This window comes from Phyllostomus discolor, chromosome 9 (assembly GCF_004126475.2).
Source record: "Phyllostomus discolor isolate MPI-MPIP mPhyDis1 chromosome 9, mPhyDis1.pri.v3, whole genome shotgun sequence".
Lineage (NCBI taxonomy): Eukaryota > Metazoa > Chordata > Mammalia > Chiroptera > Phyllostomidae > Phyllostomus > Phyllostomus discolor.
This window is the reverse complement of record NC_040911.2, coordinates 13,942,459-14,014,547: the sequence shown is the minus strand read 5'-3', so window position 1 is coordinate 14,014,547 and position 72,089 is coordinate 13,942,459. Positions and strand designations below refer to the sequence as shown.

General features: G+C 40.3%; 2 protein-coding genes and 1 long non-coding RNA gene across 3 annotated transcripts; 2 read left to right on the top strand and 1 right to left on the bottom strand.

Moving 5' to 3' along the window:
• The first annotated feature begins 37,690 nt into the window (after positions 1-37,690).
• LOC118496911 (mucin-5AC-like) lies at positions 37,691-39,858 on the top strand. The gene has a single exon (XM_036010129.1). The coding sequence runs from the start codon at positions 38,020-38,022 to the stop codon at positions 39,856-39,858; it is 1,839 nt and encodes a 612-aa protein (XP_035866022.1). The 5' UTR covers positions 37,691-38,019.
• Positions 39,859-57,144: 17,286 nt separating this feature from the next.
• LOC118496883 lies at positions 57,145-60,469 on the bottom strand. The gene is made up of 3 exons (XR_004899445.1): positions 60,388-60,469; positions 59,075-59,079; positions 57,145-57,154 (listed from the first exon to the last, which is right to left on the bottom strand). It is a non-coding gene; the product is annotated as an uncharacterized LOC118496883 (long non-coding RNA).
• Positions 60,470-63,921: 3,452 nt separating this feature from the next.
• LOC118496938 (dynactin associated protein) lies at positions 63,922-68,388 on the top strand. The gene is made up of 3 exons (XM_036010193.1): positions 63,922-64,275; positions 66,565-66,645; positions 67,496-68,388. Exons 1-3 carry the CDS (start codon positions 64,246-64,248, stop codon positions 67,922-67,924), a joined length of 540 nt encoding a protein of 179 aa, XP_035866086.1. The 5' UTR covers positions 63,922-64,245; the 3' UTR covers positions 67,925-68,388.
• Positions 68,389-72,089: the final 3,701 nt, after the last annotated feature.

The window sequence follows — 72,089 nt, the reverse complement described above, 5'->3', positions numbered from 1 at the left end:
TAGAGAACAGGCTGACAGTGTTCAGAGGGGAGAGGAGAGGGAATTTCAGGGGAATTTCAGGGGAAAAGGGGAAGGGTTTACAGGAACAAGTATAAAGGACACCTGGACAAAAACTGAAGGCGGGTGGAAATGGGAGGGAGGTGGGGAGGGCTGGGAGGGTGGGCTGGGGTGGGACTAAAAGATAGAAAATTGTACTTGAACAATAATTAAAATGAAATAAAAATAATCACAAAAAAGAAAGTGTGTGTTCAATGTTGTATCCTCTGAGGGATTAAAGTATCTGTCGTAATCCAGAGATGCAGTCATTGCCTTTTCTATTTCTTGCTTTTGCAAATTTTCCAGACAGGGCATGATTTCTTCTTCTTTTGTAAAAAGAGGGAATCCTCTCTTAAATATTTGGATCCATTTATTGTAAGAGAAGGAACAGATTAGAAGTGGGAAAGAGAACAAGAAGAAAAGGGGCATGTAAATTATAAGTATTTAAAATATGTGCAGTATGAAATGTATTATAGAAATGTATTTATTGGAAGAATATTTCCCAGATAACTAAACTGATTAAACTATCTCACATCTATGTAGTCTTTCTGGGACTAACAGTAAAGGAATTTTACACGGACTTCCCTAATCAGGAGGAAGAACTTGCAAATATCCAGGGTCTTCCAACATCTGTAACATTTTAAAATGTAAAAGTTATGAAGATTTAAAAGAGAGAAAAAAACCAGTCACCCCTCCCCCGCCCCCGATCCTTTTGACTTAATAGACACGAATAGACATGACATGAATAGAATGCTTACAGTTTCACCCGACACTGTCCTGGGCTTTGTCTTCTCCCCTGGTGCAAAAGAATGAAGACGAAGTTGTAGAGAAATGTCCACTCTTGTACCAGGCAGTTACGTTGTCACTCCAGAGACACGGCAACCTGCAAAAAGTCTGCATCAGAGCTAGTGCTTATTTTTGAGCAATGTGTTACTACCATCTATCTCAGAATTGAGCACTATACGGAGATGTTTTAATGAAAAAAAATCTCATAACCTTTGTTGAAAATATTTTTATTATACTGTTACTCGAAATGTACAAATATAACATTACTTATATACTCCTCAAACACTTAGTTATTAATCAAATATAAACCAAAATTAATGTATATATTTAGCATGAACTATACTTTAAAACCAACAAACTGCAAGTCTGTGTGACTAGTTTAATGTGATGGATGATGCTGTAGGACTTAAACTAAATCGCCTTTGTAATGAGAACTCTCGCACCCCAGGCACACATGTCTCAGTGGAGGTGCACTGTGCAAGGTCGCTGTGACCCTCTTCATGCCACGCTGAGGAGGACTGTGGTGTTGTAGCACCAAGCGGGCTTTAGGGGCAGTCAAATCTCAGTTTGAATACTTTGTCTGATTTTTTGGTTGTTGTTAAGTAGTGTGAACTTGGACAAGGTAATCTAACTTCTTATGCCTCATTTTTCTCATCTCTGGATAGAGGCGTGTGAGTAGGTAAAACCCATGTTTCAGGTGTCCTTGGAAGATTTCATGAGATCATTTAGGATGCCACTCACAGAAAGTATCCAGTAATTATTAGTTCCTTCTCTTTCCCTAATTAAGCTAGGTTGTTTTTTAAAGTTCCTCATAAGTTTGGATTTCCAAAAAGAGTTACAGCCTCTTGGGCTGTATTAAAAACCGAAGAGCTAAGAATGAATCTTTGAAATCTCAAAATAATCAAAACTCTCCCTGTCCTATCCGTTTCCCTGTGGTTGCTTTTGCTTTCTTCCTCCATCCGTAACGTCCTTCCAGACATTATCACCACGTGTCCGAGTCCAACTCAGACTTTAAGTTCCAGATCGAACACACTGAGTCCAGACAGCTCTTCTAAACTCGTGGCTGGAGTGATTCTAGCACCCAGAGCACTTTATCTGTACCTCTCTGTGCTGGCTATGGCTTACACAATGGCAGAGCCCTGAGGATGGGCTTGGAGAGCAGCCTTCCCCTAACCCAGCCCAGCCAAGGACTGCTGAGAAACAGCTTCAGACAGACCCCTCCACGGGAGCAGCTCCCTGGAGGCTCCTCAGCACATGGGGTGAGTAGGCAGCCTCAGAGCTGTGAAAGGGGCTTCGGTTCTGAGGATGACTGGCCTCCCATCCGCCTTTGCAGCCAGTCATGCATGCCCCTACAGAGAGAAGTCCAGTCAGCCCCTACCCCCAAGGAGACTGGTTTAGCTAATTATACCTTAGGGTATTAAGGTATAAATCTTATGCATTTGGAAACATTTTCCTAGTGTTTTAATTCCTCTTGCTCTCTGTTTGGACAGGGTAAATCTTTGATGTTTACTTAAACTTCATAATGTGCCTTATGGCTTGAAATGAGATTAGAAACTTTCTTCTCACTTGGATCAAACATAAGTAGGAGGCTATGGCTATTGCTGGTACCTACAAATATGTTTACATCATTTCAGATACTCAAGTTCAATCTGGGTCAATTGGCTAGACCATTCATTCATTTCATCAAACATCGATTGAGCATCCTAAAGGTTGTAGGTATTAGATATGTACCCTTAAGTCAAACATGACTCAGCTCTGAGGAAGCAGATAATTTAGTAGAGAAGACAGGTAGATAAAACCCTAATTCTAGTGTAATATACAAGGTGATAAATGTTATGATATCAGAGTGCACAGAATGCTCTGAGGACACAGAGTAAGGAAATCTCTAATGAGATGGGATACTCAAGAAATGTACTTGAACTATTTTGAAAGTTTAGTAGGTATTTAGTAGGCATGGAAGGGCATTCAACACAGAAGGAACAGTATGAGTAAATGTGCAGAGACACAATATGCATTGAAACATTTTGGACATATGCAGTAGTTTTGTTTGTCCGAATCAAAGAGTGTTGAAGAGGGACAGCAGGGAAGCTAGAGGTGATGTTGGTGCCCGAATAAAGTGGGTCCTTCGTGGGCTAAGTTAAGGATGTTGAATTCTACCTTTAAATCTTTGGGGGGTAAGAAGGAGAAGAGTGGAATTGCAAAGGAAATTGGGGGGGACCTAAAGTGATTTTTTGGGGGAAATAATTTTAGATTTAGATATTGCAAATTGAGTTTCCACATGCCCTTTAACTTGCTTTTGCTTATGTTAACACCTTACCTAGTCATAGAACATTTATCTAAACTAAGAAATGAACTGATTAAAGAATAGAACTTTATATAGTTTTATTGATTTTTCTACTAACATGCCTTGTATGCTCCAGAATCCAATTTGGGATCCCTCCATTATCTTCCGTTGTTATATTACCTTAATCTATTATAGTTCCTTGTCTCATATGACCTTGACACCTTGGAGGAATGCCGATCATTCATTTTGTAGCGTGTTTCTTAGTTTGAATTTGTCTGTTGTTTCCTCATGATTAGATTAAGGTTATGCATAAGTTGGAAGGCTAATCAGAAATAACCTGCCTTTCTCAGTATATCCTATCAGGGTGTATATTAATTTTTTAATTAATATTTGGCGATGTTAATTTTGATCACTTGTCTAAGGCAGTGCCTGCTGAGATTCTCCACCATAAACTTAACATTTTTGCTTTTGTAATTATTAACTATTTTGAAAGTGTCAACTAAAAATATGGAAGAACAGCTTCGTGGAGATTTAGACACATCTAAGAAAGGATATCATTGTTATTATTTTTAATATATACTGTGATTTCTGAGCTGGTTGTCTCTCTCTCATCGAAGGTCCAAGCATTCTTGACAAACAGACCAGCAGTGACTCAGGCGTTACCGCTCAGTGAAGACGAAACCAGCCTGGCAGATGCCATGACACAGTGCACGTGCTCAAACTCTACCTGGCCACATTCCCTGGATCTTTAATTTCCCCTCCCCTCTCTCAAATACCTCTTTCTGCTGAGCATATACATTTTTTAAGCCTCTTTCACATTAAACAAACAAACGAACAAACAAATAAATAAAAGAACCCCTCGAAAACTTTCTTTGACCCTCGGACTGTCTCCCTACCCACCACCCTTTCCCCATCCTTCCTTCACAGTCAGGCTTCCAAAACATACATGAGTATGTAATTTACACTCCGTGTCTACTTTCTGTAATTAGCCCAACCTATGGCATTCTGGCTTTGCTCCATCAAACAATTACCGTCGCTCTTATTAGAGTCATCATAACCTTTTACTGGACACCTCTCAGTAATTATCTCTCTACTTCCGGCAGCAGTTCTGGCATTGTTGACCCTCCTCTTGTTCTGGAAATCTTTTGTCTTTCTTGACCACAAGGACAGTATTCTTTTTGGGCTGTCTTTTTTTTTTTTGTTTCTGGTTGCTTTTTCTTTATTTTTTTCCTAGACTGTTGTAAATCTGCCTGCTTCTGAGTAATGAAAGAATCACACTTCCAAAGACTACAGGGAAAAGTAGTGAATTTACAGCAAAGAACCTAGCAAGTACTACTTTAGCCTTGAGGTTAACATCCTTAGTGATGTCATGTGAGAGCAGGTACCCTGTATAAAGATTGTGTTCAAACCTCCAAGGAGCTGTGATGGGAAACGTGCTTTTGCTCTGTGATATTTTTTTCAAAACACCCATAATCCAAGTACAGAGAAGTTGACCAAGACGGTAACATAGGAGGCTCCTGAGTTCCCTTCCTCCCAGAGACACGCTGGTGTACAGCTGCATACAGATAATTCCCCCTGGAAAGAGATCTAGAAACTAGCCAAGTGACTCCTACACATCAGACGAATGAGACAATGTCCTCACCAGAACAGGCAGGAAGGGCTGAGACACATCATAAGCCCCATTCCTGACACAGAGCCATATAACTGGGAGGGAACCTCCGACCCCTAGCTTTTCCTTGAGGAGCGGATCTACCATACTAACATTTACTTAAGACTCCCAGCAGAGGGACTGGCTCCCAACACACCTAGCTCTCAGAGGTAAGGGCTTGTGTTCATGAGACCCACAAGACGACCGCAAACGTAAAGGTGATACTTGAGAAGTGAGTGCGTGCTCGCCAAAGCTCTCTTCCTAGGGCTCAGGGCACAGGGAGCAGGCGAAACTGCCCTTCTCCCAGTCTTTCCCTGAATGGGTTTTAGCTGCATTCTTTAAAAGCTGCTGCCTAAGGGCCAAGCTCTTAATTCCTTCCTGGAGACCAGGGAGGCTGGAGGACACCTCTCCTTGCGGCTCTGCCCGACCTGCTCCAAGTCAGCAGCTTGTCCGTGGAAGGGGCAGACGCACACATCTGGGCCCCAGCTTTCATGGCGGCTGTGGAAAGGACAGGCCAGATCACCTGGCTCTGAGCCGAGAAGGCTTGCATTCACGGGCTGGAAATAAACACAAGGTGATAATATAATTGTGAGGAAAGCCTTTGGGATGTCCGTGGTAAGACTGTGATGGGTAGGTGACAGTGTGCTGTATGGGAGCTCTGGAAAGGCTTCACGGGTCAGAAGTAAACGGTGGTGTTTAGTTTGCCAAGTGTATTTTGCAATATATGATCAGTCCCTTAGTTAATCCTTGCAGTATAACGCTACCTGTGAGGTATTGTTATTACACAGTATTCCCACGTTTTACACACAAGCAGGCTGAGGCAAACAGTTTGTATAGGGTCCCATCAAGGGCCAGAGACTTTGCACAAAATGTTGCTGTTTTCAGCTGTGCTAATTACTGAAAAAATTTTCAGTTGTTCTACTAAAAATAAGCCCTCTCTAACTTGTATAGAGAGTATTTATCCTTTCACTCCTAAACGTTGTGATTTCCCTTTACTCTTCAGGTTTCTTTGTGTAACCTTGCAGGTTGGGCTAAACCAGGGCGTGTGACAAAAAATGCTGCTGGGTTTGGGTGTTAACTGGTGGGACTCGACCGAGCCAATGGCGCCCCCTGAGAGTCCCTGGAGAACTGCAGGGAAGTAGGGAGTGGTGGTGGGATTAGAACTTTCTGAGCTGATTAAATCCATTATAAAATCTCTCTGATAAAAGGTTTTAGTTCATTTTAATAGTTTTGTTAATTTACATAGTAGAATTTTATAGCCTGAATTCTATAGCGCAAGATTTTCCCCTTTTCTGAATGCAGGAAATGTCATTTCCGTTGGCCTTTTACCCACCCAAGTGTTTTTGGTCTCTTGCATGTAACAGGTAGATGTGCAGTAACAGCGGGCTGCTAGGCCAATGTGAGAGGCAAAAACACAGGAAAAAAAAAAAACCCCAGAACAGATTAGGTTACATGTCTGATGACAGGCACTGTTGGCAAGAATAATTGAAATTTAGAGAAGGGATAGCTCAGTGTGCAGTAAGAGTAGTCAGAAGGGTAGCAGGGGAAAAATGAGTTAAGCTGAGGCAATGATTAAGTGGGTATTGGAAGCAGCCTATGTGAGGATTCAGTGAGTCAGTTGGAGGAAAGAATAATTCAACTGCATATCGATGGAGAGTATGAGTATCTCATGAATTTATGATCCACCTCCCAGGAAGAGGAATTCGTGAGAAAGATTGTTCTTGTAAGGTGTCGGGGAACGTGCCTGTAGACTGCCCGTGGGAATCACTGTGGGACCTCTGTGGTTCTTCTGTGGTCCTCCGCTGGAAGAATAGCCATTCTCTGTGGTTCATGATCTTTTTAAAAAAATTTTTATTATTATTATTTTTTAGTTTTCACCCAAGGACATTTTTTCATTGCTTGAGAGAGAGAGAGAGAGAGAGAAACTTCGATTGTCTGCCTCTCCCACACTCCCCAGCTGGGGATCGAACCCACAACATGGGCAGGTGCCCTGACCAGGAATCCTATCCCCAACCTTTCACTGGTGGGACGATGATCCAACCAACTGAGTCACACTGACTAGCTGGGGCTGTGGTTCATGATCTCTTATACCAGATTTTCAGGAATTTGATCCTCAGGGCCAGTTGAGGAAAGCCTTTTAAATTGTGAGACCCAGACAGACAGACTCTCAGGAAAGATGTTCTTTTTATTTGCAGTGGGATCCTTGAACTTAGAACAGTGATTTTCAGACGTGTGGTATAAATTGTTCTCTGAACCAGTAAACTAAGAGAGTATTATAACAATACAATTCTTCATTGGTTTTCTGTTCATTGCTGAAGGGTTATATTGCTTTACAAAAATGGAGTGATTTTCAGAGGATATAAAATTACCTAAACTCGTAGGGACCACCAAGAAGTTTCTGCTTTGTGGCCAACCTTGGAACGAATGTTCATCTTTTCCGTGGTGCAATATAAATGGAACTGACTCTTCAGACAGCTATTGCTCAGAGTGTGGCTCCTGTTCCAGTTATCCACGAATTCAGAGTCCGTTTGGAGGGTCACAGACTCTTGGTGTTGGTGTCCTTTTATTTTGAGGAATCTAAAGGTTTTTGTTCTTTATAGTTTTGATAAATATCTGTTACTAGAATATTCATATTTTACTTGATAATAAAAATTAGAATTTTACCAAATATGCAATAAAGAATTGCAAACTATTTTAGTAGTGGTCTTGAAAGGCCAATGTGACCTTGCATCAAGTGAGGTCAACAGTATGCTTTTCCACCTCCCCTTCAAATGAGTGGAGTCAGCCCAGCTTTTATGCTGTTAGGCCAGTCAGGTACGAGAAGTCCAAGGACATAAGCAGCAGAAAGACAATGAGAGTATACATATCATTCATAAGTAAGCAATTTTTGAAGTAATTTTTCAGGTAGCCAGCTTACTGTGTTGTGAAGGTCGGTGAAGTTGGATGCATCTCATTTTAGGCTCCAGACCTCAGAACACTGCAGACATTATTTTACCAACATTTTCAGTTAATTATATATGTTGTTCTTTGTCAAAGAAACTCCATATAAATTAAAGTGCATGAAATAATCGAACCAGTGAGAAAGACAGAGTACTCAAAGAAGTGTAAAATTAAAATATGAGCAATGTAGTTTTCCATGATTTAAAAGGATTTTAGCTACATTTTAATAAGGGCCCAAATGAAGAGAAGAAAACACTTCTGGTTTCTGAACTACCTGAAATTCAGCAGGATGACAATTATTTCAGTTTTAATGCACTCAAACCTTGGCACGTTTCTTCACCTGAATAAAATGAGAAGTATCAATAAATATGAACTTAGAAAACAATTATTTAGAATATCCTTGAGTGACATATGTGGAATCTAATGAACAAACTGAACTAACAAGCAAAACAGACAGACTCGTAGACAGCAGTGTGACAGCTCTGGGGGGCGGGTAGGGGTTGGGGATGAGAGGGATCCAACAAAAAGGAAGAAGGGCTCATGGACGTGGACGAGTGTGGTGATTGTGGGGGGCGGGGGGTGGGGATGGGTGGAGGTGGAAGAGGGTCTGAGGGCGATAAATGGAAATGGAAAAAATATACTGAAAACAAACTATTAAAAAACATCCTTGAGTGAGTCATAGTTATTTCATTTAATAGGAAACTTTTTGTCTTCTTTCTTTTATCTCTTGCTCATGTAGTGCCAGAGACCATCCAGGAGTGTTCACTGAAGTAAAATGAGAAATAAGCAAAAGGGATAAGGAAACAGGGAGATAAGGACCAATGTCTGATCTCAATGGGCAAATTTATTGGAAAAAGAGTAGTTCTCATTTTCCCCAGAATTTGTTGAAGTTTAAATAAATGACGGCATATGAGTGTTTCCTTGGAAAGAAGTGGCACTCACATATCATGAAAATTAAAACGTTGAGGTCCCATTATACACTTTCATTTATAGTGCATTTTTCCTCATTTAACAATTTTTAAATTTTTAAATAAAATTTGCATGTTTAAGGTGTACAGTATAAAGTTTTGATATTCAGAAAATAGTGAGCTGATTGCTGTAGTTAAAGCTCCTTCACACATTGATCTCCTCACACAGTCACCGCGTTCCATGTGTGTGGGGTACCTGCTGCCTGCTCTCAGCGGAGCCCCAGGGCCCAGGGCAGTCTTAGCTGCAGTCGGGGTGCTGTACCTTTCCGTCTCTCGAACCTACTCACGGCGCACAGCTGCGACTTTGTACCTTTGGACTAACAAACATTTCTCCGTCTTCCCCACTGACCTGTTCCTGCTAACCACCATTATGCTTTCTGCTTCTATCAATTTGACTCTTTTAGATTTCACATATAAGTGAGATGGTGCAGTGTTTTTCTTTGTGTCTGGCTTATTTCACTTAGCATGATACCCTCAGGGTTCATACATGGTTGCAGATGGCGGGATTTTCTTCTTTCTTGTGGCTGAATGGCATTCCATTGTAGGTATATACCGCATTGTCTTTATCCATTCATTCACTGAGGGCCACTGAGGATTGTTTCCATATCTTGGCTGTTGTGCATAATGCTGCAAAGCACATGGGAGCACAGATAACTCTTTGAGGTCATGCTTTTTTGTAGTGTTTAGTGTAACTGTTATTAAACATTTATTTGTGTGTGCTTTTGCTCTTTTGCTATGTTCTAAGCTTCCTGAGAGAAAAGACGGAATCTTGGTCCTTTCCTTAGTTTCTGAGACTCAGCATAGTAGTTGGCGTGGATTGGGGCACAGCAAAGAATCATTTCAGGAGTAAATGATGCAAAGGAATCGAAACACTGAACCCAGAGTAAGTTAACAGAGGATGTTTGCTTACTTTAGTCATTAGTCAAAGATTTTGTGGAGATACACAGACCAGCCCTATGAATACAAACAGAGGCTCTTCATTCAGAACTCACTAGAGCAAGGGTACGGCCACCCTCACTTGCGTTTGTCTGAGACTGCAAAGGCAGCGGGGCGGGAAAGCTTTACATGAGTGGAAAAATGGAAGGCTTCAGGTGTGTCCTGACTGGAGGCTGTTGGCATGGGGAAACTGGAAGAGGGCTAACTAACCTTGTGTAGTTTGTGTGCGGTTGTGTGCAGTTGACAGAGGGGGCAAAAATTAGGAAAGCTGCCTGTCATTGACCAAGTCCTAGCCATTCTAGGGCAGCTGTGGTTTGGCTGAACTGACTAGCTGTTGCCAGAGGTTACGGGTCAGAGTCTATTGTTATATATGGTCTGGCCATGGTCTGTTTAAATACTAGGTCTCTCAATTTAGTGTTCCTCAGATAAGTGATCATTTGAGAGCCTTGTTTGATTTTTCTTCCTAAATTTTATTTCCAGTGACAGATACATGGTGGGTGCTTAATAAATATTTGTTGGGATGGTGAGGAATGGGGAGGGAAGAGGGCTGAAGTCCTCTCTCTCTCTTGCACTCCAAGATTGTGCCGGGCTATCCATGCAGTAGCCACTAACCACACCAAGCTGGCCAAGAGCTGAGATGCAGCTAGTCTGAACTGAGATGCAGTGTAATACACACCAAATGTCCAAGACTTCATATGCATGAAAGAATGCAAACTATCATACTAATAATTTGTAAAGTACTATATGTTCAAATGATAATTTTTGAATAAATTAAATAAATATATCATTTAAATTAATCCTACTCTTTTTCTTTTTGTTTTAAAATGTGGCTACTAGAAAAATCTAAGGTTACATATGTGGCTTGTATTATATTTCCACTGGACAGTGCTGATCCAAGGTAAACATTTTGTGCATAAATTTTCTCTCCAATAAAATACGGCAAATAATTTCTATAACATGTTCCTTTTTTATTACCTCAACATAAAGGTATTTAAAAAGACTAGAAATAACTCATGCATTTTTTTTTCATTCATCAAAAGTATGTTTTGTGTCTACTCTGTCCCAGACAGTAAGCTAGTGTTGCTCACTCTTGAACAATTTCCAGCCCTTGCCTTTGCCGGTCTGCAGAGAGAGAGAGACTTAAATGTTGATTTGTTTGGTAGACACGCAAACTACTTAGACCCAAGGAAATCTCATGGGAAAATGCTGTGACTTTTGCAGCCTAATTCTCACAGTTATGTATCAATAATGTTATATAATTCACTTGTCTGAAAAAAAAGAACAATCGACACCAAAAATATCTGAAAATTGACCTCAGGAAGATTTTTGTTTTCACATTTTCAAGAACCAAGACCTGTTTCTGTTCTGATTTTTTTCCTCCACTTCGAAGCTCTATGACCTTGATAAGCCCCTGAACCCTGCGGGAATCGTAATGTCCTCTCTCATTAACGGGGCTTACCTCACGAGATTGCTCTGAGTCTCAAACAAGATAACATGTGTGAAAAACCAATATAAATATGAAGGATAATTATGGTTATTCTTAGAGCAATTATGGCCATTAGGTTAAATGAGGGTACTGGGAAAAGAGCTGTTTGGGGACCCACAAAATCATTTTTCGCTTATAGATTCTAATAGAATCGTAGGAGCCAAATCAAGAAGTATAAAGATGCAAAGCAGAATACTTGATATGACTATCCAACCCTGCATAGGCTTCTAACTATTTTTTTAAAAACTGCCTTCCTGTAACCAGTGAATGATGGAAAGCCTTCAGGGAGAAACTGCCTTCGGGCTGCGTTTTTGATGGGAGGTAACAACAGCCTAAGGCTTTGTTTTTTTGTGGGAGTCAAAGGAAAAGGAGGAAGTTAATGCTCCTTGTTCACTCTGGTGGCCTTTTGATAAATTTTGACTGTTTCTATTTATCTAACCATGTAAAGATAATAAGTAAGATGTAAAATAATTTTAAAGGCCGTTTGAGAAGTTAGGTATTTACAGCCAATGCTAGAAATGGTTGCTGGATTAGATACAAAACTGGTTAGTGAGCGGAGGGGTACATAAACTGTGAACTTTGATCTTTTCCACCAGACGGGAAGTTATTTGCATCTTTACCAGACAAAAATCTTCAACCTCTGCTTCTATAAAATATTAAAATAGCTTATACAACAGAGAAGCAAATGCTGGGACTGCATTAAAAGAACACCCAGAAAGCTTTTGCCTATTTCCAAGACTTACATAGTTTTCTGATATAAGTAACTATAAGATAAGTAGTATATTGGATGGTGATAATTACTTTAGAGAAAAGTAAAGCAGATAAGCAGATCATCTGGGGAGGAATATTTGTGTGTGTTTGTGCTCAATTTTAGATCAAGTCAGAGAAGACCTTTCTAAGACATTGACCTTTGAATAAATATCTCAAGGAAGTGAGAAAGCAGTAAGTATATCTCTTGGAAAACGATACCATCGTACATGGAATAATGAATGCAACACCCCCGAGATGGGAATGTGATTGGCATGATCTCAGAACATCAAGGGGGGCAATGTGGGATGGAGAGGAGTGAGTCTGAGGAAGGGACAATGTAAAGATGATGTCAGAATTTATGGTAGGGAGCAGGCCAGATCCCGCAGAGCCTTGTAAACCATTGTAGAGACTTAGTTGCTCTGTGGGGGAGATGGGGACAGAGCCGGAGGCTTTGAGCAGGAGTGATATGCTATAGGACTTCCATACCAATCAAGTCACTCTGGCTGCTTTATTGAACATAGACTGAGGGGAGCTAAGAGTAAAAGCAGGACAGCCAATGAGGAACGAGGGTGTCTTGAAACATGGTGGAAGAGTGGGGGCTGTGAGAAGAGAGATTGAATTTTAGATGTATTTTGGGGGGAAAAAAGCTGAGAAAGATTTGCTGGTGGATCACATTTAGGGTATAATTGAAATTGAAGAGTCAATGATGACATCGAGGTTTCTGGGCATTCATTGATATAGAAAGTAATGTCCTTAGCTGAGAGCTGTATAATGATTCTGAGAAAATGACTAACCAGTGACTTCTTTTCATCTTTTCTATCTAAGGAATACAAATTATAGATTAACAAACTTTGCTAAACCAAAGTCTCCAAGGGGATTTTTTTGTTCTTGTTTTCCTCATTTTTTTTTTTTTTTTTTTTACCTAATCATCTTTCAACAGCCAAAATGAACAAAGGTCAAATATCAAAGAGGTGGTGTCCTCTTAGGCTAGAAGAAGAAGAGAAAGGGGACAGGAAGGAAGAGTCAAATTCTAGTTATTCATGTTACTTATATCATAAAACAGTATATACCCATTATTTGGGGTTAGCCAAAAAGTTTGTTTGATTTTTTTTCTGTAAGATGGCTCAAGTAGCACTTACTTGTCTTTAAGTTCATTGGAAACAGTTTTGTTGGATTGTATTGTAACAGCTGTCATATCAGTGTGCCTTAAAGTTATCAAAACTGTGAATTTTTGTGTAGCCATTTTAATATTGAAGATGGAAGAAAATACGTCACATTTTTGGCATATTATGCTTTATTATTTTAAGAAAGGTAAAAATGCAACTGAAATGCAAAAAAAAAAAAAAGATTTGTGCAGTGTATGGAGAAGGTGCTGTGACTGATTGAATGAGTCAAAAGTGGTTTGTGAAGTTTCGTGCTGGAAATTTCTCACTGGACGATGCTTCATGGCCAGGTAGACCAGTTAAAGTTGGTAAGAATCAAATAGAGACATTGAGAGCAATTAACATTATACCACACGGGAGATAGCTGACATATTTAAAATATCCAAATCAATAAAGTTATTGGTGAAAATGAAAGTGTGTCTTTAATGGAAAAATCTAAATGGATTTTTTGGCCAACTGAATACTTAGCAGAGCAATGTGGAGGTGGTTTGGAAAAGAAAACAAGGATAGTCTCCTTCACTTCCACCCTGTTGAGTAAACTGTTAATCATCTGCCGTGTATTCTTTTACACCTTTCTTCATGTATGTGATTATGCTTGTGTAAATTTTTCAAACATATGCACATTGGAAAATGGAATACTATTCTAGGTTTTAGGCAGAATCACATTGTGCTGGTTTCACCTAACGTGTCGTGGACACCCCTCCCAGGCCACGTGCAGGACTGGCCAGAGGCCGTGTGTGCCTGCTGCTAGTGCAGAGCTGGATCTGTGTCCCGCTGGCTCGTGAGAGCGGAGTGCCACCATGTCTTCCCAATTCTGCATTCAGTGACATCACAGTGATGTGATTATTTACACTGTAAATTGCCAAAGGTAACAAATCAGGCCCCCTCTTGCCAGAGCCGGTTGTTAAACATACCACCCACCTGACCAGGGTGGCCTCAACACTCCCCTCAGCTGACTATACTTTTGACAAAATGGTCCCTGACTTCCCTCTTATCTGAGCATTTACTTTAGACAGTTTTCAATTTTAAATACTTTCCCTGCCCCTGTGAGATGTTTTCCCAGCCTCTTGCTAGTTGCACCACCCAGGGCTACCAAGGACCTGGGAGCCGTCCCTTTAAAGTGTCATCAAGGAAGATGAGCACCCCCCACCTCCCAGTCTCTGTGAGATGGAAAGGAGCTTCCCTTCAGTTTCAGCCCTCTCTCAGACACAGATGGCCTCATCACATTGAACAACCTCCTCCCACTTCTGCAGGGACCTCAGCCCTATATGCCTCCTTGGGTTTTCACTCTGATCTCCCTGAGGCCATTGATACCCAAGATGATGCCTTCCTTGGAAGCCGTGGTTCAATGCCCGTTTTCCATCCTCGTCTAGAGTCTCCCCATTCTGCTGCCCCCCAATCTATGTATCAGTTCTTGGTGTTCTATAGTGGGAGGGATTTTCTGAGATATATAGTCAATCACGTGAGTACAAATTATATATACTTAGGTCTATTCCTGGACTTCATTCTGCTCTATTAAATCTATCTCTATTTGGGAGCAAGTAACATGCAAAATATTTTCTAAGTTATGGCTTCCTAACATTTTTATTGCCCGCTAAATAAAAATTTTTAAAACTTTAATTCTCTTCTCATTGATTTATTTCTCCAGATATATTTATTAGATTTAGATCTGAAATATATATTAAATTATAAATTAATTTTGAAATATTAATATCTTTATAATATTTACTCTTAGGACTCTAGTCAAGCATATAAAGTATTTAAGCTAAGGAATTATTTTAGAAACACATTTCATAGATAGCTTAACCCAGAGTAACCAGAATGGTAGAGGCATTTTAAAAGGATATATAATGGTGAGTTTTCTATCTGCTAGTGAGATGTTGCTTTGGTTTTGCATAGAGATTAGAGAAGAACTGAGAAGAGAAAAAGGGAGGAAGAGCAGGGAAGAAATAGTGTGATACGTCAGAATTGATTGATAGCTTTAAATTCCACTTTGACTATCAATTTCAAATTTAAGTTTCATTGAATTCTGATGAGAACAACTCATAAGTAATACATTTGACTCACATGAGAATGAGAATCGCTGTCTCTTCGTTTCTTGCTCTTTCTTCGTGGGGCAGGAGGGCTGTGCTGTGTCTGAGCAGCCATCCACCTGGCCAGCCAACCCTGGAATAGTAATGAGTTCCCTGCAGATGCGAGGATTTTAGTTTCCAGTGAGGTGAATTAGTGGAAGTTTCATAGTAGCCCACCCATGACAGGGGTCTTCATAAGGAGTACCAGCTTTTAATGTAATGATTTGATTATAAATTTGATACTGATAACCCAGGGGGGACTTCTGGTAGTAGTTAATATGGCATAAGTGATGTTTTGGAAAAAGATTGTGTAGATGGCTCTGATTTTTACTCATGAATGAGGTTTGTGGCAGTTTATAATCCCTGCCCAGCTCTATCCAAGGGCGTTCACAAGCACCAGGTGTGTGCCTGCTTGTTGCTTTACTCTCTGACCATGACCTTGAGGCTGCACTCCTTCGCCCTGTCCCAGCAGTTCAGCCGGTAGTTGCTAACCCCTCTGTTGTTACAGGGGAGGTTCTTCTGTGGCCCTCCCTATGTTTGACGTTAAGGGGAATATATACGGCTTTATTAATTGTATGGTATGAGAGACACGGATGGTGTTCTGAGTTGTATTCCCCACTGGCTCTGCGCCGATAACTCCTACTTCTTTGTGTATAGGTAACAGTTCTCTTAAAGAAAGAAAACACCATCTTCTTACTGTTCCTGTGAATAAGAGGAAACACTGAGGAATCCACTTGGGTAATCTCTTTTGTCTTTTGTGATCCTTTCAGTTCTTTGACCCTGGCATCTGAAGTCTTCCTGCTTGTCCACCCCTCAGGTGGTTTCCCTGCCACTCCACTCCCTGTATCTTCCTTCCTCTGACTCTTACAGTCTGAGTTCTGTGGCTTGATCAGGAGCAGACACTGTGACAGGTCCTCATTGTTCTTGGTTCCATATCTGGAAGTTTACCTACTCACTAAAACTTACCGGTGACCTCAAATTGGCACTTGGAGCACTTTTGCCATCATTTGTGGATGTGAGCAGAGTGGTGACAATTTGAAAAGTTTGAGTTTTTCTATGTGTATGTTTATAGTGGAGATAAACCAGGGAGACACGTTGCCTGTTGATTTGTCTATCACACTGTTGAGTATACACTTCATGGGCTTTTTACTGCCATGCTCTTCTTTGCATTTTTGTGCTTTTTGTTGGTGATTACATTGTTTGAAATGGCCCCAAGCATACTGTTGACATACTATCTAGTGTTCTTAAGCTCAAGAAAGCTGCCACGTGCCTTGTGGAGAAAATACCTGCATCGGATAAACTTTGTTTAGGCATGTTATAGTGTCACTGGCCATCAGTTCAATGTTAATGAGCCAACAATATATATTAAGATGTCTTAAAAAACATGTAAAACAAGGTTCTGTACTGATCAGTTAATGAAGATGTTATGACCAGAGGCTTGCAGAAACCTAATCCTTTATTTCTTCTGGGGGCAATGGTTCAGTACTTGCTAATTCAGTGTCTGCAGTTACGTTATAGAACATAATGACTGTGAATAACAAGAATTGACTGTGTGCTGTTTTTATATCTCTAGAGTGAAGAATGTAAACCTCAATGTTTGTTTATTTAGTGGAATGGTCTGTACATGCTAAATATAAGCCAAGTCAATGGCACTTAGGGATATGGGACAAGGTGCAGAGCAGGGAAGAGCTCTGATAAGCCACAGCTTGGGGACCTGTCTGTTGGACAGAGGGTTCACCACACATGGTGAAGGCCCTATGCAATTAGCCACTCAGTCATCCCCAGTGAGGCAAGGGGCCAGCTGTGAACACAGCAAGGACCCTGAGTAGTAAGGTGGAAATGACCCTGGAACAAAGGAGCCGGGATCCTAGTTGGGCTTTGCTAAGATTTAAATGTGTAACTTGGGGAAAATAATTTCACCTCTCTAGATATCAATTTTCCTATATGCAAAATGAGGCAATGGGGCTAGGTTACTGTTTTAAGTCCCAGTGAACCTAGAACATGAAAAGAGGGAGTTGTACTTCTTGGGCTGCAACAAAAGCTTAAACCCCACATCATCTTCTTTCCAAATGCAGAAATACAGATAACCGCAGATGTTTCAGGGTATGAATTCTGCCTTCAACTGAATGCCACCTCATCCAGACCATCTCACCGACAGTTCTGCAGAACGTGTGTTCTGATTGTATCTTTTGACACAAGAAAGGACAGCTTCAGCAGACCTCTTGGCAAGCTCTGCGGGGTGCTTTCAATCATATTCTGCTTGAAGTTTGTAGTTCAGGTCAAATGAAATATTTTCAAGGCTCAGTATGTATTCCCAAAACAGCAATAAATCACTCAGAAAGTTATGTGCTCATTTGCACATGGCTTCAAATTACTGATTTAGCCAGCTGAGGGCACACATTATGGTTTTTCAGCATATGATTTTTTTATTTCTGGTGTTCTGATCATTCAGTAATTAGTGGATACAGATGAAATTACAAGCTGCTGCCATTGCCTCAGATGGTCAGGTTTTCAGGATGCCAACTCCCAGCTCCTCTGGAGTTGACATAAATATTATGGAAGCAAAAAATTATAGTCATTTGCAGGGAAATCATGTGGTTAATTGCCAAGTGAAGCAGAGGAAAAATAGCAGAAGCACACATCATGTATCAGTTAATGTGAGCTCATTATTGCATGTTGCAAAGGGGTCTAAAAGGACTTTTCAATAGCAAAGTGAAAACAAAACTATTCTAAAAAATGCCATCTGTGAAGCCTCCAGATATGTCTGACTGGCTCATTTCCTTTCAAAAATAGTCCCTCCATTCCAAAAGCTGTTAATAATGAATGGAAATAACCCCAGAGTATAAATGGACCATGGCTGACGGAGTGGGACTTAATGTAAGGAGTCGCTATCGAGATAAACATGGAGAGGAATATTCCACCGACACAGTTCGTGCAGATATTTCTGCATTTGCTGCAGATGGCACTTTAACACAATGTAAGACTCCCCAGATCCTACATACAGGCAGATTATTTTGATAATTAATTTCACACTCAGGATTTACTTTAAAAATTTTCTTTCTAAATAAATATTATTTATTTAAAAAATGTATGGAGGTCCCCTACCCCCATTTTCATTTTTTTATTTGGTAGACTTGTCATCATGGGAAAGACAGTTGATAATCATGTCAGGCTTTATAGGAGGCCAAAAATTAATCTAATTTGGAAGGACTGTTATTATATTTCCATATTGGTAGATCACCAGTCACCATGGAAACTTTAATCTAATAATATTTCACATGTTTTATTATTTTTAAATTTCACATACAATCAAACACTTCCATCTATTATTCAAAAACAAAGGTAAAGCTCATTTAGGTTCTATCACATCAAGTAATTAGCATGGTATAGTGGTCAAGGTCATGAGCTCTGGAGTTGGTTTCTCTGGTTTCGATTTCTGTCCTGCCACTTACCAACATGTGACCTTGGGCAAGCTTTACTTTGATATATACCCTAGCATCTTCATCTATAAAACAGAGATAGCCAGGACCTACTTTGCAGGTATTGAGAATTACATCAGACGATATGCTGAAGCAGACAGTCTGATCTCTGGCGTATATGAAGTACTCAAGTGAAGCAATCATTGGCCGACAGTGACTGCGGAATGCGGTGGATGGCTCGTCAACACACAAGAAAAACATACACAGAGACAACCAGGTCCTGAGGGGGAATAGGAACAGCAGGGCCACTCCTCACGTGAGGAGCACCTTGGCCACCCTCTCTCCTGGAGGGCGTCGCTTGGCTACCCTCCCTGGTGGGGAGAGGGCCCCATTCCTTCTCCAGAGAGGCTTTTTATTGGTTTTGTTTGGAATAAGAATTCAGGTAAAAGTTCATTACTCATTGCTAGGAAGTAAGGATCAAACTATAGGTAACAAGGAAGTCTGAGGGCCTATTTTGAGTCAGGATCAAAGGGCTGTAAAACTTTGAGGAACAAACTAACTTCCTCCTTGGACCCTTCTCATTCAACTGAGAGCATTCTAAATAAAGCAGGTTTCACAGGATTTTACATATACTTTCTTATGCCTGATCACCCAGGGAACCCGCCCTTTTCAGCACAGAGCTGCACCACCCTGTCATTGTTTCAGGCTTAGGTGGAACAAGGGAACTAAGGCAACCAAGAGATAAGGAGATTTTCTCCCAGACGTTGAGGACTCAGGCTATATCAAAGCTGAGGAGCGAGTGTCCATCACCCCCTTTTGCTGTAGCCCCCAAATCCTTCTTTTGGGGGCCTCCCATGTGATCGTGCCTATCTTAGGTCGTTACCCCCTTGGGGAATCTTACCCGTCATTGGCTAACCGACAAAGCTTTGGGGTTCAGTTATGAATGAAGCAGCAGAAGCAGCGCTCCTGCCAGGGAGATAAGCTTTTGTCTCCTTGCTGGCTTACCATCCCAGGCCACTCCCTCAGCCTTAGCCTAGGCGGGGGTTACAGCTTCTGATACCAGGCAGGGCAGTTCCCAACACTCAAGAAATGTAAATCCTCACTATTGTAGTAGCTTATAGCCAGAAGCTAAACAGCGACCTTCTCTTATATAACAATTTTTAGGTAAGATGATAAAAAGAGCTTTTTTTTTTTTTAATGAGGGTCTCTTACTGTCCTAAGCCCCTTGTTTAATCGTATTTAATCTCCACAATAAATCTAGGATGTAGGGATTGTCATCACATTTTGTAAATGACAAACTGAGGTTCATTGAGACTAATAATCCTGCTTTTTGAAACAAAATAATAACTAGTGCTTATTGAGTAATGGTTATGTGTCAGGCATTGTTCAAGCACTTTAAATTGAGGTATTTCTCAATCCTCACAACACTTCAGGAGGAAAATATTCTTAATATAAACATTCGCATGTGAAGGGACGTAGGCACAAGGAGGTTAAGTAACTTGTACAGAAACACATAATTAACAAGTGACAGAAGTTGAATGTTTTTCCATCAATTTGACTCTAGAATTTTTGTTCTCAACCAATATGCTGAAAGAAAAAACAAAGGATTCACAGCTATGTAAAAAGAGTTACTTATAAGAAATAATAAAAAATAAGTGACAGAAATGTGGGCAAAGCACAGAAATAGAATATTTATAGTGGAAGAAATAACAAATGACCAATATACATCTGATATTGCTATTGCTAAAAAAGACACAAGTTAAAACTATAATGGGATATAATTTTTCACTATCAGATTTTCAGAATATCAAAAGATCGATAGTGTTGTCGATACAAACTCTACAGAGGTCAATTTGGTGAAACACGTAAAGATGGGAAATGTACAAACCCTTGGACCTAGCAATTCAACCAATAGACATTTACTTAAGAAAACAGTCATACAACTGTATCTGAATACTTATATAAAGATGTTCATTGTATCATTATTTGTAATAGTAAATAAAGTGAAAACAACCAAAGTACATCAACAGGATAAAGCTTTGATAAGCTGTGGTTTGTCCATATTGTTGTATGCTTAAAATTCCACCTATTGGCCAAGGACTCCTGAATTTGTATCTCTGAGTCAGCTTCTCTTGAACTCCAGACTCATTTATCCCACTCCCTACTCAGTATCTCTGCTGGTATGGCTAGCAGAGATTTGAAATTCAAGACGTTCCAAAAGGGAAGTCCTTGGACTATTTGATCTGCAAGTACAAAGGGCTAGTACTGGGGGACTTCAGAGGCTGGTGGTGACCATAGTGACAGCAAGAACTATGTGTAGCTGGCTGTGTGAGCGGTCAAATCAGCTTGCTTTTTTTAGTAGTTTGGTGACGGGCTGAGCAGGGCAGGAAGGACGACGAGTGAATTCCTAGTGGGAATGCCAAATACGCTGAACTACCTCAAGGGGAAGGCAGTTAGTGCCACAGATCTATCAGAATACAAGCTTCTTTGGACCAGTGACTATTTATGACATTAGAGGTGATTTTCTTCCTATAATGAAGAGTTGTAGTGGCTTCCTTGGTACTCTGTGGCATACAGCAGTACAATCTCATGTACTATTTTGAATGCTTTACCTGTGTTCGTTACATGGTACTTGTACCACGAGGTAGGTACTATTATTATCCCATTTTACAGATGAGGAACCTAAGGCACAGAGGCTGAACTTACTGCCCTGAAAAAAATCTCTTGTTAAGAGTCAAGAATCTAGCAGGCAAGGAGTGGGACTCTTAGGTTTGGGATGGATTTATCTGAGGATGTACGACTGCAAAACCTCAAACCCCAGATTTTCCCAAATCTCCTGGGCTGGCTGGCTATAGAAAGCAGCCTTCCATTTCCTGAAGGCTATGCGAGGCCTTCCTGAGGTCATGGACTTGCAAGGTGATTCTTTTCCTCCTCAAGATCAGCTCCCACCTCCTCATTCCTTTAGGATAAATGAGGTCAAGACTCAGCATGGGCTGGTTGGGCGAGTATTGTCCCTGTTCGGGAAGAAAAGAATTATTCACCAAAGAGCTGTGGCGCCTGGCTCACAAGTACCAGCAGAACTGGGAGAACACGCCCGGAATGGAACCCGAGCGTGCTGGACCAAGGAGGGCAGGCTGTGAGGCTGGAGATGATTGTTATGGGACACTCGCTGATGATTCAGGATTTAATATCTGTCCAGGATGCCGGGAGCCAGTCCTAATACCCTAATCCCTAATATATTCTCGTATATATACCAAAGACAGTTTTCCTGGGCTCCCTCAAGGGACTTGTGCAAGGTGTTGATTGCAACATCACTTACCCCCACATCCACTTGGCAGAGTAGATGGTTCAGTGGCGGTGGCAGCACAAACAGCAGTTAGATTCATGGACCGGGTGCACCATCAATGAGTCTTAAAGCAGAGTGAAAGCAGCAAGTGCCTAAAACAATCGTACTCGTTTTGCAAAACCACTCAGAGAAAACATGTTAAAATCTATAAGGTGGACAAGAATGGGAGCAGGTTGTGGAGATAAAGTGAATACAATGCAAGGACCAATGATGAGACTGTGCTATGAACTGAGGACTGGGGCTCGCCCAACCCTCTGCGCCTTCATTAAAGGAAAGGAAAGAAAATAAATGCGTGGAATCAGCAATAAGCAGCGGAGAGAGCAGCCAAGTGAGAAGGGAGCACACTGGAAACCTGACTTCAGGACAGGCCGGCGTGAGACGAAGTGCAGTATGCACGCTGGAAGGGGACTGGCAGGCAGCAGGAGCGAGAAGTTCAAATCGGAGTTCCTTTGTGTGTGATCGAACACTCTGACCCAGGCTCCAAGGGGGAATCCAGGTCGAAGGAAACTCAAAGAAGCCGAAGCTTCGGGAGGTCTTCCTACGTGGGCCTTCACGGATGGGTCAGTTTTGGGGAGATGGAAAAAGAAGGGTCCCCCCAGCAGTGCAAAAGAACAGCATGAGGGAAGGGACCAAGACGAGGGTGGTCTCCACCATGCACGGGGGAGATGGTGGTCTCAGCTGAAGGATGCGTGTTACAGGAGAGGGGGTCGTGAGGGACGCAGCTGAACAGATGAGAAGGGAACCCGGGGGAACACTCAGCGCGTCCGGTGAGAGACAACTGTTGCTGAAGGGCGCGCCCTGAAGAAGACTGTGTGCGGGGAACTTAGACTCTAGGAAGCGGTGTATGAGCTGAGTGGAGGCTAAGAGACTGTCATCGGGAGGCCCTGGGAGCTGCCGCAAGGAGCCCCGAGTGAGGTGAATTCTTGAGGTGCAGGTGGGGGGATGATGGCAGGAAACCAATTTATGAGATCTGGCAGGCTGGCTAGATATAAAGAATCAGTAGAACTGCTGTTAATTTTTGGAATTTGGCACATTATTTTAATATGAAATATTATGCTGTTTTAAAATACGAGGCAGCATACATAATATCTTGGTTTAAAAAATGGACTCTGTAGCCATACTGCTTGGTTCTGGTACAAATAACGTCCTTTTTTTTTAACAAAATCTTTTTTTAAAATATTTTTATTTATTTATTTTTAGAGGGGGACGGGAGGGAGAAAGAGAGAGAGAGAGAAACATCAATGTGCAGTTGCTGGGGGCCGTGGCCTGCAACCCAGGCATGTGCCCTTACTGGGAATCGAACCTGCGTCACTTTGGTTCGCAGCCCGAGCTCAACCCACTGAGCGATGCCAGCCAGGGCACAAAATCTTTTATTACAAAATCATCAGCATATAATTCTGTAACATAGCAGCGTCACACTCAAGTACACCATATGACATTTTAGGTGAAGTGTTCAAATGAACACTATAAGTGATTACAGCCGTGAGATTATCCCACCAAGCACACTCAGGCGGGCATTACGTCAGCCGCACCCTGTACTTTGGCTCGGCCACTTCCTAGCTGTGCTGCTTCGCCCACTGGCTCACCTCTCTGTGCCTCAAAAGCAGCGCCTTATCTGTAAAATTGGGAAACTATCTCCTAGGAATATTCTGAGAGGTAAATGAGCTAATATTTGTAAAGCACTGAGAACATTTGCCTAGCACTTAGTAAATGCTCTCAAGCGTTTGTTAAGTAAATATACAGAAAGGACACTTTTCCTTGGTTTGGGAGGCTTGGGATGCAGATGCCTTTTCTTACCACTTACAAATGGCGCTGGACGGCTCCTGTTACAGAAACACGCAGGTGTGGAAGCACCTTGAGATAGGGTATGGCTTTGGTGTTCCCATTTTGGACTTAGGGCCTGGTAGCCACTAAGAAACTAATTTCTAGGACCTATAGCACAAACAGCCAAAGCTGTGATAATTCTGATATTCTGGATTTTCTTCTCTCCACACCTCCTCCCTTAATCCCTGGAGCGAGCTCTTTTTGTGAGGCTGACCTGGATTTTACGGGCCAGTGCACTTACCTGGGGAAAGTGTGCAGCTCCGCCCTCTGATACACAGCCCTCTCTGGTCAGCAGGGACTGGGAGGCCCCCGATGCATGGGCTTGGCCCTGAGAGTGGCCCTGGGCTGTGGGTGAGGCAGCATCTGCTCCGTGCCTGACGCTCAGGGGAGAAGGGACGGCCTGACCCGAGGTCATCCAGCACTGCCTGGTCAGGCATACTTTTCTAATTTCAATTGTATTAATCTTCACACATTATTTAAGTCTGAATTATTATTATCAAACATACGGGAGAGAGAGAGAAAAAAACTTTCCCCATTGCATTTCCTGGCCTTGTGGATGACAAGTGTTAACATTTCTTTTTATCTTTAGTTTACTAAGTTTTTTAGCTAAGAGAAAATGGTAAAAAAAAATTCTCCAGCATTCATTTCCTCGAGGAGCTCACATTTTGGAAAGAAAGACAGGTGTACAGTACACAGATAATCACAGATCACTGCTGTGACAGCCACATAGAGGCGAGCCTGAGGGTGATGGCAGGGGGCTGTGCCTAAGGCCTGTGAAGGCTGCACCTAAGGGCTGGCAGTCCTGCTGGGTTTTGAAAGAGGAGTAGAAGTTTGCTGGGAGGAAAATGGAGGCCACGTTACTCACTGGTTGTATGACCTTGAGCAAGTTGCTTACACTTGAGAATCTCAGTTTCCTCGGGAGTGAAATCCAGTTGCTAGTTTGCCTTGTTGTTAATGGAGTGTGAAGGTAAAATGATAAAATGCTTATGAAGTGCGGGCCTGGCACAGAGGAAAGGCCAGCGAGTATTTGTTGAGTGTGGGAATGCATGAATGAATGAGTGAATGAATGATATGCGCAGGTGCACAGCTCTGAAAGGTCAGGGCAAAGCTGGCAACCCAGGGTCACTGCCTAATCGTTGTCTAGTTCATTGACTTTCACCCAGTACTCCTAATTTAAAACCATAAATCACGAGCAACAGCCCCTGACATTTATCCCTTCACTGAAAGATAAAAATTAAAGAGTGCTAAGATTATTTGTTGTCCTGCCTTCTAATCCTTTTTTATTTTATGAATACACATCGGGATTTTGCCTGGATCAGTTCTGGTGTTGGTTCGGGCGCTGTAGTCCATGGTTTTCAGTCGATTCTGGAAGACGGTTGAGTGCCAGCCATAGAACTCCTAGTTTCTTTAAAGGCATGAGCTGTTGGGGACGGACTTATTCATTGAGACAGAATAACCGCTGCTAAGAAATGGATGACCAAGTGACAAACCTGAGTCTCAGGATCAAATCCCTGGTGTTCAAGTTCAAAATCTGCAACTTAGTTGCTCTGTACCTTTGGTAAATTATTGAATCTTTCCAAACTTCAGGGGGTTTTTTTGTTTGTTTGTTTTTTATTTACTTGGAAAATGCATTGCAGGCATGTGGATTCTTTGTGTTTATCCTGTAAATACTGGTTGAGGGTCTGCCATGTGCAAAACACTGTGTCAAATGCTGGGGATGCAATGGTGACAAAAACCACAGTCCCCACCCTTGTAGAAATGCAAGTCCCAAAGGAATGATAGATGGGAAACAAATAATCATGAAAATAAATAAGTACCAACTATGATGAGTACCACAAAGAACTCAGAGAGTGAGATTTAAACTGAGACCTGAATGACAGTCTATTTCTATGGCTGCTATAAGAAATACCAAATGCTTACTGGCTTAAAACAATATGAATTATCTTCCAGTTCTGAAGGTCAGAAGTCCAACTTGGGTGTCACTGGTATAAAATCAAGATATTGGCAGGGGTCCCTTTTTTTCTTCAAAGCCAGTAAAATTGCATTTCTCCGACCATTTTTTTTTTCCATAGTCACATCTCTTTCTTTGACTGATTTCTGTCTCCCTCTTCCACTTTTAAAGGACCCTGTGATTATACTGGGTTCACTTGGATAATCCAGGATAACCTCCTTAGTTTAAGGTCGGCTAACTGGCCATCTCAGTTTCATCTGTGACCTTAATTCCCCTTTCAGGAATGTGGATGTCTTTGGTAGGTCACCATTTTGCCTGCCACAGATGGGTAAAACAGGCTGGGGAATGGGGTCAAGGGTGGAGGATGGATTTCCAAGGAGAAATACACAGGTAGACAAAGACCTTGACATGGGCTTCTCTTGAGTTTGTAAAAAAGAAGAATGTGTTTGAAGGCAAACCAGTGTCTTTGGGGTAGACTAGAGTTTTCAGGGCCCTTTTTGCCTTTGTTCAAGTTTTTGTGATTTATGCCCATATGCATGGGGAGTTGTTTGGAGTACTGAGTAAAGCATGGCATCATGTGATTGGCATTTAAGGATTACTTTAGGTCCTTGGAGGAGAGTAGACAGGGGAGGCTAGCAATGAGGCTGCTGTAGTTACCAGAGGGAGTGATTTATAAGAATCTTTGTTACAGGGTCTGACAATTAGTAGGGGGTCTCATGTCTGTAGTTGTCCACAACCAGGCTGTTTTCTGGCATCTCCCTCACAACATGGTTATTTTTCCCCATTCTGCTTCTCTCTCAAAGGCTCTCTTCATTTTTGATGCCTGCCTTCACTTTCTTTTGCCAACTTCCAGTATTATTTAACATCTGGCTCAAGATTCCTGCCTCTAAGAAGTATTTAGTGACGGACTTGATTCCACATCAGTCACTGCCTTTGCTTTGTGCATATTTTGAACAACATCACTCTCTGAATGTTTACTTTTAGCTTCACCACCTTACTCCTGACTAAGCTTACTCAAATGTCTCACTCAGATACTTCTGTCCTGGCTAAATTCCAGAGACACTTTAACTGAGACAGACCAGAGAGTTACATCTCCACATTTGAACATTAGGATGCCAGGGTCTAATAGCATCTACCATGCCCTGATATCCAAAATTGCAGCCTTGAGATGAAGTATACTTCCTGCTGCTGACCACTTGGAGTCCTGTTTAGTTTGTACTAGGCTAGTTTTTGCTGCAGTAACAAATAGCGTGGGTATTGCAATGGCTTATGACAAGAGAGGTTTAGTTCTTGATCACACTACTTGACTATTGTTGGACATGTATTGGCTCTGCTTCATTTATCATTCTAAGACTCAGGCTAATGGAACGTGGCCTCTTTGTGGAGGATTACCATTGACCATGGTTTATGAGCTGTCTCGGCTCATAAATGCTCTGGCCTCAAAGTCATACACCTCTCTTCTATTGACAGCTCTGGCCAGAATAAAGCTGACTTCAAGGAGGCTGAAGTGGAGGAGGACAGGAAGTGCAATTCTATCATGTATTGGATGGGCTTGAGCTAAAACATTTGACAGAAAGCATGAATGACTAGTATTTTTATTGTGATCTGGGGCGGGGGTATGGCCAGTGCTCAGAGGTACCCCAGATCTGATAACCAAATTATAATACTAGAGTTTAGAAATCCAAGTTCTCTCTCTATGGCTTGTTTTGTAGACCTGAGATCCTCCTGGGTCTCCCATCTGAGGTCCTGTGCTAATTAATAATCAGCTTGTTCCCCCGGTCCCTGATAATGTCATCTTCTTTTTTGGTCCCCATTCCTAAGGTCTGGAGACCCATCTATCCACATGTTAGAGCCCTGCTACCTGTAGGCAAATCACGACACGGGTCTGAATTCCAGCGTCCTCTCCCTAGTGGTCATGTCTGCTCCAGTCATTAGCACCACCCCTTTCTTGCTGCCTGTAAACAACCAAGCATGCCACCAGAGTCTCTGGGTGTATTCTGATTTCGTTCTAGCCATAAGAGGTTAAATTTCTAATCCCTTCCCTCCTCCATCACCTATTTTATTTTTTGCTCAGCATCTAATGTGATGTGATGCAGTGAATATAGTGAGTATTTAATAACCACTCCTTCAGTGCATGAATGGGGAGACACAAACTTATCTTGGGACTCATAAAGTGTCACTAAATGCTTTGGTATTTCATCAGGAAAATAGGGTAATAATACTTAATTCAGGAAGGTATTAGGAGGATCAGATATGATCAGTGTGGTATGCACTGGAATTGACAACCCTTCACAAGAAATGTCAATAATATTAATGACACGATGTGGCTGAGTCATAAGCCACCAGATGTAGAGTAGCACCCTTTGGTGTGCCCCAGTGACATTCTTCAGTGAGGGATGAAATTTTTGTTTTCTTACCTCTCACATACCTCTGAGCTACCCGCCTGCAGCCTTCCCCTAATGTTCAAGCAAAACAGCACCTTGATTTACTTAAATTGTTTTTTTGTTGGGAGGGGCAAGAAAGGTGGATTCTGGAGCAAATATACGGATAGTTTTTTCACTCTTCTTCTTTGATCATTTTTTTGGCATAGTCATTGCATTGGTTTGATTTTGACTCGATGCTTCAAAACTTTTTTTACAACTTTGTTGCCTTATGAAAGATTCTTAAGTTAAAATGAATAGAAAATGCAAATCAAAATACTGTACCTAAGCCTTTGAAATCTGGTATCTGTTTGGTTATCATTTTAATCACTCAACACAACATGATGAACTGTAATAATGTCCTGGCCCAAACGCATGTCTGAGGAAGAGAGAGCTGGACCTGTCAGACTGCCTGTCATCACACTGGAAGACCAAAGGAGAAATACAGTGATGTTTTGACTGGTATCAGATCTTGATGAAATTTCAGTTACTGAAGCATTCAAAGTGAGTAACTTGATCAGTAAATTAATTTTGTTGTAATCTGTAGACTACAGTGTGGTTCATTTTATAACAGGTGACAGGTTAACAGGTTTTGCATTCTTTTGGCTAAAAAAAATTACCAGTTGTTAAAGGACTGTCCACCACTCACCATTAGTAGAGAGTTCCAAGTTCTTTTGGCTTAAAATTCTGCAGATTTCAAAGAGTTTTTCTGGGAGGGATTCAGCACAGCAATGAGAGTTACCTGTGTTCCTTTGCATGTTGTAGTAATCCAGGTGCGGTCTACTCTAGCTGTTGGCTTGTGATGGAGTAAAAGCACAGAAAATATTCTTTGGAAAAACAGCGAAAATGCAAATTTTATTCTGAAAATATAAGTACACCGTAATTTACTTGTTCATTCTTACTTTGATTCTTGCAACAGTTAATCAATAATGATAGTGAGGATGGGACTTTGATATTATTTTGTTAGTGACTTTTTTTTGACATTTTTCAAAATTGTCGTTCAAGAACAGTTGTTTCCATTTCTCCCCCACAAGTTCCCCCACCCCAACCATCCCCACCTCCCACTCTCAATCCTATCCTCGTTTGGTTTTTGTCCATGTGTCCTTTATAGTTGTTCCTGAAAACCCTTCCTCCTCCCCACGCATTATTATCCATCCCCACCTCCCCTCTGGTTACCGCCAGTTTGTTTTTAACCATGTCTCTGGTTATATTTTGCTTGCTTGTTTGTTTTGTTAATTAGGTTCTACTTAAAGGTGAAATCATATGGTCTTTGTCTTTTACTGCCTGGCTTATTTCACTTAGCATAATGCTCTGTAGTTCTATCCATGCTGTCGTGAAGGGTAGGAGCTCCTTCTTTCTTTCTGCTGGGTAGTATTCCATCCTGTAATGATATACATTTTAGAATTTCACCTACTCAGTGGTTATGAGACTCCATGGCAAAATTTAAATCTGTCTAGTACCACAATGCCATAATGGATTTTTTGAAAATCTCAAGTAAATTACGTATCTTGTTCAATTGAAATATGTGTTCACTCTAGATATTAAGTTGAGTTTTATATTCATTGGCTTATCCAGTTAGGTCATGGTTAGTACTAGTGAATCTTCTAACTCATGTGGGTTCCTTATAGCTAAGTGACCACAGGTCCTTGTCTACCTGGGATAGTGTTATTTCTGTGAAGTTAAATTAATACTGCTTTTTTTGCTCATAGAAGTATTCTGATTTGGAGTGATATATTATATCATCACCCTACTTAGTCCCAGCCATTCCGGTGTTATTGGCTTCGTTTCAGCAAGGAATGGTAAAGCACTGTCTCTCATGCTTTACAAATGCCTTCGGTATATTTTTCACAACTTCTGTGTTCTGTGGACCCTAGGGGCATTTTATTTTGCTTCTAGCTAGTAATGGAATGCCAGTGGAAACCTCTAGCTAAAGAATGAATTCATAAGAGAATTTCAGAAATGATAAAAATGTACATAATCAATACATGTTTTACTATACTACAGGAGGACAGGAATGTCGACTCTTTTATTCACCATTGAATACCTAGCACCTTGCCCAATGCTTGAGTACAGTAGAGATTCAATAGTGCTGGGTGAATGAATAAGCAATTTAAAAACTCACCCATTTCTTTTCACTTTAAAAAAATTGAGATTTCTTCACATACATAGTTTTGTTCCTAAAGATACGAAGACACTGACACTCCATGACCCCTGTTGGAATCATTGTTCATTCAAGTATTTCTCGGATGTTGTTTAAATAAGGATCACTTGACATTTAGCCAAAAAATGAAACTCTTAGATCCTGCCCCTGGGAGTCTGGTTCAGTAGGTCTGAAACGGCCCCCGGACACAATGGGCATCCCATGCAGGATCCTTTCCAGCTCCGATTCTGAAATTTTTGTTTCACTTTGTTTTCAAAAGGACATTTGCTTGACTTCGTACTGGGCTGTCCGTCTTTCTACAAAGTGACTAGTTGTGGAGAGAATCGTAGACTGAAAAGGCAACTGGGTTCCACGGCACAACTGATTTTATCATTTCCCCTCTTTGGACACAAGTTTGCTCCACCTTAAATCGACAAGGTGGAAGGACAAGATCTTTCAGACTCTTGCAGCTCTATTATAATGTAATTCTTATCTTTGAAACCTGACAGATATCTGGTCAGATAAAAAGTGCTACATGAGACGTTTTTAACAAAAAAGCATAAGTACCTTGTCTTTGTTGCTTCATTTGCCAGTAAATTATCTATGGATTAATCACTACTGAAAAGATAGCTTTCTGTACCAATTTTATTTGAGATTCAGTGGATACTTGTGTTGGGAGTTGACTGATAACTTTTCAGTTGAGGTAGAAAGTTATTTCTTAAATCTTGCCAATTGTCTTTTAGATCCCACTAAAGCTATTCCTACAGATAATAAAATAAACCCCTTTGTTTTTGAGTAAAATACACAAAAGTTAGAAGAGCTTCACCTACCCATGTGTCCTGTTACTAAATTCTAAGCAGAATCATAAGTAATCTTCTGCAAACCATGCCAAATACATCCCACAAAGGGGAAGAGAATAGACCCCAGTGAATACATTCACAGGGATTTGTTTGTCAGGCTAACTACCTATATTTGGAGGTTGAGGAAGTAAGCCAGGTTCAGTCAATTTTTTTCTAGAAGCAGAGAGAGAGAATAACTTGAAAAAAATTTAGAGCTGGGAGGAACCCAAGAAGTAAAGGCCTGATGAACAGTGAGTCACGAGTGTCTAAAAGTCACTGCCAGAAAGAGGGGAAAGATGGTCACGTCTGCTTTAGTAAAAGGAGGACCAGCACATTGGCTTATAACAGAATATGTCTTGGGCTATTGCTGAAGTTGGAAGGCAGGATTCTGTGAAATGATGTGGTAGGAGGGAGAGGGAAGAGTCGTACACTTGCCGCTTCTTTCTGCTAGGCAGGCTGCCTGGTGGAGTAGTCCTGAGAGCGAACTCTCAGAGGTGGGATTGATTTTCTTGCATTCTTATGTAATTGCTTAACACCCCACTTCTTCCTTAAGGTGGATCCCATATAAGGAATAATTATTTACTATTTTGTGTAATCCACACACCGATGTCTCATAGTAGACTTAATACTAATCAACGCAATTATTTCTCAAGGTTGCAGCTATAAAGAGCAATGAACAGGCTGAAGAATGGTTCTGGAGTTGAGTTGGTGACATTGGCTGCTGAAAAATGTACCAAAAATGTGGGAAATACATAGTGAACATTGATGACTCTGAAAACCAGCCGGTAAGTATTGGTGGCACCTATGTGACATGTTCTGATAGCCCAGAGTCTTGTTTCCAATATTTATAGAACTCTAATATTTTATATTACAACATGGTCTTTTCCCAAAAGAATTCTTAATCAAAGTTTTATATGGAAACCAATTTTCAGATTATTATTACTTATTAATTAGAATATTTGTATTTTATGCAATGTTTGCATAATTAGGACATCTATTTTAACACTCATTAATCTAAGATATTAGCAATTTTGGGTAACAATTTAATAGTCTGTTGAAATAAGTCTCTACAGATATCATAATTCACATATAAGCCAACATTCTGCATTTGATTGCATTAACAAATTATGTTTTTAAAATGTGATATATAGATTTTTGTGTTAACTGCTTAGTTTTTTAGTGTAATATATAGATTTGTTGGAACTCAAATATTCCTACATATTTTGAAAGTCAGAAGATAATCTTGCAGTGAAGATTAGGCCTAGGAATCACATTATCTAGCAAATCCTTTACACTGGTCTCTCCTTAACTACTTAGGAATTTATTTTCTTGATAAAGAATTATATTAAGGTGAAATAGTAGAGTTCAGTTACATACAATATTATTTGACTATTGCTTATGTTTGTAAAAGAAAAAAAAACCAGTACTGTGTATTTTGGGATTGCCTTTTATGTAGCTGACTAGAGCCCTTGATAATAGAAGTTGAAATAGGAATGTACTGAATGAGATCAGTGTAAGTGTGATTGGACAGTTAGATTGTGTGAGGAAGCATATTTCTGTCCTGGGTGCTAACATGAAATTACAGGGCAGAGAGAGTGGCCTCTTGATTCTAGGTCAGTCCCTTCTCTCCTTCTCCACGGTGCTCCCGGCCTGGCGACTCTGTCACTGTGTCTACACAGTGTTAAGACACTCAGATAAAAAGGCCCCTTTAGTAAGAAATTAGTCATCCTGAAGATTTTCCTAGACAATGCTGAGAGTTTTCAAATAAAGGGCATGGATCTTGATGACTGACCGAATGTTGCACTTTACATCTGGATATGTGGACGCACACTGAGGGCCCTTTTTAATCCATTTTCACCGGTGGGTCTGAATAGCAGTGGAAGGTCACATAAAAAAGGATGCTCGTTTAGGAGTTCGTTTTTCCCTCTTAGAAAACACAAAATGGTAAATTAACCTCTTTTCAGGTATGAGCAGAGAATTTAAAATTATATTCCATAAACATAGCTGATGCATATTAGATGCATATAACAGAGATTATTGGCTTTTACCAAGAGCTAATTAACTATAATTCATAGATCTCCAACTGCTCGGAATTTTCTTTTAGAGATACACTTGTATTAAGATAGAGGGAAAACTAAAGCAGTGAGGATTATCCTGCCCCCAGAATCTCACTTCAACTCTTTAGATCTTAGTTTTCGCATTTTGAATATGACCCAAGGAAGCTGTTCTTGGTAATGTTAAGGTCTCTAGAATATATACTGTGAGACATTTGTTCTTACATAATCTCCTCTGCCAGCTTGCCACATAATGATATTTAACAAATTACATTAGATATTATGAGGATAAATGATAATGTTTATTCCTGGATTTTAACATCAATAATTATATAAAATAAATAATTGTACCTTATGACTATCTCGATTTCCTTGTTTTAAGAAGAAATTATTATGAATGTATTCACTTATTCTTTCAGTCAGCTTTCAAATGAATTTATTTGATCAAATATGCTGTAATATATCATGATCTGGGTTATATTTATCAGAATTACATTACTTTAGCCATCAAATATAATAGCTCCCATTTTTCCTGTTCTTTTCTATGTATAGCCATTTATGTGCACAAAAAATCATGAAGATCGCAGTTCAGCATGTCAGTTTCCAGTGTCCACTGATGCGATTGGTGATGTCGATACTGATTTAACTGGTGTCTGCACCAGTGCAGAGACCCTTGGACCCTCAGAATTTCCGAGCAGAGAATTACAGCACGGTCAGGTAATGTTTGGGACAACTCCGTTTCTCTGGGTTATGATGTAATACATGCGGAAATACTCTTGATGTGATATTTTGGATAAAAACCATTCAATCAATTAAAGATACCATTGTCCTTTGAAAATCTGCAGCATTCTTTAAACCTCAGTCAGGTCACTGAGAGGGAATGCAAGGGACATAGATTTATGTTATGGGATTCTTCATTTAAAGAGTTAATAATTGTGATGGATAAGTAAAAACATGTGTAATTTGGAGAAAATATATGAGTCAAAGAAAATAAAGTTTTGGAGTTTCCCCCCTTTTTTTTTGAGGGCTGAGTAGGTGATGACAGCAAATATACTGGCAGTGAATGACATTGTCACCCTTGCTCAGGTCGGAGAGGAAGTCCTGTGTTAAGGCCTCGGCACCCTAGTTGTGGGTGATCCGCCTCACTCTCCTTCCCTTTCTGCCTGCGAGCCAGCCACGGGCCTTCTGTTAGCCCTCCTGGCTCTGACCTTGTGTGTTGGCAGCTGGACTTAGAAGCCATTTGGCACTCTGGGTTTGGTATCCGGAAGCAGATTTTCTGTATTCATGACCCTTTTTCTGGTTATTCTGGTTTCTTCACCTGAAGGTCTGATCTCTGAGTCTCCCCACAACCCCACCACCCTAAGGTGAAAACTTGACTCTGAATGATTGATGATGATGTTTTGCAGTTTAGTTTAACGCTCCTAGCTATGACTCCACCCCTCCTCTGGTTAATCTTACTGTAGAGGCAGTTTGGAGAGATTCTAATTAAATGGAAGAGGACAAACACTTTATGTCAAGAGGTGTTGGGGAAGAATGCTTTTGATAGATAGGAGTTTTTTAGAGAACATGTCTCTCATGACCTCAAACAAACCAGACCCATCAGAGAGCTGAACACTATTCTAGATGCCTTTACTGAGATGAAAAATGTGTGGTCTGGGAAGTTTAGAATGCTTTAAGAATTACGCAGCTAGTTAGTGGCAGTAATAGCACTGGATCACAGGTCTCAGGTCAGGTTAACATGAGTTTCTATAAATCTTGCTCTTCTTTTTAAAGATTCAAACAAAAAATGAGGGTAATTTCCTCCCTTCTATGAGATGTGAGAATGGTCCTTCCTCTCCTCCCCTTTTGACTTCCTTTCTAAGATTGGATGCCATGGGCCGGGAGGTACCATTTGTCTTTGGGATCTCTCAGTTGGCGCCCTGAGTCCCCTTGGCCATTGTACCTAGTGCCCTTGGACTGCTTCTGATTGCCTAGTGGGTGCTCCTCTCAACACCCACAGTGAGTTTACTATCTGGGACCCTGCTCCAAATTTCACAACATTTAAGGGCTACTCTGCATGCTCCAAAAACTGCTGCTCTGTGTTTGTTTCCTTTAGTGATCTGTTTTCAGTTATAAAACAAGGGATACTAATGAACTAATTAGCTAACTCAATTTTTTTAATAGTAAGTGTAGGAAAATGTTACCACTTTTTTAAAAATTATTTGCAGCAATTCTATGTAATAGGTGATATTATCCACACGAAGGAATCATGGCTTTACAAGATAATGAAAATTTCCAAATATCATCATCCATTTAGTGGAAGGTGGAGTTAGGATTTAAACCTGAGTCTGTTAGGTTCCATGCCTGTGCTCCTAATCACTGCAGCGAACTGCCTTCTCTGCAAGAATTTAAAGATGGAAGACATTTCTGATTTTAATTTTCTCAACAACACTTTGAGGTAGATATAATTATCCCCCCTTTTGATATAAGGCAGGTTGAGAATTAGACAAATTAGGAAACTTGCTCAGAATAGTAATGGTATGGGATTTAAATTTAAGACTCTCTGAAGACTTAGTTATTTTGCATTATGTAGTGTTTCCTCTACAATGTCAAATTGTATATATATATATAAATATATATAATATATAAATCACATATTCTTACATACAACTTATTATGTATATTATTTTAGAATTTAAAAAGTAATTTTACTGACATTAATCTTTATTCTAATCTTGTCACATACACTCTTATGGGTGAAAGAATAGGATCCAAGAGGTGAGTGTGTTGCTCAGTGGAAATAGCTGGTGCCCGTAGAAGTAAGATTTTAACAAATATTTTCAGGCTCTGATTTCCATCTTGCCAAATAGTAGCCTGTATGAAAAGTTAGCTAAAAAATTTGATAAACCACTTAAAATGGACAGCTCCAAAGCAGCTAAATTTCTGATAGCTGACATGTCAGAAGGGGAGGAAGATTTATTCAGACGATCTTTTGGGTTACTCAGATACCTGTATGTGGCAGTCACCCACACATGTATAGATACTTCTTTTGATAGTGAGGGGAATAAAACATTTCTAAGGAGAAATCCATTCTTCTTTTTTTTTTTTAGTTTGAGATACAGCTATATGAAAAGAAAGCATGAGAGGTCAGTGGAAATTTTTTTGTTCCTGTATTAGAGACAGACAAGGACCAAGTTTTTCCTAAGTGAAATCTTAAATTTGAGTCACTCTTTATTATTAGATACTATTAATAGTATTCTTTGTGTATACTGTCTTTCAGTGAGGTTATTTTTATACATATGTATGCACACACACACACACACACACACACACACATAAAAGGATTACCAATGGCACTAATGTTTTTGAAACATTTGGCTTATCTTCAGTAATTTTGTATAATCCTTTCTAGGTGACACGAAATTTCTTTAGTGATTGGTCTCTGTGGAAAATCTTCCTGGCTTGTCTCTTAGCCTGTGCACTAACGACAGCAATTGGAGTACTCATAGTGTGCTTGGTATATAATGGAAGAAATAATAACACCTCCATTGTTATCCAGTTTCCTTCAAACCATGGGACAACCTCTTCTGCAACTGAAACTACTTCTGGGCCCACAGTTCCCACTACCGTGACAAGTTTTACCACACCGTCCGCTTCAACTACCATCACTACAGCCACTGGTTACGCTTCAGCAGAACCTACCAGTAGAGCAACCACTGCTCGAACAGAAACTACAATAGCAGGAGGCACCACTTTATCTGAAACAAGTACAGCAGTGACTGCAGGCACTGCAGCTGAGGCTACAAACACAGTAGCCAGCAAGACTGCTCCTACTGAGACTACAACCACAGCAGCAGCCACAACTTCCACTGTAGAAACTACCACAACAGCTTCTAGCACTACCAGTGAAGTGATAACAGCAGCCACCAGTGCCACTTTTACTGAACCTACCACCACAGGAGCAGCCATCACTTCAACTGAGCCAAAAATCACTACAGCAGCCACCACATCAACTGAGCTGACTACCATACCAACTGGTAGCAGTACCACTGAGGCTACAACAACAATAGGCACCACAACTATTTCTATTGAACCTACAACTACCACTGAAGCCACCAAGTCAACAGAACCAATTGCCACAAGTGGCAGCACTACCAGTGAAGCTACAACCACAATGGCCATCTCTACCTCTTCTACCAAACCTACAACCACAGTTGCAGCCACCACTTTAACTGACTCTACAACCACCACGGGAGACATCACTATGACTGAACCAAACACAATGACTGCCAGCACTACCACTGAGGCTCCAACCACAATAGGCACCACTACCACTTTTACTGAACCTGCAACCACTACAGCAGCCACAAGTAAAACTGAAGCCACAACCACAGCAGCAGCCACATCTTCAACTAAACCAAATACAACAATGACTGCCAACACTACAATTGAGGCTAAAACCACAATGACCAGCACTACTGCTTCTATGGAACCTACAAATACGACAGTTGCTACCACCTCAACTGAACCAACAATCACAACAGTAGCCTTTGCTTCAACTGAACCAAATAGCGCAACCACTGCCAGCGTTACCACTCAAGCTACCACTACAACAGTTACCACTACCACTGGCACTCAATCTACAACCAGTACAGTAGCAGACATCACTTCTGCTGAACCTACTACCACTGTATCAAAAGCCACCTCAATAGAAACACCTACCACAACTGCTAGCACTACCACTGAAGCTACAACCACAACAGCCACCATTACAGCGTCTACTGAACCTGTAGCCACCACAGCAGCTACCACATCAAGTGAACCAACTGCCACAACAACTTCTAGCACTATCACTGAGCCCACAACCGTAGTTACTGCTAACTCTTCTAACAAACCTGCAACAACCACAGCAACTATCACTTCAAGTGAATGAGCTACCACAACAGCTGCCAGTACTACAACTCAGGTTATCTCCACAATGTCCACCACTGCTGCTCCAACCAAACCTACAGCAGAAACCACTTCAGTTGAACCCTCAACCACAACAGCAGCTACCACTTCAACAGAACCAGCTGTCACAATGAGTGCCAGCACTACCACTGAGGCTATCCCCACAACAGCCACAACTATGACTTCTAGTGAACCTACAACAACCACAGTAGCCACTACTCCAGGTGAACCAACTGCCACATCAACTTCCAGCACTACCATTAAAGCTATAACCACAATGATAACTCCCACTTCTGCCAAATCTACAATCACCACAGTAACAGACACCACTTCAATTGAACCAGCTACCACAGTATCAGCCCCCACTTCAACAGAAACACCTGCGACAACTGCCAGCACTACCACTGAAGCTACAACCTCAACAGGCACCAGTATGAATTCCACTGAACTTGCCATCACCACAGCAGCCACCACTTCAACTGAACCAACTACCACAACAGTAGCCACCACTACAATAGAACCAATTACCACAACTGTCAGCACTACCACTGAGGATACAACAACAACCATCACTACTGCTTCTACCAGATCTATAGCCACCACAGTAGCAGATGTCAGTCCAGCTAAACCTAGAACCACGATATTAGCCACCAGTTCAACAGAACTACCTACAAGTGCCAGCACAACTACTGAGGTTACAACCACCACAGCCAGCACTAACACTTCTGCTGATTGGTCATCCACCACAGCTGTCACCACTTCAACTGAACCTACAACCATCACAGGAGCCACCACACCAATTGATCTGACTATCACAACAGTAGCCACTACTTTAACAGAACCAGCTACCACAACTGACAGCACTACCACTAAGGCTACAACCACAATGGCTACCACCATGACTTCTGCTGAACCTGCCACCACCACAGCAGCCACCATTTCAACAGAACCAACAATCACAACAGTAGCCACCACTTCAACAGAACCAATCACCAAAACCACTGTCAGTTCTACTACTGAGGCCACAACAACAATTAGTACTACAGCTTCTACCAAATCTACAACCTCCAAAGCAGACACCACTGTAGCTGAACCTCCCACTACCACATCAGCCACTGCTTCAACAGAACCACCTACCACAGTTGCCAGTACTAGCACTGCGGCTACAACCCAAACAGCCACCGCTATGACTTACACTGAATCTGCATCCACCACAGCAACCACCACTTCAAGTGGACCAACTGCTACAACAACTTCCAGCACTCCCACTGAGCATACAACCATACCAGACACCACTGCTGTGTCTGCTGAACCTATAGCCACTGCAGCAACAGATATCACTTCAACTGAAGATACAACCACAACCACCATAGCAGCCACCACTTCAAGTAAACCAATTACCACAACTATCAGCACTACCAATAAGGCAACAACCATTCTAGACACCACTACCACTTCTACCAAACCTATAACCACCACAGCAGGTACCACTTTAACTGCCAGTACTACCATTCAGGTTAATACCACAACAGCCAACATTAGCACTTCTACTGAACCTACAACCACAACAGCAGCCTCCACTTCAACTGAAACGACTACCACTGCTGCTTCCAGCACTACCCCTGAGGCTGCAACCACAGTAGCCACCAGTGCGACTTCCACTGAACCTGCAACCACCATGACCACTAATGGTTCAAGTGAACCCACTGCTGCAACAAATTCTAGCACTACCACTGAGGCTATGGCTACGCTGGACAGCACTACTACTGGTGCTGCTGAACCTGTAACCACTACAGCAACAGATGTCACTTCAACTGGAGCTACAACCATCACTACAAGTGCAAATAATTTTCTATTGTGCTTATAGGCATGGGTTCAAGGTGCATATGAACTGATCTTATGATCACAATAACTTTAACTGATACTCTTATGAGATTACAATACTAGTTCACCTTTTTCTTATTCACTATCAAGAAGCCCTGTCACTTCAGTTTTAGGTATAACTAAAACTTGTTCAACAGTTTCAACTCAAATTTGAAAAATTTCTATTTCACATGAACCTGTAATTAGCATCTGTTTAACAGTATCTGTGGACACTGATATTTGTTCTTCAACTGAATGGACATAACTCACAGTAGGTATTTGAATCTAGTGACTGAATTAGTGAATGAATCTAGTCTGTCTTCTGACTCAAATAAAACATCATCTTCAATCTCTACTACCACCTCCTCAAGTAAAAGTGAAATCCACACAGATGCTACCAGCTCAACTGACTTTACAATCACAACAGCATAATGACTTCAGCTGAATTTATAATCTCCAAACCAGTATTGCCTGTTCATAGAAACTAATCATCACCTTCTAAGTAATCTAACATAATACAGTTAGCCATTCTATTTCCCCTTCAAATGAGTGCATAGGCACAACATTACTTTAAGAAAATGTGCTAGCACCATCACTTCTGATATTTCACAGCAGGGAACACCTCACTGATTGATCATACAATCATGTACCATTTCTATGCATCGTCATTTCTGCCATACTTACTTACTGCTACAAGAGACATAACTTCACTAAACCCCTCCATACCTTATCCCCTGAATCAGTAAGTGCTGTGACTTCTGATGACATGTGATTGAAGGCCATTCATTACATATTCATCTGAACCAAACGCTGCCTTTGTTAATGGTAAACTCAGTGAGTCATATCATCACTCCTACTTGACATAAATGGCAAATTCCTAGTGACCTCTTCCACTGCAATGATAATTAGGATGCCGACAAATCAAATCCTGACACCCACTGTCATCACTCCTGCACTGGAAACTTGGTCTACTATTGGTAACCGTGGCCAGCAGCTGCCCTCATGTAACTATAACCACTACCAAAGTAACCACTCCACAATGAGATTTACTTAATGACCTGTTCAACTATCATCATAACAATAATGAATTTTACCACTAAAATAGCATTTAGATTTTACAGTAACATTAATTTGACCCAACCATTTAACATGAAGAGTCTGTATTTTTGTGAGTTTTTCAATAATACAGTTTTCATGCAAAGAAAATCCAATCTATTTATATATTTTGAAAACTTATTGTGTTTCAATAAAATGTTACCAAATATATAGTCATTTTTTATTCCAAAGTTTTAGTATTTAATACAAAATTAATATGTATAGGGAATGGATATTCTATATGGTGAGGGTGTATTAAATACATTTATGTATTACCACACTTAAGTTTGTATAAAATTAGTTTTATTCCATTTTCTCTTTAAATTATTTTGATTTTAAATATTTATAAATGTGTTATTTTCAATGTAATAAATTTGTTTTCTATTTTGTTGTAGTAATCTTATAAACCTACTCAATTAAATATGTTTAGTAAGCACTTATTTGTTTCTGCTATCTGCTGAAATCCCAGAGAATATTCAGAACAAGAAAATAGCAATGGAGATAGTAATACACCTACCACTTTGAGTTCTGTTATTTAGAGTTCTTGGTAACTGACAGGTTTATGTTTGTGTTATGGCACTTGCATTCCACCACAGTTCCACTGGGTCAAACTATCGAGGATGAGCCATGAATCTGTACTTTTCAAAAAGTAGGCAGGCAGGACGGGTAACCACTGGTGGAAGCAGTAAACTCAGAAGAACATTGTGACTTGTTCCATCTTTTGGATGGTGTTAATGAGGTTGATAGAAATGAGGAAATACGTTTTTTAAGCAGTGATAAGAGTCAGTCGCCATACGTTGGTTTTAACTGTAACTGTAACTGTAAACAAAGGGTGGCTGGACGGTGTGCAGAGCACGAGGCTGGGAGCTGGCAGGAAGTGCCCCTGCACCCAAAAGGAAAAGTGCGTACTCAGCAACTTAAAACGCATGTTTCAATAGCCACTATCGAATTAGAAATCACTTATAACTCTTCTTTCAGGCCAGTGCGCCAGAGGTACTTTCCTCCTATTTTGCTAGCTTACTTACTGTAATGACATGCAATGAATGTAATAAAGCTTTACTAAAACCCTTTCCCTTTAATTCCTTCATTATTTTTTTTCGATTAGTAATCTTTGTGTAATTTATTGAACACATCACTGACTGAACTCTCCTCTGTTTGTTAAGAAGGCACCACTTTTACTATTTTCAAGTTTTATATCTCTGCGGGGACCCGGCTTCTCTTTCACAGGTGTGGGCACCGGGCAACTAGTAGATAATAAATATTTGTTCAGCAAATAAAAAGTGACAATTACAAGAATTTATTACCAAGTAATAGTTTTAGAATTGGAATTATACTGTTAAATTATCATTTAATACACTTTTTATTTTAATCTGTGCCAATACTATTCTCGTTAGTACTTTTCTAAAAAATTTTCAGCTGAGTACAACATATGACAAAAAGTGCACCAGTTGTAAAGTATAGCTCAGTGAATTAGCACCAAGCATGCACACTCAGACCCCAATAAAGACAGGTGGAACATGACCAGCACTTTAGAAGTCCCTGTGCCCACACCCAGTCACCACCTCCTTTTTCCTCCCCCCAAGTGAACATTGCCCTGATTTCTACCCCCACGGACTGCTCTGTTTATTCCGAACACAGTAGAAATGGAAAGGCACTCTTTTGTGTCGGACACCTGTAGCTCAGACTTTTATTTTTGAGATTAATGCGTATTTTGGCTTCTACTAATGGCTGCTTCACCATCATTGTATTGCACCAATTTATTACATTGCCATGCCATGATTTATTGGTCCATTATTTTGTTGGTAGATATTCAGGTTACCGTATTTTGCCGCGTGTAATGCACATCCTTATTCCTCCCTCAAAAATTTGGGCAAAAAATTGGCAAAATACAGTATTTCTAGTTTTAGATATTACTAAAATTATTGCTCTGTGCCACACTGCTCTATGTATCTTTTGGTATGCTTATCACACTTCAGGCTTTTACTAGAAAATAAGAGCTGAATCATAGAGTAAGACAATGTTCAGTGTTAGGAGACACTCCCAGCTTTCCGCAAGATTGAAAACTACCCTCTCCCCGGCATCATACGAGAGTTCTGGTTACAGCACCTTCTCACCGACATGATTTTGGCAGCCGTTTTAACCAGTCTTTCTGGTGGAAGTGCAGTAGTGCGTATTCAGGTGCTTGCACCATCGAGGAGACTGAAGTGACAGTTTGTAACAACAGATGGCGCTGTGGTCATATTCCTTTTTGTTTAATCTCACCCGTTAAGAATAATGATTGGAGGGTAGCTGTGCTCACCAGTATACCGCCAGTGCCGCCCGGTGTGGGGATTTGGCCTGAGGGAGAGGGAGGGTCGGGCTGGAGGGGAGCAGAGGGGGGAAAACCGGGACAATTGTAATAGCATACACAATAAAATACAATTTTAATAAAAAAATAATGGAAAATAAAGATGAGTTGTTTGAAAAAATAATTACTGGACTTAGGTAGTCAAATGACTAACTTTTTTGTCTTTTAAGAAGTGGGTTTTTAAGAACCTTAATAAGAGGAACATGATCGTGGTGGCAAAACAATTAAGACCCTGTTGGGGAGAACTGGAGTCATTGTGTGTCTCTCTAGGAAGCAGGGTCGGGGTGAAGTCACTACCAGGAAAACCCTTGCCTCAAGAGAGAGAAGAGCGGTCCAGCAGGAGAGCCTGCCGGAAAGGAATGTGGGACCCTTGAAACGGTGGACTCCCGCTCACTGCCAGCGGCGCACACACGGGCTGCCCCAGTGAGCAGAGGTCACTCTCATCTCCTGGAGTCTGACCTAAATGGGTAGGGGCCTCTGAGCTCGATAGTTATATCTCTTTATAAAAACAGAGTATTATCCACAATTAAACGCAATTATTACCTAAATGAAGTTTGAAATGTCTAATCAAAAATCAAATTTTACATGTATGACAAATTGTAATAAGATTAGAGGGTAAACACCAATAGAACAAGTGCTTATCTGTTGAATCTCCATTGTTGTATGAATCTCCATTGCCCAGAAAATGGTCTGACATGCACTATATTCTCCATAAACATTTGCTCGATGACTTAAAAAGTTGTCCTATCAATAAAAGCACATTTGACATGTCTGAGTGGGCTCAGAATGGAATCTAATAATATTTGGAATTAGAAAAAAGTCACCAATATGGATCAAACATTGCTTTTTTTCCATTTTGAGTTTTAACATTGCTCCAAAGTATTATCTAAATATGCCTTCATGAATTCTAAATATTCCTGAATTTGAATACTCTTTTATTAATTTTATTATTGAAATGCCATTCTCTTGTAGACACTAGGAGTTGAATTGAGGAAAAAAGAACCATGCTTATCTTTTATAATTACAAAAGAATGTGTGAAATTTTCTGTTTTTAAACTTCTACACTTAATTATTTTATGCACTAATTAAGGTAATACAAATTCTGATAAAGCTTTAAGTTTTTTTGCACCTTCTGTGTATTTTTTAATGATTTTTTTTCATACCTATAAATTAGTGGAATAATATAAGAAATATAATTATCACTAACAGCATTATTTTTAAACCTCTTGTCTGGCTTGTTAGTTACCATGTCAATCAAATAATAAAAATCATGAACTAAAGTACCTTCGCCTAGACTCATGGTCATGGTCAACAGTGTGGTGAGTGCTGGGGGGAGGTGGATATAAGGGGACTAAATGGTAATGGAAAAGAATACAATAAAGCTAAAAAAGAAAATAAAATACCTTTGCTTAAGAATTGCCCAAATCAGAGAATATTAATGAACATAAAGGCAAAAATTAACAGTAATGCAATAATAATTGGACTTGAATACTCCACTAAACTCGATGGATAGGCGATCCAGGCAGAAAATTAAGAGGGAAATAATGATCTTACATGTCACATTAAATCATTTTGACTTAATAGATATTTACGGAGCGTTTCATCCCCAAGCTGCAGAATACACATCTTTTTTTTTTTTCACAAGCATATGGGACCTTTTCCAGGATAGAAAAGGCACAGCAGGCCATGGAACAAGCGTCAGCGCATTTAAGGAGATTGAAGTAGCCTTGAGCCTATTATTCTTTGACCACAATGGCATGAAACTACAAATCCACTATAGGAAGGAAATGGAAAAACATACAAACGTGTGGAGACTGGACAACATTCTTCTAAACAATTAATGGATCCAAGAGGATCTCGAACAGGAAATTAAAGCCTACCTTGAGATAAATGAAAATGAAAACACAAGTTTACAAAATTTGTGGCATTCAGCAATAGTTATAAGAGGAAAGTTCATAGCTATATAAGCTTACTTCAAGCAGCAGGAAAAATCCCAAATACATCATCTAATTTAATACCTAAAGAAACAAGATAAAGAAGCATAAACAAAGCCATAAGTAAGTGGAAGGAAATAAACAGTAGCAATAAGAAAAATAGTAGAAAAAATCTATGGGAATAAGAGCTGGTTCTTTGAAAGGATAAATAAAATTGACAAGCTTTGTAGCAAGACTCATCAAGAAATGATTTCAGTTATATGTAGAGTATAACGCACAAAAATAGACCAAATAGAAATGGGATTTGGGAGGCTGGGTGAAATAGGGGAGGGGATTAAGCAAAAAAAAAAAAAAAGACACAGACAACAGTGTGGTGAGGGCCTGAGGGAAAGGAATTGGGGGAACACAGAAGAGAGTAAAGGGGCATAAATAGTGAAAGAGACTAGACTTTGGGTGGTGAACACAATGCAATATACAGATGATGTGTTACACAACTGTACACTTGATACCTTTAAACTTTTATTAACCAATATAACCCCCACACATTTAATAAAGAAGAAATAGAACACAAAATCAGAAATGAGAACAAGAGGACAACCTACACCACGGAAATACAAAGGATCATTAAAGAATACTATGAGCAATTGTATGCCAACATATTGGACAGTCTAGAAGAAAAATATCTAGAAATATACAACCTTCCAAGACTAAACCAGGAGGAAGAAGGAATTTGAACAGACCAATTACTAACAATGAAGTTGAAACAGTAATCACTTAATCTTTATGGAAATGGAATCATGCAGTTTGTATTACTTTGTGTTTTATTTCTTTAACTCAGCATTATGTCTGTGACTTGTGTAGGGTGTCACAGTTGTTTCTGGGCCCTGAGAGACTAAATGTCTGACCATGGGACATCAAGCAACTATATGGCCTTAGCTTTCTGCTACAAGCTATCCACCAAGGTGAGGTTGTGTGTGGGCATCAGTCAGTGCACACTGTCAAGAGAAGGTACTGCACCTGCCCCAGGCGTCTGAAAGCAGATATGCTGTGTGGGCCTTAAGACCCAGCAGATCCAATAGAGGCCCAGGAGACTGTGGAAATCCGAGATGTGGACTCTAACCTCTGGTAAGCTGCGGCCAGAGAACCCAGCATTGTGTACCATAGCGTGTCATAGTCTGCCAATGACTAGTCTCCATCTGAAACAGCTGCAGTACCTTCTCTTAAAGGTGTGCACTGATTCACTTGCCCAGCTTCAGTGACTTGGTGGATTAGGTAACATGTGTTCAATCTGACAGCCTCATGGGTTACTAACGGGTTAATAAATGAGCCAGGGAAACACATTAAACAATAGTATATGTTGCCTCCCAAATTTAAAAGTCTCACCCAGCAATATGCCACTGACATAGTGGACATAAAAGATAAAGCAACGTGCCTTTCACTAGAGAATGTTGTCTCTTGAGTATTTCCGAGTCTACAGAGGACAGAGTCCGCAGAACTTCCCAGAGACCACAGTGCTGCCCCCACTGACCCTGTTTCTCACTGTGTGACCAAGGGCTTGCCATTGGGGACCTGTCATGGCATGGGTCAGAAACACATGTGACAATATAACTTTCTATATTTACCATCTTCATTCACCAACTTTGGTTTAGCTTTCACTTATATTTTCGCATTTTGAGTCTTAGATTTCTGTATAATTTCTAAACCTGTCAGAACTCAAATTTATACATGTGCTGGGAATCCTGATATTAATCCTTCATATTGCCTTCAGATGTAAGGAAAAAATCCTATGTGTATAAAAACATGATCTTTTGTCTATTTTAAAATGTTTTCTACCAAGGACCAAGCTGGCACTATATCATTATTAAGTGCTTTTTATGTATCTGGTTTATGTCTGAACTAGTAATCTTTGATATCAGAACAAAGGATGGAAACATGCTAAAAGCTAAAATGGTAAGTTCAAGTTCACTGCCTGAAGAATAAAGGAAATTTCGTCTTTGCCATTCAAAGCTGTGTCTGTCGGCCTGTATTAATCGCCTGTAACCTAAGCCAAAGGCGAAAGCCCTGCTGCTCAGTGTTTGTTGGATAAAAGGATCCCACAGACAGTTCCTAGTTCACCAAAAAGGAAGAGGCTTGTCATATGTTTTCTTTTGTCACTCCTGAGTTTGAGACAGTAAAATTGGGTCTTCAGGGTGCCAGAATTGCAAATGGGAAAAAAAAAATCCCTTTAGCTAAATATTCATCATCTTTATAGTTTCTCTAGGTAGCACCAAACTTGAAGATGTTTACAAATATTGTAAGTTGTTTTTACAGCAGGTATCTGGCTAGCTGACTGAATATTTCCCTTTATTGTGGACATTTAGGGCATCGTTGTAGACACATTTTTCTCTGAAGGCCACATTTAATAATGAACTTTAAGAATTATTAGAAGATTATAAACCAGAAGAAAATAAATTCTGGTGTTTTGTTTTCCTGTTGGGATATATGAGATCCTAAGGTAATCCTTATAAAGTTACGGGGAAAACCTATAACACAGCTGTGGTTTTCTGTGGTAACTACAGCTAATGTACTTCAGTTGCCTATGGCCGTTATCGGCTAAGGCTTCCTATTGGATTAAACATCATTCGCAGTCCTCCAACTATTTGGGTTTTGTAGAGAGACAGCCCCTGTGCTAAGAGTCAGAGCAACCTAACCCAGCAGGAAATCAGTACTTGGGATGTAGCATTTCTCAGAAGCTGAGTCGAGGTCGTAGGTTACCGACTGTGAGTGTAGTCTCCACTTACTAATTTTCTTATTTGAAAGGGTTGGTATTCCAACAGGGCCAGAAAATTCTGGAAAACGGGCCTGGTGAGTGAGTTTCACTTTGTTCACAAAGTGTGTTAAAATATCAGCAGCCCCAGGCAAACTGGGTAATAACTAAAGCAACGGAATCAGCACTTAAGGAAAGAGGCAAGGTTGTTATTAAAGTTAAGTCCAGCTTTGCTGAATTGACCTCATGAATCATGTGGAATCATGCAGTTAAATCTTACTCAATAAAACATGGAATTTTTCTTCATTTCTTTGATACAACATTAGAAAAATCTAGCTTAGCAAACTCTCTACTGTCAAGAGTATTGTATTTTATCTATATTTAATAAAAATGATTAATTTTTTTGCAGTGTTACTGTTAGTTCCGAATGGACAAATGACCACATACGATTCTAGTTTCACAATTTTATGACCCTTACTGGTTGAAGGACCAGCAATTTCACAGCTGTCTAGTAACAGGTTATTAAATCAAAATGATGAAAGACAGCTAGTAGCTGTAGCAGCAGGAGTAAAAACCTGAATGGTAACAACAGTGTGAGCTAACACTTACTGAGCGCATACTCTACGCCTGACTTTGTTCTAACCCCTCGGCGGTTACTGACTCATAAGTCCTCACAGCAAATCTCCGCGTGAGTCACGTTAGTGTCCTCCTCGTGAAGATGAGCAAGGAGTGGCAGAGACGCCCTGAACTCACAGCTAGAAAGTGAGCGTCATTATCCCAGGAGGGGGAGAGCCCCAAGCAATTTCGTATCATTTTTGAGTTGTAACAAAACTTTTGACCAAGATTCGTGAATTCCTAAACCTACCCCTCTCTCATTTCCACTTTATCTTGCTCTTCTGCCTCTTTTCACATACCCCTTCCCCCAAATACCACTGAACTCACTCATGTTCAATCGGCATCGAGTCTTTTTCTCAACATTTTGCGATTGTTGTATTGTGTATTATTTGTTAGTTATGCACGAACCTTGTATACACGTAAGCTTCTAAGATATGCTCCACCTACTGCAGCCGCCTCCTGAGGGTATTTCACGCACGCTTGCAATGCGGCGGCGAAGACGAGATGATCCTCATTCCCGATCTGGAACATCAGCCCCTTACAAATATTAGTTAAACTGTGATGCATAATAATCTGTCAGGGTTTTTTTGTTGTTGTTCCCAGAGGATAATAAGAAAACATTCCTTTTAGAAATACTGTCTTTATTCCTTTTAAAAGTCACACTCTCATTTATTTTTGGCAGTTTAATTGTACATATTTAACACCGTAGCTTTGTATTCACTCAATCTCCATCTCTCTAGCCAATCATGTGTTCGGATGACCAAGGGGCTCACGGCTCTGCTCACTGGCATCCCCTTCAAATGACATAACTGGCGGCGTCTCCTCCAACTTCGCTGGGGTCCGTGAGAGCCCGGGGAGTCCTCGAACACTCAGGACACCTGCACACAGGGTCATCCCAAACACGGCTGATGTTGGTGTAGCAGCTCTTACCCTCACTGGGATATGCTCTCTATGGGGGTGCCTTTGTTCTATTCTTTTCCAGGAAATGTAGTCAATCATTTAATTCGCCCACATTCATTTTAAACCTTTGCTGTATTATCTGTTACAATTATAAGTCACTGTGAGGCAAGTCATCAGAAGGAGAATATTTTATAGTCTCTGTTTTCAAAGAGCTAGTGTTCTAGTTGGGGACTGGATTGTTCCCATAAATAGAGAACATGTGTGAAATTAAAAGGAATAAATGTAAAGTACAAACTCAAGGTTGGGGAGGGCAGGAGAGCACATGTTGGCAATGTGAGGTCTAATCCACTAATTAGACTCAGATGGGAGGCTGGGTTATATATTTAAAGCTTCAAGGGTCCTACTCTAAGGAAGATCACTTACTTTCCTTACATTGTCCCCGCTTCTGAACAATGTTTGTGGCACTTTCTGTCTCTTGGTTCTGACCTCTGGTGTGTATGACCTTGTAGAGAAACCCAGCTCTGTTCTACACGTGTTCTCTTCTAGCTCTGGGGACTAGACTAGGTCTCCTTGGCTCCTGACCTTATCTGTGGGCTGAATTAACTTCACCTCAGTACTACTGTATCTCGACATCTTCAGTGCCAGCTTAGAAACTTGACCTTGTCTATAAATTCCTTATTCTGCTTGGGAGTTGGGTTGGGTTCTCCTGACTCTGAAATTTCTACCTTCTGTTGTTTAATCTTGTTGTCGATGTTCAGAAGAAAGAATCTGAGTCTTGCTATTTGTTCATGCATAAAAAGTATAAGCTGTTTATCCTGTTGTTGGGGCAACGTGAAAGAATGAATGAGCACCACAGGGGGGAGTTAGAAAACCATTATTCTTGTTTGCAGAGAGAAAGTAATTCATTGCAATCAGAGAATTGAAAGGCATCTTAGATATCTGATCTGGTAGTTCTTAACCCTCGCTGCGAACTAGGATCACCTCGGGATTGTTTATGGAGTGTCAGTGGCTGAGCCCCACCCCAGACCAATTAAATCAGAAACTCTGAGGGTGGGGTCCATGCATCAATATTTTTAAAAATGCAAACAGTGATGAGAATAATTGATTTAGTCCCATTCTGTCATTTAAAAAATCAGGGAAGATATGGCCTACAGAATCTAAGTGATATACCAGAAGTCACATACTTTTTTTTTTTTTTTCCAGAAGTGACCAGAACAGGGGAACTCAGGTGGCCTGTTCTCTGGTTACATGCACTTTACTGCACTAAGCTGCTCTTCTACAATTTCTTTAAAAGGAAGAATTATAAACTTCTCTTAGATGCATGTAAGCCTTTTTGATGCTTCATTTTCTTGAGACTCTGTTATAGTGCCTTCAGTCAAGGTAAAGAAGGTATTTTTTCTAGGGCTAACTTGAACCTAGTAGTCCTCATTGCCCTGGCCTTGGTGACCCGTGCCTTCACTCTTCTCCTGCTGCTTTGGGGTGGCCACCCTTTGCACAAAACCCAGCAATTTAATTAATTAATTAATTTAAAAATTAATTATTTTTTTAATGGTTGTTCAAGTACCGTTGTCTCCATTTTCCCCTGACTATGCCACTGCCTGCCCCACCCACCTCCCATCCTAGAACCTACCCCTTTTGACTTTGTCTGTGTCCTTTATACACGTTCTTTGACGGCCCTTCCTCCATTCTCCCCCATTATCCCTCTTCCCCCTCCCTTCTGGTTACTGTCAGTTTGTTCTTTATTTCCATGTCTCTGGTTCTATTTTGCTTGCTTGTTTGTTTTGTTGATTACGTTCCGCTTATGGTTGAGATCATATGGTATTTGTCTTTCACTGCCTGGCTTATTTCACTTAGCATAATGCTCTCCAGTTCCATCCATGCAGTTGAGAAGGGTAGGAACTCCTTCTTGCTGGTGGGCAGTATTCCACTGTGTAAAGGTACCACAGTTTTTTGATCCACTCATTTTCTGATGGGCACTTAGGTTGCTTCCAGCACTTGGCTATTATGAATTGTGCTGCTATAAACATTGGGGTGCATAGGTTCTTTTGAACTGGTGTTTCAGGATTCTTAGTAAAACCTTAAAATGAAAGCTTCTGAAAAAATTTTAAGTAATTTAAAATCTCTTAATGTTGGACCTAAATACTCATTGTTAAATTTCACTAGTTGTGTTAATTATATGAAATGACATTTTAGTATGTGCTTAGAAGTAATGACATTTTAATAAATACATTAATTTACATTTCTAATAATGTGCATTGGCCTTCATTTCCCTCCTTATTGTTTTGGTTAAGAATATTTTATGAGATATTTAAAATATCTCTGAATAGACCATTAAATTTTTGATTTAGAGTTACCATTTTCCAATTCTTTCACAGATATGATAATAATCAGAATGATAAATGGGTCTGAAGTTTATCCATACTTATAAATAAACACATGTCCAGCTTATTCGGTAAAGAATGATAAGCTTTCCTCAGCCTGTAACAAAATTGGCTCTTAAAAATATGCATCGAATAAATGAATAAATGGTAGCTGACTTGTCTTATGTAAGATCCATGAGAGTAGACCTTTGTATCACCTATTATTATAACCACCTGGCATATAGTAGACCCCAGTAAGTATTTATTTCAAATTTCAAATATTTGTGTTTGAAAGATAGTTTTTAAGACATGATGCTGTAAGAACATTTAGCTCCAAAGTGTCAGTATTAATAAAACACCTTAGCCAGTTTTTGTTTAAATTGAATTATGTTAATTCTTTTAATCTTTATAAGACTTATTTTCCACCTTTTAGTGATGCACTTGATTATTTTCTGAATGCTCCCAGTGTCCATAAACGTGAAGTTCCTGAGCTCTCATAGTACTGAGGGAAGGCTTCAGGTCATTGTCGATCATTGGATCAGGGGGTTTGGTGGTGGCAGCGGGTGGAAACAGCACTAATTCCTTTCCTAGGAGGCAGATCTAGTTCCTGGATCAATCACACTTCTGGAATATTCTTTTCTCATTCTTCACCTATACCTGCTGAAACTTTATACACCTTATTTGCTTCCTATATTTCCCATTCCTTTGTCACTTTTTTTCAGATCTCAGCATGCGGTACTTTGAAACTTTATAGTATATTTCTCTTCCTAACAATATTACCGGAAATGGAAAACTTCTTTGGTGGGAGCATGGCAGATAATATCCGGTTTCACTGCAGCTAGCTCTCAGGAAGCTCTTCTAAAGACAACTGCCTTGGGACAGGTACAGCATCGCTTTCCAGGTAAATGGAACATAGATATCTAATATGAAAAACTGCGGCCAAACACTCTCTACTTGCCTTTGTTTCAAGACCACACCTGGTGGACTCTGATCTCCTAGCTCCAGCTTTCCTGGCTGCTGCTCCTCACTCTTCTGCGTTAGCTGCCTTGGCACGGTTTTCTGTTTTTCTCATCTGGGTTTATGTTTCTGGCAACTGTCTTTGGTATTCTTGAAGTATCCTTTTTTGTTTGTTTGTTTTCCCTTCAGATTTGCAATGACTTCTACCCCTTAATCTTGGCCTGCACAGTTGAAGTCCTTTCTGTGTACTAATCTGACTTCTCAGCCATTTGACCGAGAAGGGGCAGACTGCCATCAGAACCCGACAATCTAAGGCTCTGTTTTGATTAGCAGTTTTGTTCCCTCTGTAGGGTGAAAGGTGGAGTGACTTTTCAGCTGAAGATATAATTCTGTTTATTTAGGATTGTCGTTGCTTGAGTCAGAGCAACTTCATGTACGGCGGGACAAAAGGATGCTCAACAGCTGCTAGGACTCTCTTTCTCAAAGCTAATATGAAAAGCTTCCTTTCAGTAAATTGATGTTGCAAATAATTTCAAGTAAAGACACAAACAACCACTTCCTGGGTCATTGTCAAGGCTTAGAAACAGCTTGGTGCAGCCAAGAGATTCTTTTCAAAAGGCTCAGATTTTGCTCCAGTAAAACATGTAACAAATATTAGGACTGTTTGGGGATATATTTTCATCAAGTAACATTGTGTTGGGATTAATTATTTTAAGAGGACTAAGAAAGGCCCTTGTAACTCTGATTTGTCTGAAAAGCAAAAAGGCTATATGGCGAAATACAATATAGTCACGATACTTTCAAACATCCTGAAAAAAGGTTGTAAAAAAGCAGATTATAAAATAGTGCAATTTCAAGGTTGAAAGAAAGAAATATACTAAAAAATGACTCAAACAGTGAGGCTCTAGGCAACTTTTTGGTGGATTATAGCTTAGGTACTTTCTAAATCTTCTTCTATTATATTTTTATCATTCAGAAAAAAATGGCATTAAAGAAAATTAGATGGTCTTTTCAGCAAACACAGATCACCTATTTAGCACACTTTTTTTCTTTTGAAAATAGTTTCATGAATTCTGTAAAGTGACACAGCTGGAGCCCTGTGGGCAGAGGCCGGTGCCTGGGGTACAGCATGAAGGAGAAACGATCTGAGGGGAGCGGCTTGGGCTGCTTGGGCTGTCCTGGGGTGAGGAGAATCTGGGGTGAAGCAGGGGGCATACGGCAGCGCTCACAGAGCTAACAACATCCCTGCTTCGTTGAGAAGCTCTTCAGTGGGGCTTCCTCTTCTTTCTCTGAGGTAGGGGAGACCTTACCTTGCTAGTTCATTCTCATTTCAGCATGCATTTTCTTACATGCCTGACACTAGAGTCTGCTTCTGTATGTAATTCCAGTCCCCGGGAACCTTTCCTACCTTGTCATCCCTCCTCTGAGCTCAGTGGTAGCACAAAGGCCAGGCTGGAATAACATCTGGCAAATACATAGTAAGAGCCTGATAAGCCCATGTCGAGTAAGTGAATCGATTAAATGAATAAAAGGAAAAGGAAACACCATGGACTCCCTTATAACCTTAGACCTGTTTTGATCAGTTTCACTGGATAGTTTTGTCATCCTGTTACCTCTATCAACTAATTTAATCTTGGAAAGAATGAAAATTTGTGTTGACCCAGCCAAAGGCGGGTAGGGTCGAGGGTGGGAGCTGGGGATGGGTGGGGAGGGAGGGAGTGGTGGGAGAAAAATGGAGACAACTATACTTGAACAACAATGAAAAAAATATATTTTTAATTAAAAAAAAAAAAGAAAATTTGTGATGAAACCGGCTGTATAAAAGGGGCACTAAAATTGCCACCCAGTCATTAAAGTGTGTAAAAGTGACATAATTTATGCAACAGAATTTTAATGAGTTCCTAATAAACACTAGGGGGCAACTTAAGGGTGGGAGGACATTTAGTAAGCACCTGTTGTGGACGAGGTGCTTTATATCTCAGAAAATTTTCATGACAAGTCGATGATGTAACTGTGAATGCCCTTATTTCGCAGAGGAGAATATGGCAATTCAGAGCATTTTGTTGCCTAAAACACCGCTGTACTAAGATGTAGGAAGCTGAGAGGAGCATCATTTTCACCCTAACAAGAAAAAGATGGACAATCCACGAAGTCATGACGCTTTGAACCCATCTGAGAACCAACATCACAGGGCAACCTTTTGGCCTGAAATTCGAGTGAAGACAGGTGTCTGCAAGGAAAGGTGGGGCCTGAGCACTGGCCCCCTTGTGGCAGACCCTATAGGAAGAGGAGGGTCACACCACTACAGCAGTTAGGAATTCAAGTTGCTAAAGGCCGAGTGTGGGCTAGCGTGAGAACCCAGAAACATGGGAGCCACAGGCAGAAGGGGACTTGTTAGCTGCTAACAGGATCTTCTCGATGGATTGACACTGAGTGCTCATGGGAAAGAGGATGGCGCAGGACATTGGAGAAACGGTCTTGGTGATGCAGGCGGGGAGGAGGGCGAGAACGCCATCTCAGGAAAGGCATCGTTAAGCAGTCTGCTATTCATTGGCAAAGAGGATTCAGTAGAGTATCATTGAAAACAGCATTTGTAAAATGTATGCTTATTTTATATTTATACAAGCCCAGAATTCCCAATAAGCTGGTTAAATACACTAGTGGATATTTTCAGCTATTAGTATAACCTAGGTCAATCACAAAAGCTATGTATATTAAAATTCCTATCAGCTGTAATTTTCATTTTAGATGTTGGTTTGACCCGTAATTAAATTTATAAAGTACACTGATTCTACGCCTTTACTAGTTCTCACAATTGGCCCCTTATCTCACTCACCTTCCAGCCTGGACTCCCTCTCTGGCCTTTTGCCCTTTCCGTTCATTCTCCCTGCCTCAGCTAGAGGAAGCTTTAAAAAAATACAAATCCCATTTTTAACTATATTTTTATTGTTTACATTATTACAGTTGTCCCCATTTTCCCTCTTGCCCACCTTAACCCAGCTGTAGCCTCCTCTGCCACCTTCCCTCAAGCCATCACCAAACTGTGGTCTGAGTCTATGGGTTATGCATGTACGTTCCTTGGCTGATTTTGTTGTTCTATTAAGTGAATCCTGTAATTTCAAACAAGCTTCAGAATGGCATGTAGTTTCCTACATCAGATCTGCCCACTCCCCTTTCCAGCCTGCGGCTAATGCATTCCCCACGATTCCACCTGTGTCTTCACAGCTGGCTGGCTTTTGCTGGAACTCTTATTCTTCTTTCTCCACCTGGCTCACTTCTTACCCATGCTTTAAAACTTGAGCAGGCATAAAATTCAAAGAACAACTTAGAGTTTCCAGATAGACAAAGAGATAAACACTAATGTATTTGCCTGTCAGAATGTATTTAAACAGTATACAGAGTCCAACTCTCCAAGCCAGCTCACTTCTAATTAAGAAGATCTTCCTGCTCCATCCCTCTCCTCACTTTAGCTAAGCTGGCTTCTCAATTCATTCTGGTCATTTCTTTTTTTCCAGCTTGGTGACTTACCTATGGCGTCTCAAAGAAATGACATCTGCCTTAGTGAAAGTTTCAAAGTAAATTAGAAGGACAGAAATCATGGAGGATGAAGTTGGTTGTCCGGGAACCTCACTTCTCCACAACTCTGTGAATCTGTTAAAAGAGGAAATGGGACTAGATAATGTTTCTGTTAAGAAAACAGGTGAGTAATTCCCTACGTCAAGAACCTAGGCTGGAGGCATGGTTTTTAAGTAGGAGATGACAGGTTGAAAGCAAGGAGTTTGCTTTCTTTTTTTCCTGTAGGAGATCATCGACACTCTCATTCAAGCCATGTGTTGGAGTTAAGCAAGTCTAGGATTTAAAGTGGTTGGGCAGTTACCAGTAGAGTTTTCCAATAATTAACACAAAGGGGTTGGGACTTTTGCTAAAACAAATGACCTATGTCATTTTGATATTTTCATATGTTGATCTGAATGGATTAGTATGTTGATGGAAGAAATTTTACACTGGATATCAGTCATTGTCTTGCTAAAAGGCACATAAAAAGTAGTTATATGTATTTTCAAATGCTGATGTGGTTATATTATTGTTGGACAGAATATATATGGTCTAAATATCTTATCCTAACAGGTGTAGGCTAGAATATGAAATCGTAATTATTGAACTGAATCCACCCGGGGGTAGATGTATCATAGTTAACTTAGCACTAGTTAAGTCCAGTATTTCCTGAAATCTGTAACTACAAAAGGCATCAAACAAAGTGCAGAATATTTTTAGAGCTGGGATTGTGAAATTAGTTGCCATGGAGCACAAGGAAAATACGAGACAAACCTACAGATGTTGAGCAACTTGAAATCCAGTGAGCAGCAGAAATATTTTTAACTCTTCCATTTAACTTATGGTTTGAGGTCTCCGCCTGTGATGAAATATCTATTGGTAAATCGATATGTTTTGCAACCATGTTTATTTCACCTGTATTAAGACTCAATAGGCACAATTTCATAAAGCCATTTCTAATCTACATGCCTCTCATTGTGCGACCAAATGGTAATCATTTCAATACAGAACTCAACTGCGTTTCGATTTCCACCACTTGAGAAACCAGTTTCTGCAGACCCAGATTCAATGTCACGTTTCCACAATATTAACTATGCAAGCCTAGCCAGGCAGAAGATAGAATACGTGATTTCAGAGAACAGTTTCTGGATGATTCTTCGGGACTTAGCTAAGTTCTTAGACCAGAGTCTAAACTTAAACATAGTCTTTGCAGCTTACGGAGGAAACTTATTAAGAAACAATGGGGCTAGTACCAGTTTATTACAAATAGTGCCACATGCAATATATACTCTAAAAGACCACTGCTTTCCCTGGAGGATTTTCTTCTGCAGAAGTAGCAGAGTGGATTTGTACTTGCAGTTACCACATAAACCACTCAGGAAAGGTCAGGAGTTGAGGTAGAAGTAGTCTTGTTCTCCAAGGGCTGAAATAAGATGACGTGAAATAAAAAACAACAGTTCACTCAATGTCTTAGCAATGGACACTCCATATCTTTCTTTCTCTGGCCCTTTTTCTGTAGCCTGCTCTTGAGAAACAGACTTCCAACTGGGCAGGAAGATTCTGCAAAACAGGCAGGCTCAGAGATTCTGAGGTTTTGTGTTTTCCTTTAGATGATATACTTTAAGTTTGTTTTTCAGAGATTCCACCCCTGGGCAAATTGAATAACGTCTGAAGGCTGGGAATAAAACCAAATTTAAGAATTAGTGATGGTGTTTACTGAGCATGTTGGGACTCTGTATCAGCTAATTCCGCCTACAGTTCACAATCAAGCTGTACAAATGTTTGGTCCCCAGGCTTTTAGTCTTGTGCCAAGCTCATAGTACATGGCTCCGAAATGTTTGCCGAAAGTGTTGGATTAGACCTTGGCTTGTTCTGTCCGTGTCTCACAGTTTGGAACCCGGAGACATCAGGCCTTGGCTTGTGTTGCACCGAAACCGTTTTCGCCAAAATGCCCCTTAGAACAGTGCGATTGGCCGATTCCACCTGGCCTGTGACTCACGTGGAGATAACCCCTCCTCATCACGAACCCTGGACTTGGCTTTCATCTGTGTCTTGCCCTCTACTTCCTGTCTTCTAGTTCACCTTTCGATTCCTTCTCTTCTTCCTAAACTCTCTCACCCATGCCCTATACAAACTTACCTTTTCAGTCTCTTCCAACACTTATTCCACCGTCCTTTTTCCTTAATGCTGTTTTCTTCCACTCCCTGAGGAAGAAAACTTGCCCCTTTGTCTTCTTTAGTGGCTCTTACTTGCCTTCTTTAGTGACTCATTACTGGGTATTATTTGTAGCACGTTTTGGCAAAATTGGTGGTGGCAATGAGGTGTGACAGGAAGGCGAATATTCTTGTTGCCGATCATTGCTGGCAAATAGTTCCGTATCTTTTCTCACTGAAACACACATTATTTGAGGCTCTTGCCATTTGGCTAGCCTCCCTTTCACACTCCCCAGGACCATCATTTTTCAGTTCCTGACCATTTTTATTTGACATCTGTTCAGTCCTTTTCTCTGCTCAGTTTCTGCCACCTCATAATTCTTTGTTTTAATGCCAGTGGCCATCACGGTATGTAGTCAGTGGTCACTCAGCCTCCAATAACCCACAGGTCCTGCCTTTGAGAGAACCCCTCCCCAATAAAAGTTTACCCACCAATTTTATATGCCAACCACAAACACCTCCTTTTCTGGATATCTCATTTTCTGATTTCCATTATACCTGTTCTTGGAACTTGGAACCACTAACAACAGCCTTGTTTTCCCCAGTAATGCAGCATCCTTCAGGCATTATTACTTCCTGCCTTCCTCTTCTAGAACAGCGCCCTTGCTTTAAGCATAACCAGATCCCTCCTTTTCTTCCATTGTCCTTCCGGAAAGCCACAGGTTAGGTCACACAATCTGTCTTCTGCACTCCTCCCCTGTAGTGAGTGTTCTCGGGGAAAAGCCCATGACCATGCATATTGAGATTACCAAGTTCACAAGTCTTAGTCCCATCCAGATCCACCCAGTGCATGTTGAGGTGTCTTTGGGATATACAAGAGAAGACATTGAATGGAGGCCAGATGTATAGAATCCAGAGAAAGGTCTGGGTGGTGGGTAGTGGTTTTGGAATTACATTCTCCACTAGATTTTTCTCCTCCACTGCTTTCTTCTCATAAGCGAACAGTGACACCTATATGAGGTCTCCTGGCCATTATGTATTCCCTGCCTCCTGTTGTAAGGAACTATAAATGGCCAATAAACATCTCATCCTAATACATTGAGCCTCATTAATTAACATGGAAATCCGGTTGAAGCCACACTGAGATAGTTTATATTCACTAGATTGGAAAACATTTGTTACTATTTACTTGTTCTTTTAAATATTTATTTATTTAATTTTAGAGACAGAGGAAGGGAGGGAGAGAAACATCAGTGTGCGAGAGGCATATTGATCTGTTGCCTCTTGCACACTTCCAGCTAGGGACCTGGCCTGCAACCCGCGTGTGTGCCCTGACTGGGAATCAAACCAGGGACCTTCCGGTTCACAGGCTGGCATTCAAGTCACTGAGCCACACCAGCCAGGGTGAAACATTTTTTAAAAGTCTGAAAATTTCAAGCATTAACAGTGATCAAGAAAAATGGTCACTCTCATACATGACTTGTAGGGATGCAGACCAGTATCACTTAGGAAAATATTTTAGCATTTTCCAATAAATTTGAAATATGCGTGCCCTGTAATATGGCAAGTTCTCTCTCTCTTCCAATAGAGACAGATATACGTGCCTATATCTCCCTATCTCTCTCTCTCTCTATCTCTGTCTCTGTCTCTGTCTCTGTCTCTGACTCTATCTATCCATATATAATTGACCATTGAACAACACAGGTTTGAACTACATGAGTAATTTATATGTAGATTTTTAAAAATAAATACTACCAACCTATTTTCTCTCCCTTATGATTTTCTTAATAACATTTTCTTTTCTCAAGCTTATTTTAGTGTAAAGTTCAATATATAGTACATATAAAATACAAAAAAATGTATTAATTGACTATGTTATCAGTAAGGCTTCCAGTCAATGGTAGGCTATTTGTGGTTAAGTTTTGGGGGGACTAAAAAGTTATACCTGGATTTTCGAGTGCATAGGAGTTTGACACCCCTAACACTCCCCATTGTTGGAGGGCCAACTGTATATCTCCTAGAGAAGTGCCAGGAAACATGGATGAGATGCTCATGGTAGCAGAGTTTGGAGCAGAAATTTCAAAATAGAAATAAAATAAAGAACTAAATGCAAGCCCAGAAGCATACAGTTTAATACCTGTACAACTTATGTTTCTAAAGCTACAAGGATGTGGAGTCTAGCTCTACAGAAAAACAAGGGAGCGATAACCACATAATTAAAGTTCTGGATATTTCTGGGGATAGAGGGTATTACAGGGAAGTGTAAAATGGGCTTCAATTGTATTACCGACTGCTGTGTGTCATCCTGGGCCATAGATACACAGGTAGGCATCTGTATTACCAGTTTTTATGTTTCTTATTATTAAATATATTTTTTGATGAATGTCTGGAAATATCTTACAGTGTTGACAAATGTAGCCATTCTTCTACTTCCCCCAACTCATGCCACTGTGTCAAAATGGGCTGCCTGAGTCAGTCTCGAGAGGGCGGTTTTAGGAGGTAATTGTAACAATGCCCACAAAGGCTCTAGGCTTTATTTCAATGTAGATTTATTCTCCATTTTTCTGCTGATCCAGACAAAGCAACAGATGTACTGAAGTATAGCCATCTACGAGGACACAGGATTGGAAGGTTCTATTAAGTTGGCTGAAATGAGAACTTGGAAACCTTCATCGTAATGAAACATTTTTGTACAGTAAGTAGATAGAATTCTCAGACTAGAAAAGTGACGCCCAACACTTGGGTGTACTAATTAACTCATGTTCTCCAAGTCTGTTGGGTGTTGTGTATTCACAAACAAGAGATTCTTTAGTAATTATTATAAACTAGTTCTTTACAGACGTTTGTAACCCCAACTAGTAATTTACCCATTAGTCACCCAGTATTGATTAAGTTCTTCTAAACTGTGCTGTTGAATACTAACCACTCAGGAAATACTCTTTAAAAACTGGCCTGGTCCCTGCCCTCTTAGGAACTGCCAATATATATATACTTAAGAAGAATAGGTTGCACCCAGTGTCCCAGTAGAGCTCACTTGGGACAATAATATATGCGGAGAGAGGATTATAGGTGCAGGACTAAAATAAATAAATGCATAAGGTAGTTAAAGAGGGGACCTGTTTTCAGAAAAAGGCGTTGTCAGAAGCAAGGACATGCGTCACATGCCAATTGTCCACATTAGTTGGTGGAAATTAGGAAATGACTGTGGATCATAGGCAGTGGGTATCACTGGGTATCAACTAATTGTATAGCCAAATATAATAACCAAATATTGTAACAGATAACATATGCAGACCAATTTCCTAAAGCACCAATGAAGCATAAAAGTTTGGATGTTCATGTCATATTTGTCAAAAAATGTCAAAAGTTGACATTTCTGGGATTTAAAATTGGCACCGTGACTGGGACATATGGACCAACTTTTCGTTTCAGAGGTATTTACAACAGAACACAGAACCACAATCTCTTCCGTTCTTCTGAGGATTCTCAACGATCGCCTCTTCTTATGCACGTGAGCATCTGTGCATTTTCCTGGGGAACTTACCAGGAGTGGGACTGATAGGTCATAGCATAGGAATGTCTTTGAATTTACCAGATAATGTCAACTGTTTTCCAAATGGTCGTACCAGTTTACACTGCTGCCAGCAGTATATTTATTTGGGACTTCATTAATGATTCACTTAATAAAGTTTCACAATATTTTCCAGTAAAAGTATTACATGTCTCTTGGTAGGTTTATTGCTAGATACTTGAACATTTCCAGGAATATCTCTTTAAGTTTTAGTTTTCTGAATATTTGTTGTCGGTGTATAAATATTGTTAATTTTGTATCTGCTAATCTGGCTAAATTGTGATTCATTCCAATAGTTGGCTTGTGCGTTCTTTGGATTTCTGTGTTTATACTCATATGCAAATAGGAACGGTTTAGCATCTTCATATTATTAACTTCTTATTTTGCTGCTCTGGACAGCACAACCCTGAGGACCAGGCGTCATCATGGACATTCTCGTCCTGTCATCTTCCCTTTTTACATCTCAACCTTTTCCACTGAGACTTCTTTCCTTTTGCTCTTTTGCATTTCTTTTTGCAAGAGTCTGTTGATGGTGACTTCAGATAATCTCATTTAAACTTTTTATTGATATGTATTTTTGCCGAGTATAGAATTCTAGCTTGCCAGTAATTGCTTTTTCAGTACACTGAAGACCATTTCCACTGCCTTCTGATGTTTTCACTTTTGATTTAGAGAGATCATGTCTTTCTAATAAAGTGCAGTAAGCTATATTGAAAACAAGGTAGGAAGCCAGGTTCCTAACACTAACTTTTTAAGGTACCTTTCCTCATTATTTGCTACTCAAACATTTATGCCACCACTGAGAAATTTAGAATTATAATTTAAAGGTCTCAAGTTATCCTGCCATTACAAAAGAATGGGCTCAGATGCCATTGGAATGACACTGGGTTCATGAGATAGGGTTTGTTTTGGCCACAAGGGAAAAAAGAAAGAGAAAGGAAGGAAAGAAGGAAGGAAGGAATTAACCATTAACAGTGACTTAAAGCATATTTATTATTTGCTTAATTAGTACAGAGGTTCCGAATTCAGTTACATAACATCTCACAAACACACCTATTACACACAAGAAGACATGTCTTCTCTTCGATTAGGGTACGTGTAAGTTTATTGATATTTTGGAAGTTCTTGTCGCTAAGCACCCTCCAGCCAAAGTTGTTAGCCTATGGGACATGTGTGACTAAGAAGAAAAAGTCATCTTTTCCCCTCTATGCTATATTACCTGTCACGTTGCCAAAGGGTTGGATAGCATCAGCTCTCAGACTGATTGCAAACCCCGCCTCAATTTTGCATGCTGTATCATGTACGCCTCCCTCTGAAAGAAATGGAAAGGAACCAAAGACATTCTTTCCTTCCAAGCTCCCGATCATTTAAAAGATTAGGAGCCTTCAGAAACAGTGACAATTACTACATGACCTAAATCAAGATATTACGTGCTAAAAAGCAGGCAAGGTTTACTGTGGATGATCCTTGATTTATACAATGAAGAACTACTGAAACATACTTACATCTTACTTTTACTTTTTACTCTAGCTAAAGCCTTTGTAATGTTTTTCTCCTTGTTAATTCCATGTAGCTACTGACTTAAATAGTGCAGTGGATTTTAATCACCACCCATCTAAATTTATCATGATCCACTAAGCTCAATATTGTCTTATTTTTGGACAGTTTTGAACTTAGTCATCACTGTAATCCCCATGCTTAGTCACAGAACTCTGCAATATTTATAATTAAGGAGTGGCTTTGTGGGCTTTTTTCAGAAGCAAAAACTAAATTCCTGACCAGTTAGAAATCAAGTTTCCGGGATTTTAAACAAGTTTTGTGAAATAAAGAGGGCAAGCGTTCCCATTTGCTCAGAATCCTAGAGTCGTTCTTACAGTTCAGATGCTTTTCTACATGACATTTTTTTGAAGGGAGCAAATTTTTTTCTGTTTATTTCTCCCCAACTAGCATAAATTTGTACTTTGGGTTGAGTATGGAAAATTTTCTCAGGGAATAGGAGTCAGTTAGTTTACATAATCCAGACTGAATATATGTACAGTTATTTAACATAAATTCAGTATTCCCTAACTTCTAATCCACAGAGTGAGTGCAGACATCTCTAGAGTTGTGTTTGGGATCCCAGCACTCTCAGAGTGGAAGGAAACCACTGCAGCACGCCATGGATACTGAAGAAAACACGGCTGAGCTGGTGAGTAAATGCTCTTTAATCCTTTCGTGTTGAATATTCTTGCTTTTGACTTTTTTAAAAATTATTTTATTGCTGTTCAGTTATACTTGTCTGCGTTTACCCTCCACCATTCTCCTCCCCACCCCAGCCTTGCTTTTGACTTTTAACATTTAACCCTTCCACAAAATTAATTGCATTTTTTGATGTTTGCTCCTACGGGATGAGTAGAGTCTGAGATTTTATTATCAGTAATCATAAGTGTTGAGAGAGTTATTTAATTTGTCAAATACTGCTTTCATGTCATTGGGGGGTTTTGCGTGAGATGTTTTGCTTAAATTTTGACATTTATGTCAGAAACCTATAATAAGGTACCAGTAGACAAAATTTGAGTAGATGGTTTGAAATGCGTGTTTATAGCAAATATTAACAATATTATGTATATCTGTGCATATTTTCATTCAATGAAAATATTTATTCTCTTTGGCCTACTTGTATTTAAACTGGTGTGTGGAAAAATGTCTTATGGCAGAGGAACTTACGCTTAAAATGTGTTCTTCTAGTAATGTAAAAATTCTACTTCTTAGAACATATAAAGGGTCTCATTCCCCATTCAAACAAATTCCTTTATTTTACAAATGAGGCAATGAAAATATTAGAAGTCCAACTAGCCAGCGGCAGAACCAGCAGCTGAACTCAAGTTTCTCACATAACAATCATTTCATTGTAAGAAACTATTTTTCAAAATCCCTGACAACTATGTTTCTAACAAAGAAAAATAAATTTTATAATTAACCTGAGGTTGTAGAACCAAGTGACAAGTCAAACAAGATAAACACAAAGATAGGATTTGACATTGGAATTACTTTACAACTTGAAGGTTGTATTTTTGATCAGTTTGGGGATTCATTAACTATATCTCCATAACATTAATTGATAGGATGCCCCATATGTCAAAGAAGCTGGAAAATGTCATTGCTTGAATATCTTCTGTGCATCATTTTGTCTCTATTTCATAATATAGTAAATATGAATATGGTATGTTCCCACATACAGAAAACATTTATGCAATTTATCTCACAAAGTCAAATAATTCGTTAATTGTGCTAAACAAATACAAACAGTAAAATCAACTTCTAAGACTAAGAAAAGGAATAGTTAGAATTTTCCATTTTTAGTAATCTGATGACAATCTCTTAGATCCCCCAAAACAAGGGACACAAGATACTTTTTACAATTATTCTATGACTTTATTTTAGAACATTTAGAAAATGTAGAAAATTACAGAGAAAAATAGTCACCTATGATTCATCCTAAAGAAAATTACTGCTAATATTTTGCTTCTTTTATCCTCCCACTCCAATCTAATGTAATTTTATTGTTTTAGATGATTTATTTTACCTTATGAATTTTCTGTCACTTTACTTATTTCTTTTCCTCTGAAGTTTTTTGTAAAGGTCTTAATTAAAATTCAGGGAACCAAGAGCTTGTGCTACTGAAAACTTTTATAAAGAGGACATTTATTTAAGTGGTGCTTTTGTTCTTCAGTAAAGTTCCACGGTTTTCTTTATATTAGGCCTATGGTGTTTTGTATGCTTAACCATTTCAGGTGCTTTATTACTACTGCAAATAGCAGTTCTAATACACACACACACACACACACATAAAACAAGCTCTGTTATCTATAATTTTCATATTTTAACAACCAGCTAACTTAGTGAGTTATTATTTTTGATAGATTACATGGGATTTTGTTTGGACACAATCATATCACGTGCAAACAATGTTAGTTTTACCTTCACATTTCCATTATTGATACATATTGATGAGAATGTTTGAAAAATTACCTGATATTGGTGGTCAGAGACATTCGTCATCTCTGGCTGTAAAGGAAGGCATCTGACATGTCGCTGTCACCATAATCCTGGCCATTGGTTTGAAGTCAGTATTTCTTGTCGTAACAGAATTATTCTTTTATTTTTATTTCTTCAAGATTTGTGTTGTTTGTTTGCTTGTGTCAGGGCTGAGTACTGAAATTTGTTAAATGATCCTTGGGCATCTACTGAAATGATCATTTCAGTAGACCATTTATTTTTCTTCTCTGATCATTTGATTATAAAATGCATTTTATAATTTAGACCATGAACCCATTTTTAGAGTTTTAGATTCTCCTAGAATTGGATAGTTCTTTATTTAATATATGGCTGAGTCATGTAATTTTTCTTATATTTTATACATTTATGTTTCTGGATAACCTAAACTTTCTTTAGCCTTAAAAACCAGGGTTGTTTGTTTTAAATTCTTTCTCTGCAGTTACCCAGAAATCCCTACTGTTCCAATGAGGGATCACACTGCGGCTGTAGATTGCCTCATGTGACCTTCCAGCCACAATGGGTAAGGTTTGAGAACTGGGGTGGGGGGGTGTGGGGAGTCCTCAGTAGTCCTTTGGGACAATGAAAACATGGGACACGAAGGCCCTGCCTCACAGCCACTCTGCAGGGCTCTGCTCTCCTTTAACCCTTCACTTGCCACTCATCCATTGGCTAGTCTACACTTCTTCCCAGCTGCCACTTCATGATCTCTGGGCAAAACCTAGAGCCCACAGCTCCCAGACATTTATCACTGTTGTATTCTGTTCCTTTAAGATCCCCTCCATACCAGAGATTTTCTATTTTGCTGTCTTTCCAAGCTCAGTGAAAGTCCTTTCATTTATGTTTAATAGATAAAAATGTATTTAATAAATACCCTTCTAATGATAAACTCTCAATACATAATGTTAAAACAGGAAATAATGATAAACAAGGAAAAATACTGGCAATTTTCCATTACCTAAAGATAATCAATACAAATGTTTTGATATGTCTATTCATTATTCTTCTGCCCATGAGGACCAATCAGATAATTTAATTTATGCTACAATGTCAGTAGCCAGTAATAACCGAACAAATATATCCCTGAGGCAATTTACTTGCCTTTGTAATGACACCTTATTGCTTTAGTATGAAAAGGTAACTAGGAGGAGACATTACGTTCTCATGGAATGTGGGCAAGGGGTGTGTATGTATGTGTGTATGTTGGGGGGTGCCTATTTGAAAGAGAGAGAGAGACAGAGTGAGTGGGTGCTGATAAATTGTGCTTTAAATTACAGCATTTGAAGTAATGGGAAAGGTTAGCTTTATTCTAGTTGCAATCATGTCCCTAAGTTACCACTATGTAATTTGCTGAAATATCCCCTTATGTTAAGCCTTTGCAGGTTGCCGCAAAACCATGGTCACTCTGGAAAACATTTCTGGTGTGTCTGCTGGCCTGTCTGATTGCCGTGACCCTTGTTGTTCTGGTTGTGTATTTTGTTCACCTTGGCAAGCCCATCTTCATCATTCATGCGGACGGGAAGGCCAGTCATGTGGCCTGCACCTCTGGCTCTGGCCCATCTCCTGCCGCAGTTCCTACCCGGTATCCTACCCCATCTCCTGCCCCAGGTCCTACCCCATCTCCTGCCGCATTTCCTACTTCATCTCCTGCCCCATCTACCCTTCACGGATCTCAGAGCACCCTGCCTTCTACCTCTGTGACCAACCAAAGCTCTTCAAGCACGGTGCGTCCATCTGCCGTGGAGACCACACTGGAACACGAAGTCCTCATTGAAGAAGAAGAAGAAGGGGGACATCCTTGAGCCCTCAGCTCTCCTCAAGCCAGGTCAACACTCTTATGCTGAAGGAGGCTCATCTAAGCTAATCTGTCCTCCCTGACAAGAGATTCCAAAGCATTTGACTTCATGAGATCTTGCCCCTCTTGCTCGGTCACTGGCTGGATTCCCATATGGTGATGGCTCAGTCTCGGGACTGGCAATGTTCAAATGATCAGAAAAGTTTCAGCTCTGCCTGGTCAACTCATCTAGATGGGGTCCAGAGTTTTCTCTTGATCCCTTTCATACAACTGGCCTCGGTTAGCACCCATGAAGTTTTAGCTGCTGCAGAGGCCATCACATGGATCCTGCTCTACTTAAGCTAGTATGTGTCGTTTGTTATTGACTATTTCTCAGTCTATCTTCAGCATTTGTATCCCAGCTGAGAAAGAGAGAAATGTTCAAGCAAAGTGATTATTGCTCACTGATTATTAAATACCTATGGATCATTATGTAAGTGTTCTTTTTACTGGGGAATGGAGAAAAGAAGGGGAGATCACTGAGGACAGGAATAATCAAGGGGGATTTTAGAGAAGGGCTGACAGTTGAAGAAGGGTAAAAATTTGGATTTAGGTAGAGGTCATTAAAACAGAAAATGATAGGACTAAGGGGGTTTAATAGGTTTAAAATGAAAAGTACACTTAGAAACACTTTAAATGTCCAAGTGATGTATTTTTATATCTGCACCTTTTTCACTGACATTATCAATATGATTTTCCATATTTGATATGCTGCTTAATCTCTAAACCACTATAAACTACATGTATAAAATATGAATATTTAAATTGTGTCATACTTTGTAATGTAAATTTGAGAGCACATGCTTATCATTTGTTGTGAAACACAGACTCTTGTCCATTATTACTTATATTCTAAGTGTTTGGTACTTAGTAAAAGCATGAACATTTCAATCTGGAAAAGACTTCAGAGCAAAGTCATCTGCCCATTCCCCTCTCCCTATCCTCCAAACTCCACAAGGGTAGTAAGTGTGGATAAATTTTTTTCCAGTATGGTAGTGAATCAATTCATTTCTCTTATAATTTTGTCTTAATTGCTTGTGAAAAAGAAAGATTCAATTCACTAGGTTAAAATGTGCTTCCTTAGATAATTTAAACCTTGTTATGTGATTTAAAAGAAGAGCTTTTAATAAAAGATTAATTTACTGCTATTTTTTTTTTTAAGTTTTGTATTCTAGCTGCTGTTTTCTTCCTTTACTCTTAGGAAGTACAGAAGGCAGTGTGATAATACAGGAAGGATAATTTCTTTGTGTTTAAGGAGAACCTTCTCTTAGCAATGAAATTCCTACATTGAGTATTTGGCTGAAGGACATTGTAATTGAGGTTGTTAAGGTTCTGTGCTTTGTGGAGCAGAGATGTGCATGAGCTCACAGATTCTTTCATTGCTTTAGACTTTCACGGTTTAATAAAACAGTAAAAAAAATAGTAAACAGATTTGTGGGAAATATTTTCACAATTTAAAGTATCTAACAAAAATTGTACAAAGCACTATGAAAATATTAAGTGACGTGTGCCTGTCCAGTAAATAAATACCCAGTTTTAATGATTTGTTTAGCAAATATTGAAGCCATACATGCTCTAACATTATTGTTTTAGAAATGTATTCACCGCACCTACATGACAGGAATGTATTTTACATCAGGAAGCTTCTCTATTTAAAATGTCTTCTACAAGCACTTTGGGGAGTCCATCGTTTTGCTCCTAAATTCCAAGTGATTCATGTGGCATTAAAACATCAAGTTTTCAAATATACTTTACCAAATAACTGTGTATAACTCATTTCTTTGGATGCCTTATTAAAAAGGGAATCCAAAGAAGTGCATTTACCTATACAGATAGAAGTTCCAGGTATCTACACAGAAAATATGCTGTAATAGGTAGCCCTGCTCTGTGATGACGCTCGCAAATACTTTGGGGAACCCGTTCAGAAGGCACACTGTTTAAGCCACTGGCTTTGATGTTGTGTGGTTTCCAAAGCTTTTTGAGCTTTGTCAGCATCTTTGTAACACATGATCCATGAATTTTCACCTGCTTTGTACTTAGTTCTTCAGCAACCTCCTCAGCTTCTTCTTAAGACACCTGGAATGATGGGCTTCAATGTCAGTGTCACAATCAAGGCAAACATGTTTCCAGTTTGTCCCTTCTCTAGCTGACTGTTGTCATGGCACCCTGAGAGCATTTTCAAAGTTTGGTAGAAATCCCTCTTTGTCCTTCAAAGTGCTCCCTGCCATCAAACAGTTTCTTTCTAAAATCACATGCAGTGTTCATGCTTTTTCCCCACCGGGACTTTAATTTTTTTTAAATTAGATTTTCTACTTACGTTTCCTCCTCATATTTTTTAATGATATTTTAATACCCAACTGGACAGGATGAGTTTTACAATGTCTGTAACGTGCCTCAAGGCAAACACAAACAAAACACGTGGTAGTAGATTAACAACCAAAAGGAGCAGTGGGCCCAGTTGTGCACAGGGGCGGGATGTCACCAAGATAACAGCGTGGGAGACGGCAGCCTCCCTGCACACCCCCCCCCCCCCCCACCTAGATCAACAATCAGAAAGCTACTGATGAATAAAGCTGCGGAGTTTGCTTAAGACACTTCAACAACCGCAGAACACACACACAAACCCAGAATAATTGCAAATACAGAGAAGGAAGACCGCTTCATTTTGTCTGAGTCATCCCGTCTCCCACTCAGGCATTGTTCAGCACCAAGAGGGATTGTCCCAGCTAGAAAGAATTCTGCTTGCCAGGAAAAGATGAGTGGGGTGAGCAACCAGCCTGCCCAGCCCTTCAGTGCATCGCACAGATTCCGGCTTTGGCTTTGCCCTACCCAGACTGGCAAAGCTGAGACATGCAGAGATGGCGAAGAACAGCGCAGAAAGGCAGTGGCTACTGGTGGCAGCCCTGCAGCTGGAGTCATGCCTGTTCTACACATAAATCCAGCAGCTTTTGCCACTGAAGAAGGAACCAATGGCCAGCATAGCTGCAGATTTCACCAGGTTTTGCTCCTCCTGAGTACTTGTGTTTGCTCACACCAGCTGCCACAGTCCCTCCCCACTCCCTTCCATCCCTGCCCCCACTGGACCCTGGTAACTGCATGGGCAGCCAGCCCAAGCCACTAGGCTGCAGAGTGTGAGATACGGGCACAGACCCTCACAGCGGATGCCCACTACAGTGTGCATGCATGGGAATAGCCGCCCCAGCTGCGCCCTTGTGCTCTGCAGGCCTGTCACCTGCCACAGGCCTCCACCGTTGTCTCATATCTGGGGTAGATGGGATAGCCACGAGAGAGCAGGTGACAGCCAAGGGTCCACTGCTGCTTGTGGGCTCAGATCAGGACCTGTCTCTGTCATTGGCCTGTACTGCTGTGCTTACCCCAAGCTAGCCGCTCCAGCTGTGCACTGAGGCCCCCAGCCCAACTCATCACGAGCTTCCACTGCTGTGTACTTGTAGTGAAATACAGCAGCCTACGTAGTGCACACCACCAGTCAGGACCCCCACAGCTGCCTCTATGCCTGCAGGTAGCCCTGGCCCATACCACGGTGTGCGTGTTGGTGAAAGGCCCCTGCCACCACACAGGCACCTGAAGCTGGCCCCGCAGCCAAGAGTGGTACACCACTATCATTGACCACGACTGTGGGGTCCCTCGTCACTGGACCTGGAAGTGCTGCTGAAGACCCCAACGGTCCTTGAAGCCACCACAGGCTCCTCACTGTGCTGGTCAAGGACCACGTGGCTGTCCAAGTTGGGGCCTCTTTATATCCTCTTGGACCCATTGCCACATGTATGCCCTACACCACCAGACTTGGTTCTCCAGGTGCTGCAACGTGCCCGCACCCCCACGTAGGAGTACCCCTGAGCCGAAGTCAGTTCATACAGTCTGGGGAGGTGACTCCTTCTTCAAATGTGCAGACAGACACTCACATGAGGCTGCACAGTCGTGGGGAGTCAGAGAAACGTTAGCCCACCGAAGGAACACAGTGCACTTCCAGCAGCTGGTGGAAAATGAATGCATTTCCAGGAGTTACCCAACAAAAAAATCTAGATAATTGTTATGAAGATTCTCAGAGAGCTACAAGTGAACACAGATAAACACTTTAAAAATATCAGGAAAACAATATATGAGAAGTTCAA

What these genes read in the sequence shown, in the direction of transcription:
- LOC118496911 (XM_036010129.1), top strand. Translation starts at nt 38,020, where the DNA reads ATGTCCACCACTGCTGCTCCAACCAAACCTACAGCAGAAACCACTTCA.
- LOC118496938 (XM_036010193.1), top strand. Translation starts at nt 64,246, where the DNA reads ATGGATACTGAAGAAAACACGGCTGAGCTG. An exon ending in AAGAAAACACGGCTGAGCTG is followed by an intron (nt 64,276 to 66,564) that starts GTGAGTAAATGC and finishes CTTTCTCTGCAG; the next exon opens with TTACCCAGAAATCCCTACTG. An exon ending in TGACCTTCCAGCCACAATGG is followed by an intron (nt 66,646 to 67,495) that starts GTAAGGTTTGAG and finishes CCTTATGTTAAG; the next exon opens with CCTTTGCAGGTTGCCGCAAA.